A 66,348-nucleotide genomic window follows, 5' to 3' on the forward strand; every position below is an offset into this window, starting at 1 on the left:
AACTTCACTAGGGTTGAATCCCGGAATTGCGGTGTGCAATGTGCGCTGAACCCAATCCAAACCCTCGTCTAGACTCCCACCCCGGGAAAGAAAAAGTGATGATACCATGGATGGCTTTCTTCCGGTCGACTAACGCTTGACGGCTCGGCGCGTCACACTCTCTCGCCTTGCCACACTCCCTGCGAAGTAACGATGGCGAAAATCACCGATGATGTTGCACTTTTCTTTTCCAACTTCATTCGTGCCGCGCGTGCTCCTTGCCAAGGAATTTAGGTTATCCAAATGCTGTTGTTGGTATTGGGCATATTCTATCATAATCTACTTTTGCCATCTTGCGTGATGCCGTCGATGTACTTGGACCACGAAGAAGAGTCGGGACGCTTTCCCGCCCGTTACTGTGCGGTCTCCTGCGTAGTCGCCTCCGTGGTCGACTCAGATGCTGTGTCGGAAACCACCAAAGGTGTCGGAACCTCGACTATGGTTCCGGGACTAACGGGTTCCTCCTCCTCCTCCTCCTCCTCCTCCTCCTTCTCCTTCTGGATCGACGCTGTTCCGAGGCACTCTCCAACAGCAACCATCTCTTCGACCGGTGCAGCTCCCGTATCCTCCGTGGCAACCGTTGCGGTATCCGTAGCTTTTGGCTTGGTCCTCAGTGACTTCATTTCCAGGCCCTCGCTGTCACTTTCCCTTCTCTCGTGATCTTCAAACGAGAAGAGGTCTGATAGGTTGATGGCCAGGAAGGTCTTGGGAAGCTTAACCCTGCACACGGTTGTTAGCAAAGGAAGATCATTTAAGCGAGCACGCGGATAGGAGCAGCTCGCCACCACGGGAGGTTTGTGGTAACTTACTGGTTGAACTTGGCTCGTAGCGTGCGGATCACATGCATCCAGTCTGCGTGAGGTGTCAAGCTGCGACGCGGCGCGCAGCTGATGCTGTGCTTGCTGTCGAGCTGCACGTCCAGGGGGTCGTAGACGTGGCATCCTGGGCTGATGGTGATCCTGATGCTATACGCAAAAGTCTGCTCCTCCCCGCCTTCGGGGGCGTTGGAGGGCGTCTTGATCTCGGACTCGTACAGCTCGAAGCAGATCTGCGAGAGATAGTCAAGCTCGGGAATGGTGCTGCGCTTGATCTTCGTCTCGATGCCTCCTTCGAGAATGCAGTTGAGGAGGGTGTAAATGTGGGACTCCTTGGTGAAGTAGAAGAATGACTTTGCGTCATTGGATGCCTGCATTTCCTCCAAATCCTGGACAATCTCCTTGAGCAGCGGCAGCGACGTCAGGAGACCGATCTCCAGCTTTTCGCTATCAGAAATGCCGTACTCCTGTGGGCAGATAAAGTCGAAAAGAACCTTGGCGAGCTGATAGAGCTCCCGCAGCGGCTCGAACCGGGCATCCGTCTTGGCCTTGGTCTGGGTGGTGCCCTTGTACAGATGAAAGTATTGCTCGGGAGCGGCCTGCTCACCGTTGTGTCGTAAGCCATTCAGGAACGAACGACGGCGGAAGATGCGTCTGACGGAAGTCGAGCTCTTGCTCGCCTCACTCTTGTTATCCGCCTTGTCACTCGATCCCGAAAACTCCCGCTTGTCCTCTCTGGAGTCGAAGGACGCCTTCCCTTCCTCCGAAGTCTTTTCCGTGGCCTTGGTATCCTTGTCTTTGACGCCACCGTATTCTTCCTCTAGCATAGCTTTAGGCGGCGTGAAGACCCATTCCAGGAATTGCCGATTATGCAGAGCATCGAACTTCATCGTATCGTAAAGCTCGGAAATCTTGCTAGGATCGACCTTTTCTCCGTCACAAAACTCCGCGAAAAGCTTCTCCCAACGCTCCCGGAAAAGCTCCGCGTCTTCACCACAGCACCAACGCGTTTGAATGGTGTTGATCGCATTGGCTTGGGACAATGACGACGACGTTGAGCTAACGGATGTCGACACGTCTCCATTGTGCTTCTCAGTGCCAGGGTTGGTGATGTGGGTATTGAGCGAAGCAACAGCGCTACCGTTGTTGAGCTTTGCGTAGTTGTGATGCATCACCCGACGATGGAAATTCATCAATTGGACCACACGGGTCTGTACCTCTGAAGGCTCTGGCATCTTGTCGGGCCAGGCAAATTGAGACGGTCTCTCGTTGCCCTTGCGCAATAGACCCTTCAGCTTCTTCTTCACCTTGTCCATTTCATCCTTGGCAGCGTTGGAGTCATCGAGAAGGTCCTTGCGAATGGTAATAAAGTCCTCAGGAAGATCTTTTCGATCCAAGAAGGAAGACGCCCAGATCTGTGCGCTAGTGGTGACACGACGCTCAGAACTGCTGAAAACATGAACCTCGTCGAGAACATCTCTGTTGAGCAGATTGAAGTCATTGCGCATGTTCTCACCCAGTTCCTGTGCTTGGTATCGTGCGGAGTGAGTCGGCTCGCCGCCCCATTTGACGATGAGCTGGAGTTTATCCAGAACAAGACTCTCTTCCGCCGCAGTGATGCGCGACATGGTAACACCAGAGAGTGAATCGTGTCTTTTCGGCGCTTTCCGCGACGGAGAAGAGTTATCCGCCTTTGAAGCGCTGTCCTCGACTTCGGACTTTTCTGCGAAGTCGGTCTCAACGCCTTCTTTCAGTACCTGGTTGAGCTCGTCTCCAGAAGAAACTGCGACGTCTTCAGTCTTCTTCTTGCGGAACATGGGTTTGATCTGAACTTTTGTGCCCGCCCAGCCACCCTTCTTGACCAAAACATTACGGAGGGACTTCAGCTTTTGACGATCCTCAACACCGGCCCTCATTGCAACGTCGACAGCTTGCAAGACGCTCGCCAAGGCCGCCTCGCCAATAAGAAGGACTTCCTCCTGATGTCCTTTCAGCAGCTCGATAAAAGGCTCTGTGTGGAAAGTGAACTTGTACTTTTGCTTCGGGGTACGGTCAGCATGGCGTATAACCGACACAATACCCTTGAGCTTCCAGGAATGCTTCGGCGGTGGCGGAGCCGGCGCCTCTTCGGGTGGTGCGGGAACCTCGCCTTGCAGTGAGGGTGTGGCAGAGGGCGTTGCGGATGCTGTGGCGGACGGGACGCTTGCAACAGCCGGGTCTACGATTGGAGGCGGAGGCGGAAGTGTTGGGCTGGTGCAGGAGCTGGTGACTGTCGATGCCAAAGTACTGTCTGCTTTTGGTTGAGGGGTGCTCGTGGGTATAGGTTTGGGCTCTGTTGGCTTCTCGGAGGCAGTCGACATGTTGCTCAGAGACTTGTTCTGGGTGGGCGGCGCGGATGCTGGCTGCGATTCCTTCTCCTTGCCTCGCGAAGCTAACGGATCTGTGATTTCCGAAGGGGACGGAGAAGGTGCAGGAGAAGTGACGCCGCCTCTTCTGAGTCTCTCCTTGACAAAGACCTCCTTTAGAATGCTGGCACAATGTTCGTAGTAATCGTCATTGTCCTTGACGAAACTCCAACCATTGACGTCGATCACGTAACTCTTTCCTCCGGCTCTCAGGAAGTCAAACCCACAAACTCGCTGGCCAAAAGAGGTGGAAATCTTGCTGGCGATTTCCTTCTCTTCGGCGTTGAGACCGGTAACATACCGAAGCTCCTTGCCATGTGTGTTACGTCTCACAACGCCATCAACAACAGGGGATTTTCTCGTTTCGGCGTGGCAGTAGTTGGGCCCAACAGTGTAGGCTTTGACGTCTTCAGCGTTATCAACCCGCATAAACTTTTCGTAGATGTAGCTATTCTCTGGCTCAAGAATAGCACGAGGAACGTTCAACTCCGGGTCGTATTCAGAACTCTTGTTGCCAATCTTGCGGAAAAGCCTGCGGGCACCACCTCCTGTCGCTTTGGGAAAGTAGATGATGATATTGTGGTCCTCACCACTCACAGGCTTCTCGACAAATGGCTTCTTGAGTAGAGCACCGTCGACGCTAAGAATGTCGCCATCGTCCAGCAATTCAACCTTCCGAGGCAAACGGTTGTAGCCCAGTTCCTCAGCGTCCAAGGTAATACCCGTAATATCTTTGATGTGCTTGGCCGTGTCTGGGGTGAGTATTGTAGGCCCACCATCGCGGTTCACCTCAATTCGCTTCGGGGTTGGCACATTGATGCGGTCCAGGATGTTCAGGCAGAGACGACGATCCCAGAGGATCTTTTGCATGGGAACATCGTTGACGCAGAACGGCTTTCTGGTCTTGACATAGGCGATAGCCTTATCCAGTGGGAAGCCATCCGAGTAGAAGGAGATCAAATAATCGCTGTGAGAGTTTAGTGAAAGCACTACCCAAAAAAAAAAAAAAAATCCCAAGTGTTTGGGCGCGATTGAAATGGCCATGGCCGTTGAACGGGCCTGCTGTCGTCTGGAACGGAGCTATGCTGTTTCGGCTCACCGAGCCTTACGATGCGGGAGGGCATACGGATTACTTACCAAATGGGCCAATTTTCAACCTCTGTACGAAAAACAATGTCAGCACAGTCCTCGTTTGAATTTCGTGGGTCTCCCTCTCTGCGCAATTTCTTTTGCTGGTGTTTTCCCGTCTCTTTCGTCCAGTGTATTTTCTTGCTTCCGTCCCAAACCCTCCCCCACATTTTCCAGTCCAGGGTATTGCTCTTACCTTCGTCCAAGATGACTTTATCGCCAAATACCACCACATCGAACTCGCGATTCGCAATAAGGCGGTTAAGAATGTTCCTGCTGGGTTTGCTCCGAGCCTTGACGTCCAACGCGCATACTCCAATGACACCCCAGGGAGCTGGCTTGACTGCAGGTGTATTAGAGTTTGTCGGAACACGTTGACGTGGCGCGCTTGTTTCTCTTGACTGACCCTCTTCTTTCTCCTTTCCGTTGTGATAGGGTCCTCGGTCGCTGCTGGGGCTGTGGCTACTGGCGCCCGTGCTTCCACTGAACCTCCGCTTGTTTCTACTGCGGGATCGGGTAGGCTGGGGACGGTGGTCACGATGAGGACGCTTAATCAGCTCGTGGTGGTTGTGATTGTGGTTTTCGCGCGCCGTGAGGTTGTGCGTGCCCGATGTTGCGGTGGTGCCATTCTGTGCAGTGGACGAGGTGGTAACGGTGACGTTGGAGACCTCGGCGCCTGGCTGGGAGGCGTTCGTGACAGGCTTGCCGGATGACATGATTCCAGAAACCGAACGAGGAGCGCCGCCGTCAGAGCCGTTGGTAGAGGCGGCCGAAGATTGTGACTGGACTTGGCCAGGTGCAGATGAGGAAACGACGCCACGAGCCGAGGCCAGCGAGTATACAGAGAAAACGCTGGAGACGGAAGCGCGCTTATTGGGCTCCGATTCGGAAGAAAAAGAATTGCGGGTTGTGAGGGCGGGCTCGGGGAGGGGACGATATGGGGCGGTGGGATCTTGCTGGTGGCCGGGTCCAGCCATGAGGCGTGGGGTATCGGTTTGTTCGTCGGCGTCGGCGAACTGCAGGGCGGAGTCGCTCCAGGCCTCGAGAGAGTTGTTGGATTCGCGACGGCTGCGGCAGAGAGAGGATCGAGGACTCTTTAAGGGAACAGAAGAAGGCGGGGGCATGGAGAGGCTGGCGGTTGCGGAGTGGGCGTCGCTTGTTCCTGGCTCAGCATGTCGGCTCTTCCTGCTGGCGGAAGAGGGGAGGTTGAGCGAGTGGGAGACAGAACGGCCGGGTCTGGATCGCAGAGGTAGGTCGGCAGAGGTGGACGTGTTGTTTACCGAGGAGTAGGAAGGCGACGAGGGCGGCTGTCCGAGAGGAGAGGCAGGCGTGGCAGCTGGAGAAGCAGGAGCAGCAAAGGAGCGAGCGCTATCTACAGATCGCCGGGTGTTAAAATTTGGTCGGTCCATGTTTCCAGCAGAGAAGCGACAAGATCAGACAGGACAGGCAGGATGGGGGTTGTTGCTGACTCGAGAGTTCTCGATTTTTGGACGCTAGAACCTTGCTGATTTTGCGTGCGTGGGCTTGAACTCTTTGTCCCGCGTGGCCGATACAATGCGGCGACCCGGGCTGTAGCGTCGAATTGACGATGACCCGGGGAGGTTTTAAAGCGCGACGAAGGTTCCTCGTGGGGTGATGAAGTCAGTGGCTCCTGGCAGGTTTTCCTGCAAGGACGTTGGCCAGTAGGAAAAGTTGGAGTTGGAGAAGAAAGAGGTAAGCAATTGGGGTTCGAGGGCGTGCGGTTGCAGTTGCAGTTGCCGTCGCATGGTTGTTGGAGGTGCAGTGAGTGACAGCAGGGAGAGGGAGCGACCAGTCACCCGGAATTCCCCTTTCATTGGGCAGCAAAGGGAAGACGGAATTGCAACAGGGACCCTGCCTTGTCCTTCAGCTCAGCTCAGCTTGCCCAGGTTTATCATTATCAGGCCGAGGTAATACCCCATGTATCTTCCATTGCAAGAGGCGAGGACGACGATATCCTGCTGCGAACGTGATACACCCACTGATTAAGACCTTGCCGCCACAGAAAAGGCAGCACCCGCCGCCCACGAATGCCAGCAGACGTGGAGGCCATTCTAGAAGCTGGCTGCCAAGATGGGAGGGCACACACGCACACTGAAAAACATGCAGCAAGGAGGGGCAGGGGCAATGGGAAAAAGTTCTAGACGTCGCAAAGACCACGCTGCAAGACCAAGGATGACGTTGGTCAAAACGACGCTTGTACCTAAGACACTTACTTGCTTAGCGCTTCCGGCAGCCAGCGCCCGACAACACGAACTGCTTGTTAGGTCGGGTATGCATAGTACCTGCGCTTTCCGGCGAATGGCAGTGCCGAACGCAGCGTTTGACACCTGCACTTCCATTGACGGTGCGGGTGCCTTTTGCAATTCGCTTTCCTAGTCGCCTTCAGCTTGTCCAAAGACTGGACGAAATGACACCAAGCCTTGCGAAATGCATACCGTCGAGGCCACGGCGCAGCTGCTTAGTTACCATCTGAAGATTGTTGCTAGCATTCAATGGCCAGTGCCAATTGAGCTGGAAAAAGTCGTCAGTATCAGGGGCAGTCGTTTCTGTTACTACATGGAATATCAATCCGTGCCAGGATAGCTTCACCGAGTGAGTCTTCACCGCCAATCAAGCTGCCAATGCCTCCTTACTGCAGCCAGGCGCTGAATACAGACTGGCCCGACAGAGCACAGTGTTCAGTCTCTTGGACTCTCGGAGCCATGCACCGTCAGCCTTTCAAGATTTGAACACTGAATATCACCGGTGATTTAAAACCGTGGCATCAGTCCCTAAGGATTAATCCTGCGATGGTAACCCAGTTCTGCGGAATAGCTCCGGTATCCGGCCCCAGCAAGCTGGCGGGGGCGGGGTGGCCCGGCTGAAAGTCGGCAAAACCACCCCTTGCACCTGATAAGATAAGGATCGAAAAAAGTGCTCGGCCGCGACTGGAGATTTTTTCGACGTGCTCGACGACCGCATCCTGGAGCTCCGTGTCCAAGTAACGTGTAGTTCCACAGCCGCAATGCCTCATTCGGAGCCAGCAGAAGGACCTCTGGTCAAGCGGCAAAAGCGCGATGTCGCTCCCAAGGCCTCCTCGGCTTTGCGCCAGTCCTCACGCATCTTCGCTCCCTTCCGCGTGAGTCCTCTTCGTCGCCGTCGTCGTCGCGACCACCGCCATCCCGTCAATTCCGTCTCCAACTGACTCTCATTGCCCTAGACCGTTGGCCTGGTGTCTCCCACAAACACGCCGTTTACCTCGATTCCCATGGGAAAGACGACTTTCCAAATCACCACCTCTGTCGGCCGAGCCTTGCAGACATACGACCTCAAGAGAGGTCTCAACCTGATTTTCGTCACTCGCCCCCAGACCCCCGCCGATATTACCGCTACGCTCGCTTGGAAGGACAAGGTTTTCGCAGCTTGGGGCGATGGAAGGACCGGCGAGAAGCAGGGTCTTTGGGCCTACAAGCGAGGCAAGAAGGTCGACGAGCTCGAGGTTCCTGCCGACCTGAACGAGCCCATCCAGAAGATCCTGATCTTCGGCTCGTGGATTGTTGGATGCGCCTTGACGAGGCTCGAGATTTGGAAGTCGGAAACCATGGAGCACTACACTACCCTCCACACCATGGCCAGCGCCAACGGTGGCAACGAAATCACAGGCGGCGTCACCAACATGCCCACGTATCTGAACAAAGTCTTCGTTGGCCGAAAGGACGGCTGGGTCGAGATCTGGAACGTCAGCACCGGCAAACTGATCTACACTGTTGTTCCTCCTAGCCCGGAATGCGGTGCCGTCACCTGCCTCGAGCCTTCTCCTGCGCTGTCTCTCCTTGCGATCGCCTACGCCAATGGTACGTTGGTCATCCAGAACATCCTGACCGACAAGCCCATCATTCAGCTCAAGGCTGGTCATGAAGACGAGCCGGTCACGTCAATCTCCTTCAGAACCGACGGCATGGGAGCAGGCCATGACGGCAGGAAAGACGGTGTCATGGCTACTGCGACGGCCGCGACTGGAGACGTCACATTCTGGGATCTGAACAACGGAGGCCGTGTCATGGGTGTCTTGCGGAGCGCCCACAACCCGCCATCTGAGGACGGACCTCTGGTTCGTGGAGGCATCAGCAAGATCGAGTTCCTGCCCGGCCAGCCGGTTGTTGTCACCAGCGGACGCGACAACGCTCTGAAGACCTGGATCTTCGACGAGACACCCTTCTCGGCCGTTCCCCGCATCTTGCACCAACGCAGCGGACACGCCGCTCCCGTCAAGTGTTTGCAGTTCTTGCCCTCCGACTTTGACGGCGCCGACGCCGGCAACAAGTGGCTCCTCAGTGGTGGTCAGGATCGCAGTCTATGGGGCTGGAGTATGCGTCGCGACGGCCAAAGCACCGAGCTCAGCCAAGGAAATATCCGAAAGCAGGCGAAGAAGGCCGGTATCCTGTCTTCAAAGGCTCTTGCGCGGGGACCCACTACGACTCTCGAGGACCTCAAGGCTCCTGAGATCACGGCCATCGCCAGCTCACTGAACCGCGACGGTGGCATCGGTGCCTTGCCCGGCAACCACCCGATCTGGCAGAAGCGCAGGGATAACAAGAAGCAGCAGGATGCTGAGGTCAGTGGCATGACCGGCTGGGAGAGTGTTGTTACCGCACACAAGGATGACGCCTGGGCGCGTACCTGGTTCTGGGGTCGCAAGAAGGCTGGCCGTTGGGCATTCCCTACAGGCGACGGTTCCAACGTGTCCACTATCGCGATGAGCCCGTGTGGCACCTTTGCTTTGGTCGGTTCAGTGGAGGGTGGTGTCGACATGTACAACCTGCAGTCTGGACTTCACCGCCAGCGGTTCCCGTCCAAGCTCACTCCTGCACAGGCCAGGCAGATGAAGTTGCAGCAACTGAAGCAGGCGGACAACATTGTCCAGCTTCAGACCGAGGCGGACAGCGGTTTCGCCCCCGGCACCGGCAGGCATACGAAGGCCGTGACCGGCATCGTCGTCGACAGTCTGAACAAGAACGTCATCACGTGCTCGCTGGACGGCAAGGTCAAGTTCTGGGACTTCCTCACAGGCAAGCTGCTGCACCAAATCAACTGGGCCCCGATGGCCGCCATCACGGGGTGCAGGTACCACGCCGCGAACGATCTCATGGCCTTCGCCTGCGACGACAACTCCGTCCGCGTCGTCGACCTCGAGACCAAGAGAACCATCAGAGAGTTCTGGGGCTGCCAGGGTACCGTCAACGACTTCTGCTTCTCCAACGACGGCCGCTGGATCATCGCGGCCTCCCAGGACTGCGTCGTCAGGATATGGGACCTCCCGACCAGCCACCTCATCGACGCCATCCGCCTCGAGAAACCCTGCACCGCGCTCGCCATGTCTTCCTCCGGCGAGTACCTCGCCGCCACGGTCGAGAACGAGCTCGGCGTCGCCATCTGGACCAACAAGTCGCTCTTCACACACGTCCCGACGCGCCAGATCTCGGACAAGGAGGCCGCAGTGCTCTCCGGTCCCACAACGTCCGGCGAAGGCAACGAGGGTCTGTTGGAGGCCGCCTTCGAGGACGACGCTGGCGCTGAGGACGAGACGGTCGTCGCGCCCAGCGTCGACCAGCTCAGCGCCGATCTCACGACGCTCAGTCTGGTGCCCAAGAGCCGCTGGCAGACCCTGCTCCATCTGGACCTCATCAAGCAGCGCAACAAGCCGACAGAGGCGCCCAAGGCCCCGGAAAAGGCACCCTTCTTCTTGCCGTCCGTCGGCGCTGGCAAGCAGGCTACCAACCAGATCGAGGGCGCCGCCCCTGACGCCGAGGGCGCGGAATCAAAATCGCGCATCACCAAGCTGGAACGCGGCCGGCTGCAGGAAGTATTTACCAGCAAGCTGATTGACGGTGCCGCTTCAGGCGACTGTAAGACTTCCCCTTTCTGACCTGTCAGGACACGGATCCAACTAATTTTGTCACAGTTGACGACTTCATCACCCACCTCAAGACCCTCTCCCCCTCCACAGCCGATCTCGAGCTCCGCTCCCTCAGCCCTGAGGACGGTGGCCTCCTGAACTTCATCCGCGCGCTGACGAGTCGCCTCGCGGCTCGTCGCGACTACGAGCTGGTGCAGGCGTGGATGACGGTGTTTTTGAGGCTGCACTTCGACTTGGTCATGGCCGACCCTGAGCTGCTCGAGGCACTGGGCGAGTGGAAGGCTCTGCAGGAGAAGGAGGCTGGTCGTCTTGATGACCTTGTTGGGTACTGCAGCGGTGTTGTTTCCTTCCTCAGGAGTCCCAGGACATGAGGTGGTCAAATGTGTACATGAGGTGGGGGAATAACGAGGGGCGGAAATAGATCGAAGAGGAGGAGCGGGAGGGCAGAGCGTGTGTGCTGATAGGCATGCTTTTTAATTGAATACCCAGAGAGTTCCAAGGGCATTGTCTTCATCCTCGTGAAAGTCGTCTTCGCAAACGCGTTTGACTTGGCTACGCTGACGGGCCCTCAACATATTGTCTTTTCGATTTCAACTATTTTCAACTATGTTACACTTCCAGCACCCACCTCACCCATCCTTTTCAACCAATCTACAGCAAAGCTATCAAGGCAATAAGAGAAGCCACAGTGACGGCAAACGCAGCTCTGCTAATCTCCGCTGTGCTCGACGCGCCGTTGGGGTTACCTGAGGCAGACGGAGTAGCTCCAGTGGTACCAGTGCCGCTGCCACCGCCGCTTCCACCACTGGCACCGCCGCCGCTCGCACCTCCCGTACTCGTCTGGCTCGACCAGTACGTCTGATTCCACTCCTGGTACGACAAGCTCGAGTTCAGCCTTAGGACTGGGTCCGTATCATCGGCTGTCACCTGCGCCGTCGACATCATCCCGTTCCAGCAGTGCTTCGCGAAGCAGTCCTGGCACTGCTGCGGCAGCGCCAGGCCAAGCCGCGTGAGACTGCCGCGGATGGTCGCGCAGGCGAGGCAGGCGGGCCAGGCGGCGTCGATGGTGCCGTTGCCGTAGGTCGCGAGCTGGAAGGCGTTGTCGACGGTGAGGTCGAACTCGTTGTCCGTGAAGGAGGATTTGGTGTACGTGTAGTTGATGTAGCCGGACCAGGGGGAGTTGGGCAGGTAAAGGACCAGCGGGTTCGGGGCCGTGTCGTTGCAGCCGAAGAAGGTGGGCTGTCTGGTCATGTTCATGGTGATGAGGGTGTTGACGTCGGGGACCTTGGGGAAGGGGATGTTGCCCTGGGCGGCGGACTGGGCGGAGTTGACGAGGTTCGTGCCGTTGACCCAGTTGTACATGAGCGCGTCGGAGGAGGCCTCGTAGACGATGACGAGGTCGACTTGACGTTCAGGGATGATGAGCGGTCGGATTGGGTTGGTCTCGCCCGCCATGCTTCCATCAAGCTGTGTTTGTTAGATTACTGCCAGTGCTAAGTCTCTCAAGGATTGACATTGACATACCAGAAGAAGGTTATCAACGTTCTGCATGGCTGGGTTCATGTTCTCGAAGGGGTTCGGGTAGGTAGCCCATAGCGAGTCGTTGAACGACTGGTTGAAGTTTTGGGCGGTATTGATGACAAGCTGAACTTCGCCGTTCTCCTCCTTTCCAGGAGGCACTGTGATGTTGATCGAAGCCGTCTGTATGCTCTCCAGCTCTCGCTTGGCAAAAGTCGGGACGCCGTACCAGTCATCAATGAACCAGGCATCAAAAGCATCGGCCGTAGACCCCTGCAGGAAGGTGTATTTATCGAAGCCCATCACGCACTCGCTGCTGTTCTGCGCCGTTCCGTTCGACATGGACGTGCCGAGGTACATGGTAGGCATGAACGCCTGCACTCTGCCACCGCGCCAGCTTCCGAACTCGAACGGGGTGACTTCGTAAGAAGTGAGATTGAAGCCATTGGTGGTGTTGCGGCCGGGCCACATGATGTTCTGGATGCTCGGCGACTGGCCTGGGATGACCTCGGAGAGGGCAAGGATGGGCATCGGCGCTTCTCCGCGGGAGAAGACGGTGTTCTGAGCCGTGAGATCGGAGAAATTGCCGTACGTCTTGTTCTCTGGGAGATAGACGGCCCAGAACTTTCCAAAGGCATCAGCAACAGAGACGGGGAGGCCTTGCTCCGCCTTCGCACCCATGTCCTCGAAGATGTCTTGGAGGTATTGGTCCTGGTTGCCATCCTTGCCTGTGGTGTAGTCGACGGTAAAGTTGATCGCCTTTCTGAGGTCTGCGACAGAAACGAAGTCATTGGCGGCACTGGTAGTTATACGTCAGTCACAGTTGTGATGGTAGGAGTAAGAGGCCTCACAGTGTGGCGACGGTAAGAGCTCCTCCTCCGCTGAGTCCAGTGATGTAAGACAGGACCTGCGTCAAGCCACCAGTTTTGGCCTGCACCGCAGCTGGGTTGCGAGCGTCAAAGGCCTGCCAGATGCCGAGACCGCCGACGCCCGACTGCGTGCCTCCTCCCGAGACGGAGAGGCCGACAACAGGGTAGCTGGTGGTGTTGAGCTTCTGGATGTAGTCCTGGACGTTGAAGCCGTCGATGTTGGCCAACGTCAGGTAGCTGCTCAGTGCCGGGATGACCTTTTCACCGCGGGTCACCTTCCACGACGACTCCGGCTTTGAAAGTCCCTGATCTATGTGAGAATATGTGTCGCCTTCACGCACGAATAACGTACTTCTGAAGCAGCTCTCACTCGCAGGCCGTCAGGACACTGGCTGTAGACGGGCGCGTACGGGTCCTGCTGGGAATCGTCGTCCTGAGCGCAGGCCAGTGCTGCGCCGAGCAGGACGCTCGGGAGGAGACGGCGGTTCGATGTGAGATACATGCTGAGCAGTCTTTCCCAAGCTGTCAAAGTACAGGCACAGGTGGAACGAGGCAGCTTTTCTCCCTTCTCTGGGGATGGCCTCTGGTTTTATCCCTCCATCTTGAGAACTTCAGCTGCGTTCGTGTGTTGCAAAAGCTTGCTCGGAGGCACTGCCCAGCAGCATGCGGGGAAGTTTCGGGGAAGTTTGCTACAGCTCTGACGAAGACGGCTAGACGGAGATCTGGTGGTGAGAGGCGCATTCTCGGAGCCCTCGCCGGAGCCTTGATCTTTGTGGAACTTGGGGGCTGAAGCTTGTCCCCTGCGAGCTGTCAGATCTGGGGCTGAACGCGAGTGCGCCGGCCCAATGAGACCGTCGACGTTGGCCGGATCGAGCTAGGTTGCACAGAGCCCATCGCATGTCATTGGGAAAGGAATCCCTTGAACCCTTACTTTGCAAGCAAGTAGGTGTTAGAGTAAGGCGATAGCTCATGAGAACATATCTCAAGCACCTTGGTTAACGATGGGCTGCAGTCGATTTCAGCTGAGAAGTGACGTTGCAATTGGCAGGTTGAGGCATGCAAGACGGAGAAATGTGGTTACTGGGAGAAGCTGACACATGCAGGTTGGGTTCGACAGGAGCATGCCTTTCGAGCTCTTGCTGTTCTTCGCGGGAGCTAGTGCTGAGCGTCCGATCGACGATCTCGGTTCATTCCTGCCAGCCACTCCTAGGATATCGTTCCTGGAACTAGAGCTGACAAGCCAAAGCCCCCGACTGTATTGATGATTGCTTTAAAAGAGTGGTTTTGGTGTGCTTTTAGAGAGTTGCTGTGGCTGCAGCGAGGTTCTGTTTCCACGCCTGCGGGGTTGCGTGCTGTTGCATGCGTCGATGGCTGCTGTGGCTTGGTCGCATCAAATTCCTGGAATGCGCCCAACTGATATGGCTTATTTTGATGCAGACGGGCAAGAATGACCCATGCCGTCCTAGAAACTGAGAAGAATTGTATTTTCCATTTGTGTTTTTCATTCGCTGAGAATCGACTATGGCCCGCGGTTCGCATTGGTGGTTATGCAGAAGCAGGGTTCCGTGTACGTCCGTCCGTCCCCAATGTAAACTCGTCAGCGGCATAGGCAACTCAATGACTGGTGTCCGCTTCGTCCGATGTCTGATTGACATGCCAAGATATGAGAATGCAGCCTACGACTCGTTTATCGCTCGAAATCGTTCATCCCCTACAGTCCCAAGTCGTAGCTTGACATGTGTCTTTGGAAGGGTGAATTGACTCCAGAAACGACGGCACTTTCCCGTCCTTTGGCACCAAGCTACTTTCGGACCCACTTTTGATGACAAGGCCCCACTTGCGCCATTTCTGCCGCATTCATGTACACGTTGCGCACTCAAATTGTCACAACAAATCCTGGTCACCAACAGTCCAGGATTCGGGCCTCGTGGCGCAACGGTAGCGCGTTCGACTCCAGATCGAAAGGTTATCCGTTCAAATCGGGTCGGGGTCACTTCTTTTGCCTTTTGAAGAGGTTGTAGATGTTTCTTTTTGCTCTCGGAGTGTATTGAGATGTTGTTGTTGACAGACAGGATTGGGTGAGCGGTTTTTGCGGCTGCGGGGTGAATGCACGGTAGGACAAGCCAGCTGAGTGCTCAGAACGTTCGAGACATGCTACTCGGCTGAAATCAAGTTGCTGGCTCTCTTTTTCGAGACGAGAGTGTTGATTCTTGTCGGTGTATCGTACGTTGTTTGGCCTGATGCCTCGCCTGTGAATTGCCTGTGGCGAGGGCAACGACTGGTCTAGGCTTTCAATGATGGTCTTTCCAGCATAGAAAACCACTCTGAGCTTTCGCGGACTCTTGTGTGTTAATATATCGTAGCGGATACCATGGTGAAATTGTGCACGATGGTCTTGTTGTATGTCGACTGACAGGTTTCCACTTGAGGAAGGCACTACCTTAACTACCCTTAGGACCTTCACCATAGACAGCATCCGCGGGACAGGGAAACCATTGCAATTGCAGATATTTTCGTGTCTATTCGTCATCAACGTCTCGTTCATGAAGCATCTAATGTCTACTCTTTAAGTCTACTGTATCATCTTGGCCACTCTTTTGGCCTTTCCCTCTCTAGTTGAAGTTCTCCCGGAACACACCCAACGCCACGGCCTTCCTCCGCAACGTCGACTTCGCATGACCGTTGACCCCCTCTACCGGCCCCCTCTCAAACGTGAACACCTCTTTGACGCCAAGGCTCTCGAGATAGTCCAGGTTGCGCTTGTAATTCGTCGCGACCTGAGCGATGCCGTGGCTGTCGTCAGAGAACGTGAACTCACCCCCCATCTCGAGCCATTTCTGCAAAATTCAAGTCAGTAAACCTCCACCCAAACACAACCCCGGATAAGCAGCACTCACCTCAGCAATGATCCGACAAGGATACGGCTCCGCAAGACCCTTCCTCAACGCGCTGCTGTTACACTCCAACAAGCCCCCGTACCCTTTCACCACCTCCAGATTCCTCACGACCCTCTCCCACACGCCTCTCCACTTCCTCACATCCCGCGCGGGGTCCTCGCTCATCAGACGGATCAGGTCAAAGTGGCCAACCACCTTGGGCTCCAGCGCCGTGAGCATCTCGTGCTGCTGGTCGTAGTACCGCTCATACATGCGCTCCTCGCACCCGCCGGCCGTGTTCATCGCGTCGACGTACATCTCGCGCGAGTAGTCGATCGGCACCGCGTTGACGTGATGCAGCGAGCCTATGAAATAATCCACCGCCGGGTGCGCCGCGAGTGACCTGATAAAAGGCCCGTATGCGGGGCGGTACCACTCGCCCTCGAAGCCGATGAGCAGGTCGATCTGGCCCGCGTACTTCTCGCGCAGGCGCTGCGCCTCGGCGAGGTAAGCGTCGTGGCGCGGGGCGAGGACCGCGAGCGCCGCGGCCGGGTCGCCCTCCTCGAGCTCTTCCGGGTAGAGGTCCGCCGTCTCGAGGCGCGGCATGTGCTCCGTCATGCCCATGGTCTTGTAGCCGATGCTGATGGCGTGCTGGATGATGGACTCGAGCTGGTCCTTGGCGTGGCCGGGGCAGAACTGCCCCGAGTGGGAGTGCATCGTGAACGCCATATTGTCGGCTCTGGAGGGGGTGTTGGTGTTGTGTGTAAGTCAAGACCACGACGGATGCTACGTTGAGGTGTGAGATGAGATGAACCGGAGGGCGGCCGAGGTGAATGAGTCAAGGGTATGACGTCTGCAAGTCTGCGAGACACAGTTGGGGTAAAAAGAAGTCAAGGGGGACAAAGATTTCAACTGAGAAGAACCGCAGACAAGTCTATCAAGCTCGACTGCCAGGTACCGAGATGGCTCTTGAAAAAGGTCGAACAGGTGGCGCGCAAGGCGTGTGTAATCGCCAATCAATGGTTGATAAGAGAGGTCAGGACTTCCTTCGTTCCCACGAGTCACTGCGGCGGGATGCAACATGCCCCTCCAAAGCCCGAAGCCGCCTTGCTGCATGGTCACTGAAAATATTTTCCCCACTGGACTGGAACCTTTTCGGGCCCCGACGGGTGGCCGTAGCAAATCACTGACGCTGGCCCGTCCACGTTTGACGTGCAGGAATTCCTAGCACAAAGATCCCTCCCGCATGCCAAGCTTCGCGTGTCCGCGGGGATCGTTGCATGTCACGCTGATTGCTGCTGCATAGGCACTTCTGTCTGGCTCTTTGGATTCTTGGGTGCGTCTGGTGACAATTCATTTTCTCTCCTGGGGAAAAGGTCGAGGTGATTATTACAAGTAGCGTACAGGAATAGTAACTTTAGACCAGGACAAAAAAGACCAACTCGGGACGGTGGGAGGGTATCATGGCAGGCAGATTCGAAGCCTGCGACCGGCTCGCAGGCCAGGAAAATCCTTTAAAATAAAAGGCCGGGCTCTTCTATATCGAATCAAGGGAAAATAAGACAAAACGAATAGGCGTTTTTGAAGTGTGGAATTCTTGAGAGGATCCAAGTCAATCAATTCTCGACAAAAGTCCTCTTTCTAAACGCCAATGGGATTGGGATAATCCTCATTTGAATTTTGCCGCTGCTCTACTTCTGCGGCGTCTCGGGGATTTCCCAGATGGATTTGGCAGACTCTCCAGCCTCAGACTTCACAGCAGGCTCTTTCTTGACAACAGGAGATTTGATGCCAGGAGGTTTGACGCCAGAAGATTTGACACCTGAAGACTTGGCGGCGGGAGGACCGTTCTTCTTAGGCTGCGCAAAGGGAATGGTCGACTTGGACGTGAAGACAGGGAGGTCTGCGCGCTTCATCTTGGCCAGCGGTGCCTTGGACGACGATGCTCTAGGTGGCGATAGCTTGGCGGGCGATGGCTTGGTTGGCGACTTTTTGGCCGGCGGCACCCTTGATGGTGACTTTGCCGGTGATGATTTGACAGGTGTATTGGTGTTGGGTGGCAGCCACTTCAGTGGCTCTTGCGGTGTCATGGTGACTGGTTCCGGACCTTCCGGCTGGTAATTGATAAACACATCAGAGCCCGACGGCGTCTGCACTCCCGGCGAGACGACTGGCGAACTGGCAGGCAGCTCGACCTGAAGGGGATCCGACACGGTCGCAGACGCCTGCTCAATGATGGTCTTTGGCTTTGGAGTCGGCGCCAGAGGATCCGGGGATGACATGTAATCCCGCTCCGATGGCACCGCCTCCATGGGTGGCGTAGCAAGGGGCTCGTTCCCGGGAAGAACCACGGGAGCTTCTTCCTGGGGGGGAGTAATGATGGGCTCTTGGAACTCATAAGGGGGAGTGTTGACCGGTGGCGGTGTGACGGGCTGCTGCTCTTCAACAACGGTTGGCTCGTTGAGAACGAGCGGCTCCTGGGTGATAGGCGGCGTCTCAGAGGAAAGCGCGTCAACAGACGGTGCCTCGACAAATGGAGCCTCGGCAGAAGGAGTCTCGCCAGAAGGAGTCTCGATAGAAGGAGCCTCAACAGAAGCCTCGACAAAAGGCACATCGACAGAAGGAACCTCGGCAGCAGAGGGCGTCACTGCCGTCGTCTGCTCAGGCTGCGTTGCCTGCGCCTCAGCTGCTCGTGCTGCCTGCGCAGTCTGGGCTGCCTGGGCTGCTTGAGCAGCCTTTGCCCGCTCTTCCTTTTGAGTCTTGGTGATCAAGTTGATCTTGATCTTCTTCATACCGGCAGTGAGCTTGTCCATGTCGTCCTCAGATGCAGCCGCTGGTGTTGCCTTGGGCTGAGGCGGCTGGGACGGTTGACCGGGTTGAGGAGGGGTGGTCTTTGCTGGTACAGCGGGCTTCTTCACTGTTCGTGTGGTCTTGGGGGCTTCCTTCTTCGCTGCAGGAGCTCTTGTTTTCTTCACGTTCAGAGAAGGCCCGGCGGTGGTCCGCACACTCATCGAAGATTCGGGGCGAATGGTCATCGACGTCTCCGGTCGAATCGTCATCGAGGTATCAGGACGCATGGTCATAGAAGTCTCGGGACGCATGGTCATTGACGTATCAGGTCGAACACTCATCGAGGTGTCAGGGCGGTAAAGACCTCCGTTGTTCTCGTATGGCGCTGCAGTCGCCGTAGAAACCACAGACGACGCAGCACTAAGACGTCTACCGGGTCGTTTGGCTGCTCCGTTGGCCTCAGAGGGGATACCTCGGGCGTTGGCCTAGGAATCACGTTAGCTAGGGGTTCTTGGATGCATCTCAGAAGTGACAAAGTCTACCTTATCCGACGAAATTGCGGCAGAACCGGCCACCGTCCTTCGCCTGTTCTTGCCCTTATCATCCTCTTCTGTGTACGTCACGGGTTTGCGCTCACGCAGCGACATGCGAGAAGTCGGCCTGCTTTCCGAGGGAACAGGAGCGGGAGGCGCTGGCGGTACGAGGTCGGGGTTAAGAATCGACTGACGATCTCTGCGCGCCCTCGTTGCCTCCGCGTTGAGGTCCTCCGGTTTACAGCTATCGACCTGGCGGTCGGAGGGGATGAGCAATCTGCTCAGCTCATGAGCCGCGATGGTCCAATGAACGTCGGGAGGAGGAGGCGTTGGCGGTCGGGAGTATACCATTCCGTGACCAGAGGCCATGCGTCTCAACCGCGTGGGATCCACGGCCTTACCGATAGATGCCGCCGTAGGTGTAGAGTAATTTCCTGGCGTAACCTGGCGTATCATCTTCGGGCTGGCTGGACGGTTTCCCATCGCCACCTCGAGCTCGTCAAGCTCTGAAGCCGCCCACCATGACGGGTTGTAAGGGTGCAGCGAAGGGAAGGATGACTCCGTGGCCATGGGCTGGCCCTCACGAATCGCCCCTATCCTCTGTCCCATTTCATAGCCCAGTGATGAGCGGCCCCTAGATTGCTCTCCCGCCGTCTGGTCCCCTGAGAGCCCGCTCAGGTGGCTGAAGATGCCAGAGTACAGCGCCCGGTCACTATAGCCTCCCTCGAGGACACTGATGACACGACCTTCCACACTTAGCCCCTCCTCTGTAGCAAGTTTGACGACATCTTGGGCAATGCGGGCGTAGAATTCGGTAGGCACGTTCACATTATGACGCTGCATACCCTTGGTTTCCCACTCGCTGGCGTCAAATCCTGCGGAAAAGAAAATAGCCGCTTTGGGCGGCAAGTTGAGAGCACGCACACGGGCAGACTGTGTCTTCAAGTAGCTGCGCGTCTTTTCGAGAATGATGGAGTACTTGGTCTCATACAATTCCCAGAACTCGTCTGGAGAGTCCCACGATCCCAAATGAACGTTCCACATGTTTTGTCCATGAGCATTGTCAATGCACAAACTTGCGTTCTTCACCTTCTCCTCATCGCCCATCTCACAGGGATACGAGTTGATGTCGTGGAGACTGAAGTATCCGATGGAGGCCTTCTTCCACGCAGCGGCGTTCTTGGCCATGTTCACTCCTCGGGAGTTGTGCGCCCAGGCAATGGCTTGAGAGCCGTCACCATGGTGGAGATCGAAGTCGATGATGGCAGCGTGCGTCAAGCCGTGGTTCAAAATGGCATGCATGATTCCGACATGGACATTGTTGACCCAGCAGAAACCCGAGGGATAAGAAGCCGAGCAATGGTGCCCTGGTGGTCGCACTGCGACAAATGCTCTCCGGGGGCCAGAAGTAAAGACCCTGTCGACGGCTTCGCATACAGCGCCCAGCGCACCTTCAAAGGCTTCCTGGGACTCCGCGCAGAGGTAGAGATCGCCCTCGTGGAACTTGGCAGGCGGGCCATCTGCGCCTCGGTTCATCTCCGGTCGCTGGAGCTCCTTGCCTCCCATGGACAGCTTGGCCTCCGCTACCTCGCACATCGTCTTGAGCTCCTCCATCCACTTGGTCCCATGCACGTTGGTCACCGCTGGTGAGTTGAGAGACAGCCTGCGTTCGGTCTTGTAGATGCGGAACGGAATGTTCGGAATGACGGAGGGATCCAGACTCGGATGGAGAGGGTAGGAACCGTCGCAGTGTCGCTCACCCAGTCGTACGTACGCCATTGCTACTCCCAACACACCGGCCTTGATTCTCTCTGGTCGCTCGACGATGGTGCTCAGGGCTGCCTTGGAGGTCTTGGGCCGGGAGAAGCGGTGTCCGTAGCAGGCATCGTGCAGAATGACGACGGTCTCGGTGCCAAGCGTGGAAAGGGGGGAATGGTGTGTCGCAAGTTCGGTCTTAAAGTAGTCGCGGGCAATCGTGTTCGCCGTAGGGGGAGGCTTGATGTACTCAGGGGGACTCGTTCGTAAAGGGGATTTGGCAACAGGCGAGGAGGCATGTGCCATGCTCGTCCGTCGCCCGCTCACGGAGTGCAAGGAGCTTGTAGAGGACTTGCGCTGGAGGGTGGGCGTCGCAGATCGCTGCGGCAGCGTCGGGGTGGAGGATCGGGACCTGGACAGTTCTCTTGCGAGGGAGGGGCTCCGGGAGGGCATTCGCGGGCTCGGGGCCGGAGATGCTCTGTTGACAGCTGGTCTCATTGGCGACAAGGCACTCGGGGTGCGGGGAGAGTTGGCGACAGGAGAGCCAGTCGAGAGGGAAAGCTGCCGGAGCGAATGCGACAAGTCCTTTTCGGCATCGGGGGGTGTGTTCAACGTCGATTGGCGCCGCGATGGCGCTCTATTGTAAGGAGAGGCCATGGCTGACGCGCGAGTCCCATGGATCGTGCAGAATCTCGCAGTCGTGCAGCAGGACTAGGCCGGACTAAGAAGATGGTAAAAATAAGGGTTGACGTTGGAGAAGAGAAGACCCGAAAGGTGTTGTTTTGGGCTGGAATTGTCAACTTTCGGCTTACCGTAGTGACAGGGTAGAGTGGCAGGGTCTCTGTCCAAATACGTCAGGCGAAGGTGGGTGTGTCATTTGAGTTGTTGACCGCCCGCCTGCCCGCCAGCGCATCGTCAAAAAAAAAAAGTCGCGTCCACTTTGTGTACAAACACGCGTCATAACCCGTTGCATAAATCCCATCACGTGGGGCATCAGCAACAACAGAAGGAGAGGCGGGGCAATCCCTCCCATTTCTCGAATCTCTCTTGCCGGGAGCAGCCACTTATTTTAATGGAGTTCCGACGGCGCCATGTGGGGGAATGATCTTCACCAGGACAGTGCAGCTTTATTCACTTCATTTATTCTGTTTCCTTTCTTCTGCTTCTCCCACCCCACGTTCAAGTCTCTCGACTCTGAATCTTCTGCAACACCGACTCAAGTGAGACCATCGTGACCCAGCTTCTTCAACATCCCAGATCTTACGTAGCGGCCCCCATATTTGTGACACAAGATCTGAGCACGTCCCGATTCACCACACTGCATCTTCGAGCAATGACCACGAGCTGGTGTGGGGGCTCCGATCGGGAGACAAAAACGACTTGATCTCGGTTGCCGGCAAGGGGCTTGATTTTGTGGTCAATGAATGGCATGGGTTGATGCCGATGCAACAGGAGTGGCTCTTCCATAAGTCTGGGGTTGAGCTGTGCAAACCTACATAAGGTCGGAGATGTGCATGCACCTCATGACGAGGGAGCTTGTGACTCTGAGAGCTGCAATGAAATGGTGAGGCCGACCAGGAGTCGACTGGGCGGCGCACTCCTTTTCATATACCTAAGATTTGGGCAACCTATAAGTCTTGCTTACGCCTTCATAATCGCCCGGCATAGCCACTGCCGCCCTTCGTCGGTGGTTTTACATGCGCCAAGGCGGCGCGGGTTTCTGCCTTCACGCAGCTGGATTTCTGCACTTTTCGTGGTAGATTCCTGAAATCATGCTACGGGACTTTGGCATAGGTCAACCTAGTAGTAAGCCTGACCCATATCGTATGACTTCTTCTGTCTACGCTTGGGTTCGTCGGTTTTCAAGGTGTGCCGCCTGCTAGCCGTGCAGGTTTCTGGGCACGGAGTGACCATCTCCAACCCCGATCATCTCTCTGCATCGCCTCTACCCGCATTGTCTGTCTTACGGTCATTGGTCTGCTATGACTTGGCCAAATTGCACAAGACCTGTGCATCCCGCCCGGTTGCCTTAAGCGAATGGTTGGCATTATAGTCGGGCGTCGAGGTCTGCGAGAGCCAAAATTGATGGAACCTTTCATATATGGCAGCGGTGCCGATCATGGATGTCGTTGATGTGTCAATAGTCTTTATTGTATTAGCATTAGTTCTTCGTGCCGATAGTTATTAGAGCAACATATCTCAAAATGTACATCAATTCCTTCCCTTCTAGCTGTCTCGGTCTCCTGGGTCTTCTCTCCGCCTCGTTTATCGATGGCCAGAGAACCGTCACTCGCGACGCATGTGCCATCGCGAGGTCCGTCGACAACTCTTGCACCGCAAGATTCAGCATAGACCGAACCAAGATTGGGCTTGATACGACCTGGACAACGCCCCCGGTGATAACTTACGACGGAGTGGACGTCGTCAGATGTTTCTGCTGTCTGGAAGAGGCGCCCCTGACGCCCGTCTGGTCCTCATGTGCAGCGCAAATCGAGACCGCAAGCCCAGAGAAAGACCGTGAGATACCAAATTTTCCTCTTGATTTGCTCGACGTTCGAGCTGACGCAAGGAACAAACAGAGTACCTCGAAAACCTCGAAGACTGTCTTGGGTTCGAGGAGTGTCGAGTAGAGACTGCGACTCCGGCAGCCTGTCACACCATGAGCGACTGGGTCATGGGATGCTCTTCGCATGTCAAGCCGGAGACCATGTCATCAAGTGAGCGATTCTCGCGCATGGAAGAATGCCTTTGGTATGTATTGCCTTTGGCTGCAACGTTGAGCTTCTTGACTAACAAGTGGCAAGCCCCACGTCTGCTCCAGGTGCCTTCAATAACGCACACGAAGCTTGCGGCAACTGGGCTTGGATTCACAACCCTGAGTATGGTTCCTGTAAGACTCCTCGTTCTCAGATTCACGGTTAGTTTCCTTCGCGTCCATGGCTGACCCGTTGTTTGCTTGCCATGCAGCTATGCAATCCATTGCGCCGTACTGGTGTAACTCTAATCTCGACACCACAATTTACTCAGCCACGGCCACAAGCTCTGTCTCCTTCGAGGATTTATCCAGCACTGCCTTTGCATCAACGTCCCTAACATCGGCATCAAATCCCTCTGTCCCCACCTCTACGATGAACTCCGCTATACCATCGAACACGGTAGCAAGCCAAGCCACGAACTCGTCTGGACAGCCGAATACTAGCATCGTCGTTGTCATCGCTATAGTTGTGATTGTTTTTATGATGGTGGGAGGCATTGCGATTTGGTCGAGCGTTAAGCGTCCACGGGATGATTACGGTATACCCATTTGAGGGAGATCTAGGAGACAGGGGGCTTGGGAAAGAGTTTTGCTATCCGGCCGGATACCTCTAGCTATCTAGGTGAATAACTACATGTATTAAGCCTGATAGTACATTGATTAACATGGTTATACTATTTCTGACGTCGCTTTTGTATTTATTATCACTATTATTACTATTGTCCTAATTGTCTCTATTCTAACTTCTCTTACTATTAATATCGTCGTCATCCCTATCGTCGTCTATTCCCACTACCCGTCCGAATAGCAAAACTCTTGGGGAAATTATAACTATAACGGGTGCAATAACAATCTTTTGTGGCTTCGCGGATGTAGTGCTTCGTTAACAGCTAGGATACACTCATGTTGTTCGCAAAGGCAGCAGCTTGAGTTCGCTCCTTCACTGTCATTCTGGTTTCCTGCACTACTGTCATTCCCACAAGTCTTGCGAGTCCCTAATCTGAATCCGCACTGCAAGATCACTTCTCCAAATCAAGTTCACAAGGAAGCATCAAGGCCTACGATGTCCCTTGAGAAAGCTGAGTCGCATCACGCAGCTGTACACGACGTTGCCGCTATGTACAAATAAAAGGGCGGCAAGGATGTTTCTAATCAGTCTCAGCATCTTCTACAAGGATACTTTGAATACAACGCAATGCCAACACTCAGTGGAAGAATTTTTCGTGGTGGAACGTTCATTCGGATCGAATGAAGGTTTTCAATCCACTCAACAAGACCAGTGTTGTGAATCAAGGACCATGAAGCGGACATTTCACTCATACCAATCAACTCAGTGAATTGACAACCCGTTCTACCATTATTATAAGATGTCGCGGAAGCTGTCTGATGCAGCATATTCACAAACCAGAGTCACGTATACAATAGTCAGCATCAGATTTCAAAATCGCAAGCAGCAAGATGGCAGCCAGACTCGACGACGTCCCCGAGATCGCGGATACCTGCAAACTGATCCTTGCCCGCACCAATAAGTTTTTGGCCGACAAAGACAGGAACCCCAGAGTCGTAAGGCCGAGCCCCTTTTGTATTCCCTGTTATATCTTGAAGCAAGTCCTGTTAATAAGCATCACCCCTTCTACAGACAGACGAAACGTGGCGACCCGCCAACTGGGCCATCACCGAAGTCACCCGCACGATCCCGAAGGTCAAGGAGACCATCCACCACATCCGAGAGTGCGCCGACGCCGAGCGCAAGAAGCTGCCCACCATCAATTACACCGCGTGGACGCAGTCCATGAGACGGGCGCCGGGGGACCCGTACGCGCGAGGACCCCCTGGCGACGATGTTTTGATCAATGACATCCCCCGCCTCGCTGACAGGTTCACGGCGCTTGCGGAGCGGTTCCGGGAGCTCGAGGAAAAGCCGTACAAGCGCGGCGATGTATGTTTGATAAACCTTGGGCAATCTATTTGGCGGGGTAGTGTACTGATTTTGCCGATAGGATGTCATGGCGGCCTATGACCATGTCAATGTGGTCTTGATGGAGTGCCGGTGGGTGAAAAAGTGGCTGCCGGCTGCTTTGGATGCCGTTACTTATATTCTGACGGGGGAGGGTCGTGAATTCCATTCTGACTCGGAAGATTCCAGTTGAAGTGAGATGCCGGACTTGGTCGGGAGACAAGCGTGGTTCTGTAAGCAAGGTCTACAGGTTTAGTGAGAGACAATATCCTTCATAGCAAACTCGGTTTAGGTGACACATCAGATCATAGATACGCCGCTGATGGTTGTCTTGAAATTTGGGCTTTATTCTTGTTATTTTACAGAACCATACATAGTACAAGGCACGCTTGCCCACATCAGCCAGAGAAGACGGTTCTAATCTTCAATCATCCTGGGCATAACTTTCATCTCCTTCGTGGCTACGACTCAAGACAAGTCAATGCCATAGGTCTCCTTGCTTCCAGTCTGCTCAGGCTTGTACGGCTGCTGAGGTGTGCGGAAGTACGGCGTAGGGGCGGCGGCAGCGGTTCCCCTGAGCCCCGCGAACGGCGCCCTCGGCTCAGCTACCGGAATCGTGGAGACGTCCTTGTCATTGTAGATTTTCTCCTTGCCGGTCATCTCCTTGAGGACTGATTGCGACTCCCCTTCGGCAGCGTCAAGGCCAATCAGAATGCGGCCAACAGAGCTCATCCATGCCGACACTGGCTTGACGTAGGCCTTTGCGCCACCCTTCACATCGGGATCGAAAGAGGTTATGCCGGCAATGCGGTTCTTGTGGTTGCCTCTGAACGATCTCTCGTTAAAGGCGTTGTCGCCCAGGGGCACGTCGGTGACGAAACCGGCCACACCGAGCTTGGCGTGTTGGGTGCCCTGTCGCGGCGCGATGATACGCGCCAACACGGGCGTGTGTTCCGCCTGCGGTCCGTAGACGGGGTGGTTCTCGGCAAAGGCCGAAGTACGCAAGTAGGAGATACCGGCGGAAGGGTGGGACATCGGCGGGCCAACTTCTGCCCATGTGCTAGGCCGGGTGTTCTGGGTCACGTCGACGAAGTTTTTCGCTGTGGGCGGTGGTTGGAGAGGAGCAAGATCCAGGAATTTGCTGATGTGGGTGAAGAGAAGTACTCGGTCGGCACGTATCTTGCGCTGGTACTGAAGGACCTGGTCCTCAGTGATGTCCTTGGCTGTGACCGGCTCCGGGGCCTCGCTGCCTCTGTCGAGAGCAGCCTGACGTCTGTCTTTGTTGATGTCCTCGGCGAGAACCTCCCTGAGATAGTTTCGGAACTCCTCGCGCTTGCTACGGACGCTCTTGCGCAGGTATCGGTCGAATTCGCCCTCGGTCAGACCAGCGAGCCAAGGACCCTGAAACTTCCACCTGTTGTCCTCGGCGGCACCATCCTCCAGTGTTGTGAAGTCATGCTCGTCCTCGAAGACGGATTTGGGGGCGGCATTCAGGGTTCCAAGGCGAACCCTGTTCGAGGTGGGTAGTGAGACGGGGAGGTTCATCTCCTGGAACTTTTGAAGGGTGATAGCATGGTCGGCGGCGGAATTGTAGTCGGTGACTCCCTCGAGAGTATCGATCTGTTTGACTCGCACAATTGGCGTCGAGGTCTTGATCGTCTTCTGGATGGGAAGGGAGCGCTTGAAACCCCAGTCGCCGAGTTTCCTCGAGGACTCGGGGGTAGTGATGGCTTGATGTGTGGGATAATCGGTCGTCGCGCTGGGGGAGAGGCGGCGAGCGACGGCACCAGCCTCGCCGCCGGGTTGCGGAAGCGGATTCGGAATTGTGAACATCCGCGAGGAGCGCAGAAGCGCTCCTCCGGGCGTCAATCGGGCAGACATTGCGGCTGTCTGAGCACGTCGTCGGAGGCTCGGTCGTCAATCGCAAGTATCACAAGAATTGGCGTCGTTGCGGGAGAAATTTCAATTGGAGGTGGCCGGAATATGCCGGAGTCGTCTGATTGGACAACAGCTACCCCTGCTGGCAGTGAAGCGCTGGGGCCCGGGGGTCGAGTCCAGGCGCGGGACGGGAAGGGTCAACAACTGCGAAGTCGGGTACTCAAGGTCGGTTCAAGTATCCTACATTGTTAATCTCGCTCTACAATTTCTACGAAAGCTTTTACTCGGTTCAATGAGCCATCATCAATTTTACTAAGAGTTTTCTGGTTAATATATCACATGCCTTGAGACGCCAATCGAGTGCAGTGACAGTGACCAGTACCTGTTGGTCCCCCACTAAGACGTCCAGCCCATGCACACCCCACCACGAATCACAGGTGCCTTGTTAGGAAACTGCTCCTTCTAGCGCGGGCATCGAAGTTGGCAACTGACATTTTCCAACCACTCTCTCTCACACTCTCTCTCACTCGACTCCCTCCGGCAGCTTGCGGACTGCACGATCGTCCATGTGGGCAGCGAAAAGGATGGCGTCAACCACCGTCGGGTCCTCGCCCGCACTCACCTTCGAGCTCGTTGCTCGCTGTTCAGTAGGTAGCCATGGGATTGATCGCATGACTCTGCCCTGGCTGGACGGTGCTAACAACCTAGGCTAGACGACAAGAGCTCGCGCATCCATCCTGACGCTTCCTCATGGTTCGGTCCAGCTTCCCATGTTCATGCCGGTCGCAACCCAGGCTTCGCTCAAAGGCTTGACCCCCGAACAGCTCGAAGAGACCGGTTGCCGGTTATGTTTGAACAACACCTACCATCTTGGCTTGAAGCCTGGACAGGAGGTTCTCGATGCCGTGGGCGGGGCGCATAAGCTCCAGGGATGGAAGCACAATATCTTGACGGATAGTGGAGGGTAAGAATACAAAGGATCTGCGTGCAAACGGAACTGCGACTGACGTCCTACAGCTTCCAGATGGTCAGTCTTCTCAAGTTGGCCCACATCACTGAAGAGGGCGTGCGCTTCCTCAGTCCGCATGACGGCTCGCCGATGCTTCTGACGCCGGAGCACTCGATGTCTCTGCAGAACTCGATTGGAAGCGACATCATGATGCAACTGGACGACGTCCTGGTCACAACATCTCCGGATGCCGCCCGCATGCGCGAGGCCATGGAGCGCAGCGTACGTTGGCTTGATCGCTGCATTGCTGCGCACAAGAACCCCACCACTCAGAATCTCTTCTGTATCATCCAGGGTGGTCTCGACCTTGAAATGCGCCGCGAGTGCACCCGCGAGATGCTCGCCCGAGACACCCCTGGAATTGCCATTGGTGGACTGAGCGGTGGTGAGGCCAAGGCCGACTACTGTCGCGTTGTCGAAACGTGCACCGGACTGCTGCCTGATCTCAAGCCGCGCTATGTGATGGGAATTGGCTACCCGGAAGATTTGGTAGTGAGCGTTGCGCTGGGCGCAGACATGTTCGACTGTGTCTGGCCCACGCGAACAGCACGTTTTGGTAATGCAATCACGAAAGCTGGCGTCCTGAACATCCGTAACTGGAGGTACGAGCATGACTACGGTCCCATCGAGGAGGGCTGTGGTTGTATATGCTGTAGGAGGGGCGAGGGCAGTTTGAATGTCACCCGGGCTTTCATTAACCACAACGCCGGCAAAGAGACTGTGGCTGCTCACTTGTTGAGTATACATAACGTATGGTATCAGTTGAACCTGATGAGGGAAATTAGGCAGTCCATCATTGAGGATAGGTTCCCTGCATATATCAGGGAGTTCTTTGGTGGCTTGTATGATGACAAGGCAAAGTATCCCGAGTGGGCAGTAGATGCTCTGAAAGGGGTTGGTGTAGATTTGACAAAATAGTAAAAACATGTTGATACCCACGAGGAGTTTTTGGAGCAAGTTAGATTTGCCAAAGAGAATATCTGCGATGGCCTTGCCCGGCGTTTTTCTCTCGTCCGAACTTCATGAGAATATCAAGGCACGGTAAGGCCGGGTAGGTGAGTAAATCAATCTGTACCATCTCGAGGATTTGCGCCAACGGCAGCGAGCGCGAGCGGTCCAGTACGGCGGCGCCAAGTCCGGTACCCATGATCCGGCCGGTGAGTCGACCGGGGTGCCGACCCGGAAGCCCCATCAATTCACGTGAACGTCTGCAGCGCACGGACCATTATCCCCACTCTCGGCTGGCCTGCCCTAACGAGTGTGCACACTATCGCATCTTTTTTTTTCAACTCAGCGACGACCGACGACAGCCTCCATCTCGACAACTCACTAACCCCCGTCCACCGTTCCCAGCAACCACCTGAGCCAATACCGCCAAAATGGGTCGCGTTCGTACCAAGACCGTCAAGAAGTCCGCCAAGGTCATCATTGAGCGTTACTACCCCAAGCTCACCCTGGACTTCGAGACCAACAAGCGCATCTGCGATGAGATCGCCATCATCGCCTCCAAGCGCCTCCGCAACAAGGTCAGAATACCTCCCGAGAGAGGCGCGCTGCCGGGGCGCCTTTTGGGCCACGGCGAGCGTGCTGCGAAAATCTCACGAAGAGAAGGGGGAATTTCATGCTGACGGTGGATTGAATTGCAGATTGCTGGTTACACCACGCACTTGATGAAGCGTATCCAGCGTGGCCCCGTCCGCGGTATTTCCTTCAAGCTCCAGGAGGAGGAGCGTGAGCGCAAGGACCAATACGTCCCCGAGATCTCCGCCCTCGACTTCACCCAGAACTCCGAGAGCGGCCAGCTCGACGTCGATGTCGAGACCAAGGACCTGCTGAAGCACCTTGGCGTACGTCCTTCTCCCTCCAGACACCACGGCGGACAACAACCTACGTCCCCGCGGCAACAGACAATGATGACGATGCTAACTTGCCGTGACGCAGTTCGACGCCATTCCCGTCAACGTCATCCCCGTCGCCCAGACCCAGGTCCAGGAGCGCGGTGGCCGCCGCTTCGGCGACCGCCCCCCTCGTCGCGACTAAATTGTTTGCTCAGGAAAGAAGGAAAAAACGGGGTGGAAAAGTTTACGGTCTCACGGCAACAACGGCAACGGCATATCATGATACATTGCTACAGGCGTCTCGAGGACGGTAGTGAGTTGCATTTTAGGAAACTGGAAAAAAGTTTCTTCTCCCACACAAGGTGTCGCCGATTCTCCTGGAGCACTCCGGAGATGACGCTTGATTGCCAATACCACCCCCCTTTTTACTGTGATGATTCTCTCTAACCGTGAAGCCATGGCCCTGTCGAACCTCTGTCGGTACGCCGTTCAATGGCTTCGACGCGGTGACGCGGCACGAGAATGTGAAAATGAGGTTGAAGTGCTGTCAAAATTCGCCGCTCTTTTGGGGGTATCAAATCTACTTCCGTTGATGACTGGTTTTACTGCCAGCCATCGGGCCGTCCACGCTTTAAATCCATGCTCCTAATGGCCCAAATTCCTCTGCAATGCTACATCATGACATTTCTATGTCGGCCTTCTGGGCCTCCATCAACTTTTCCAATTCGGCCATTTCAACTTGAGCCTGCGTCTTTCCAGCTCCCGGCCTGTGACCTTCAACGAGCAAATGTGCATCGTCAGGTCCTGCCGTAAACGCGCCCTCTACGGGCGGTTTCGTCTCCCTTTCTCGGATGGCCAACGTCATCTGCTTGCCCGGCGTCGCCTCCTTCTTCACCTCACCTCGCTCCATGGCCAAGGTCGCAGTCTGGTCTCCCGCCCTCCTGCCCTCCTCCAGCCTCAGATTGGCCAGGTCCCGCGCAGCCTTCGCGGCCGGGTCCTCCGCCGGCTTCTCCTCGCCGAGCAGCTCGATCTCAATGTCCGGGATGCCTGCGCGCTCCCAAGCCGCCGTCTCGTTAAGCTGGACCTTGACGTAGAGCGCGCGGCGCTGGCAGTCCTTGGAGCACCACTTCTCGGACTCGCGGCGGTTGACAATGTCAAAGTCGCTGCGGCCGACGTTGACGAGCTTCCACTGGCCGCCCTTGGAGGCGGCGGGCTTGGGCTGGGCGCAGAGGGTGTAGCCGCACAGGCCGTTCACGTTGCGCTCCTCGATGAGGTCGTCGTAGTCGGAGGGCTGGAAGAGGCGGACGTTGGCCTTGAAGTCGGCGACGTCGCGCGGGGCAGGGTTGGCGGAGGAGTGGCGTGGGCTGCCGCGGACCGTCGGATACTCGGAGAGGAGGGCGAGGGATTCGAGGATCTGGAGCTCGAGCTCTTTGCGCTGGTGGATGATGCGGGCGTGCTGGATGGCGATCTCGCGGGGGTCTGGCCTGGGTTGTTCTGGGGGGGCGGCTGGTTTCTTGAGGATGCCCTTGAGAGGCCGGGCATCGGTGGCCATTTTTGGGATCGAGGTTTTGGTGAATTGGAGGATGGAGTGTGGATGACTTGATGAAGAGTTCAGGTGTGGGCTGGGTTGGTTCTATGGAGATGCGAGACTCGATTGAAGCGAGAGCTGTGAGAGTTCAAGAGCCGACAGCGACCGTTACTGTAGAGATTGGTTGGTGAGACAGAGTGAGGTCTAGGGGCGTGACGAGAGTTGCGACAGCGAGGGCGGCGATTGGTGAGGGTGAAAATTGTTAAGGCGCGTTGGAGAAGATTCGATGCTGCTTGAGCTCGCGACCCCACATTCAGATCTGGTGCTCCGAGGTGGTGCTGGCGCAGTGCAGACGGTGACAATTGGTAAGAAAAGGTACGTATCGATGAGGGGCCAAGCCGGGCCGCTACATTCAGGTCCCTTAGGTAAGGTACACCACCAGACAGCTTTGCTGAATCCTACCTTAGGTACAGAACATTGTTCGTGGTAGCTCGGGGCTCGCGGGTGGCTTGGCTGGCACGCAGTCCGGTCTCTCGACCATCATGTAGGATGATCTCATTGGTGCAGGTAGCTGAAGAAAGGAAGCGCATTCTCGTCCGGTCCTCACCTCCAACACTGGTTCGACCGGCGCTGACGGGGTTGCCCTGTGCCACAAGCACCGTTCGGTTACCTAATGTTTGTATGGATGGATGGATATGCTCACAGTCGTGACCTGGGATGATGGTTGTGGTTGCCTCTCCAAAGGATCCCCCGCTCTCCAATTCAAGGCGTGAGCCACCTCAGCTGCCAGGCATACCTACCTTGCAGCATCAGCCCGACGACCTCCGGCTACCTGCCTGACCAACATCTGCCACTGCTACCCAGTTGTTGGCGTTGATCTACCCTTGCAAAGTACCTTGCCGTGCCTACCTTAGTAGATAGGTGAGCAAGTGAGGTACACCACCTCATCGTGCCAGCCAACCACGAGCTCCGTCGAGCCTGGCTGTGCCTCGTGCTGCGCTGGCCCATCTTAGTCCTGCCGTTGCTCCCGTCCATGACGGCGTATGGCGAGACTGTTTGAGAATCCTGAAGTGAAGCATCACGCCTAATAATATTCCCTCCGCCTTCGCCTCCTTCGAGAAGCAACCCAAAATCCACTCCACACCCCGAAACCCCAACTGCTTGCAAAGGCAACACACACAACACCACATATCAGACAGTGACACTCTTCCTGCCCCCGTATTCTTGGGACGACGTTATACGAACGAACCCCTGCTCTTAGCACCGCCTGCCAGTCACCGTACATACCGACCAACCTAAGATACGGATAGTGAGGTGCTCTCTACGGACACTGACTGAGAGGCACAGCGCACCTTAGTGAGGCGCTGGCCCGCCTACCTAGGCAGACATATTCGACGAGACCGCCCCCCTCCCATCGGCCAGCTTCCCGCCCGCATATTGCGGCTCCCGTCCCTCTTCCTTCCCCAGCGCAGCGCAGCGACGCAGACGCACCACACCTAACCACGCAACCTCCCACCCCCGGAAGCTTGGGCAGACAACCAGCCAGGCCTCTCTCTGCTGCAACCAAGTGACAGAACACCAAAAAATCATTTGTCACCGCGGCCCAAAATACTGCATGGAATTCTCCATTCTGCGCCCCGGGCTGCATACATGACTCTTGTGTGCGCATAGGTGTCCCTCCCAGGTAAGGGCCCCCAATTGCCCCGGCACATTGAACTAAGAGAGTTACAAGTTCATGCGCTGACGTCGACACGCCAACTGTAGATCCCTCCACCCCCGTCTTCCTCGTCACAGGTCACAGCCTCTCTCTGTCTCTCTCTTTCCTCCGGCAAGACCCCGTCGGTTCCCAATCCCAGGTCACCTCAACCCCCTCCATCGGTTTGAGAAAATCCGTCCCTCCCTCCGGCCACAACTCGCGATCTGCCCATCAACCCATCGCCAACCCAGCGCGTTTGTGAGCTGTGGCTGCTGCTAATCGCTGCTGCCCGAATAACGCCCTGCTATTCGCTTCCCGCCCGCTACTGCAGCCAACAGCCCATCCATCCCATCAGTGCAGCGCACCGCAGCGCCCCAGGTCAAAGCTGCTGACGACGATTCCGATTCCGTTGCCCCACACCCCAGAGCAGCAGCTCGCCCTGACCTGCTCGACTCCTCTTCCAACTACCTACAAACCAACACGAACGACGACAACCCGCACACCCCCGACGACGACGATTTGAATATTGCCGGCCATGTCGACCGTCCCCTTCAGGGTCAAGGCCCTGTTCGAATACTCTTCGCCCCACGATGATGATTTGCAATTCCCCGCCGGCGTCATCATCACTGTGACCGATGAGGAGGATGCCGATTGGTATGGTGGGGAATACGTCGACGACTCCGGCTTCAAGCACGAAGGCATCTTCCCTCGCAATTTCGTCGAGAAGTTCGAGCCCCAGGCCCCGCCTCGCCCGACGAGAACGCGCAAGAAGGAGCCCGAGGTCACATCTCCCGCCTCCGAGCCGAGCGCGCCAGCTCCCCCTCCCGCTCAGCCAGAGCCCCTGCCCGTCCAGGAACCCGAGGTTCAAGAGGAGCAACCTGCGCCGCCCGTCCCGGCTGCTCTCCCCGCCTCGCCCGAAGCTCCCGCAGCTCCCGAACCCGTGCCCGTGAAGGCACCCGAGCCTGTCCCTGAGCCGACCCCGGCTGCTCCGGCCCCGAAGCCTAGCGAGCCTCCTGCGGCAAAGTCGCCCCCCATCGCCAAGGCATCTCCTGCTCCATCGAAGCCGGGACCGCCCCCGAAGCCTTCCAGCAATGCATTCAAGGACCGCATTGCGGCTTTCAACAAGGCTTCTGCTGCGCCCATCACACCTTTCAAGCCCAGCGGATTGGCTGGCGGAACTGGTTTCATCAAGAAGCCCTTTGTTGCTCCGCCGCCTAGCCGAAACGCATATGTCCCGCCTCCCCAGCAGGCCCCAATTGCAAAGGTCTACCGGAGAGACGAAGACCCCGAGATACAAGAGCGAGAGGCGGAAAACCAAGAGACTGCCGAGAAGGCGGCACCGGCTGCGGCTGCGACCGAGGAAGGCGAGGATGCCCCGAAGCCGTTGAGTTTGAAGGAGCGCATGGCCTTGCTCCAGAAGCAGCAGGTGGAGCAGGCCCAGCGCCACGCAGATGCCGCCGCAAAGAAGGAGAAGAAGCGGCCCCCGCCCAAGAAGCGTACCGACAGCCAGGAGGCTACTGAGGAAGCCGGAGGAGCTTCGGCTGCGGTGCCCGAGAGCCAGGACGCTGACCAGGCGGCGGCGCGAAGCTCCATCGACTCTCCTCGTATGCCACCACCCGCACCCAGGCGCAAGTCCTCCCGAGGCCCTGCTGCCGATGATGGAAACGACGCCGATATGAGCGGTGCCGGCGATACCACCGAAGGACAGGAAGACCTCACTGAGAGGGACGACAGCGATGCGGCGCCGCGCCCCATCCCCCGACCGCAAGTTGCGTCGCCTACCGAGACACGTCAAGAAGACGCACAGGAGGAGGAAGAAGAGGAAGAGGACGACGTGGACCCCGAGGTCCGCAGGAAGGAGGAGCTTCGTGCGCGAATGGCCAAGATGAGCGGCGGCATGGGCATGCATGGCATGTTCGGAATCCCAATGGGTGCACCGGCCCCGCCGAGGAAGAAGAAGGTCGAGAAGCCTGCTGAGGCACCTGCGGAGGAAGAGCGTGAGGAGGCAACGTCTCCTGTTGGACGCGTGCCGGTGCCGGGTATGATGGCATTGCCGGGAATGGGCGTCCCGAAGAGACAAGAGGAGCCTGTTGAGGCCGATGAACCCGAGCGCCCTACTTCTTCCAGAGCTCCGCCACCTCCTCCGCGAACGGTCGAAGAGTCACAGGAGGAGGCCGTCACGAGCCCTGCTCCCACATGTGAGCTTCCAGGAACAATTCACAGAATCACCTCTAACCAGCTAACAGTGCCCGCTCGCGAACCCGCTGGTGCACCCCCTGTACCGGGGTCCAGACCTGCACCACCTGCAGTGCCGGCTGAGGGTGAGTAGTATGACGGTAATAACTCTGGCTTTCACTGACGCGATCACAGGCCGACCTCCCACGGCTGGGCTTAAGTCTCCCAGCGAAGGTTCAGTGTCCGATGACGAACTGTCAGGCGGTGCTCAAGATACGCCGAGGCCCGAAGAAAGCACACGCGCCCCTCCTCCTCTGCCACCGGTCGCCACAGGTGCCTCCGTCCGATCGCCGCCTCCTATCCCAGGTAGCGAGTTCTCGCCAACTTCTCCTACCGGCGCTGCAAACAAGCGCATGAGCAGACCCCCACCGCCTATTCCTGGAGCCGCGCCAGCCATTCCGCCTGCTCAATCTCGACCGCCGCCTCCTCCTCCTCCAGGAGGGTCACTGAGTCGCCAGTCGACGCAGGACATGCATGTCGCGTCACCAATTTCCCCTCCTATTCGACCTCCTCAACAGGGCGAAGAGGAAGACGACGAGGTCACGGAGTACGAGGGCGACTACGACACCGACATTGCCTCGTCGGTCCCGCATAAGGATGCCCTCAAGGCTCATGCGCGAGACTCAAGCATTGAGGATAACACATCCGTCAGATCGCCCGTGTCTGATGCTCCACCATCAATGCCACCTCCGATCCCCACCGGTACCGCTCCCCGCGCCGTCCCGCCTCCTATTCCTTCCCAGCCCCCACCCCCGCCTACCGACAAGCGACGATCTGTGGATGTTCCGCGCGGAGCTCCCCCGCCTCCGCCACCTGGGAAAGAGCCGCCCGTTCCTCAGCAGGATGACGATGAGTACGACCCATACAACTATTCAGCTCCCAGGCTGCCGTACCAACGCACGCCAAAGATCGAGGAGGAGAGCTATTTCCAAACCGAGTCGCCGCCTTTGCCTTCTCCTGCGCAGTCAAGAGGTCCCCCGCCGGCGCCCCCTACGGGCCGCGCTCGGCAGTCCTTGGATGTCTCAAGAGCTTCCATGTCTCAGCGCCGATCTATGGATGCCTACAGACCCTCAGTCTCCGTCGAATCTGGCTTTATTGCTAACGATGTGGACCTGGCGAAGCAAAGCGGATGGTGGCGTCAGGAGAAGACTGTACCGCCTGTGTTCCAGGGAAGAAAGGACCTCTACTTTGAGACGGACGAGCAGACTCAGGGCTCTCAGGTCACGCGTACGATCTATGTCCTCTTCCAGGATTACTCGCAGACGACTATCACGGTTCAATATGACCAAAATAACGCCGCGGATGTCATGATTGACCAAAGACACGACTCGCCTCCTAGAGCCCTTCGCCAGGATGAGCTGGAGCAGTCTTACGAGCGTTTTGGACGTCCGATCGCTGACGCGGTCGCCTCTAAGAAGGAGACTGTTGTCGCCGACGGAACACCGCAGGGCCTGGTTCTCGAGCTCCTGAAGCCTTTTAATGATGTTCTTGCCCCTATCGGTACCAGAGCATACGGCGCTCTTGTCTATTCCAACATGGCCAACGCCTCAACGCAACAAAACGACCAAATCCGTGCCGGAGACATTATCTCGATCCGCAACGCCCGCTTCCAGGGTAAGCATGGACCAATGCACGCCAAATACTCGATGGAGGTCGGCAAGCCCGATCACGTTGCCATTGTCTCCGAGTGGGACGGAACCAAGAAGAAGGTTCGCGCCTGGGAGCAGGGCCGTGAGAGCAAAAAGGTCAAGGTGGAGAGCTTCAAGCTCGACGACCTGCGCAGTGGCGAGGTCAAGATCTGGCGTGTAATGCCCCGCAGCTGGGTTGGATGGAACAGCCCGGCGTCTTAGGAGACGACTAGGCCACGTCTTCCTCCAAGGGCGAGAGAACGTGCAGCGAGTACGGCGAGCACGAGCTCGCTGAAGAGCGGAAAGTCGTTGCGAAGGCAGCAGCGGCACCAGCAGCATTTCATCAGAGGTCAATACGAGGTCGACGAATCGGTGTGAGATGCATTGTTCTCGTGCGCACGTTGTTAAAAAACGGGAGAAGAAGAGAGATTAGAATGGGAGCGCGAACACCCCAAAACAAAACCTTCTTCATCTCTTGGGTTTTTCTTTTTTACCTAGTTGATCATTCGCTCTGTGCCCGCTGCATAACTTTGCTTTAGGTAGCTAGCAGCAACTCATTGATTGTGGTTACTCCATGCTCTTCTCTCACACCAGTGATTGATTGATTTCTAGTGTGCTATGCGTTGCGTGATTGTCCAACGCTTATTGGACTTTTGATCATGATAATCATCTTCCGCTTCAGCAGCGTCCTCGTGTTTTTCTCTGGCTCTCAGTATCCCTGGGGCATGTGCAACGATATCATCAAGGGCGTTTCGCAGGTCAGGCGACCCAGCCCAAGTCGTTCGTATCCTCGATTTTTGATGTTCGCGGCTGCAGTTTGCAATCATATAAACCGTCCATAGATGGAGTTGGTTTGCCGCAACAGCAATGCTGGAAGAGCTGAGCTTGATGGTTGGTCGATCTTTGAATGATGTTTCCCACGAGGCGCCTTGGTAACGGAGGCTTAGGTAGGTTGTATTGCATGCTTTCTGCTCTCTTTTTCGGGCATCCCTTTTGATGGTGCTGGTGACGCGGCCGCGAATACGCACACGAGGATCCGGGATGACGGAGATGGGGGCAGTGGGCTGGATTTGAGAGCGTAATATGTTTCCTCTTGGCAATGATGCGAGCTTGGTGTTTGTTGTTGGCTATAGCTGCGATTCGATCGAAACACAACGACAGCGACTCGACTTCATTGCCCTGTGTCCCGGAAATGATCCCAGATTGGGTTTGCTGGCGTTTTATACTAGACGACCTACAATGTTGAGGCTTTCTCTGAAGGTCTGGAGTTGGGCTCCGGGTTGGCCTCGAATTTATGGGGAGAGACGCGGCAGATGGGCTTGGAAAGGTGTAAAAATTGCAGAGTCACATGTTTCTTAGTCTTGCTAGAGACGGCAATCTTAGAGATCTTCTCTGCTGTTAAAACGCTGGTCCGGGATAAAACCCTCTTTGTGAGATCATAATTGCGCCGGTGCCGCTACTACTGGGTTCGAATCCAGCCTCCACGGGCCCTGTTCATTTCACTAGCTGTCTAAGTAATTCACCTCGAAGACATGCCCAAAATTGACGAACGGCGAGAAGACAATGTGAACGGGGACGACGTGAGTCTCATGATTATGTGACGATCACGAGGGAGACAGAAATCTTCCATCTTCAGAGGGAAGGAAGATACCCAAACATGGGGTCATTTGGGAGCATGTTTACATCCAATGAGTTGCTGAGTATTCTCACAGAGGGGGGGCCTACTTAAACATCCTGCGTGGCTGTTTAGAAGGCATGCTCTTCCGGCTCTCGACACCTCCTTAGGTGACTCGGAAAGACGATCTAGACTTCCGATGGCTTCAAGAATGGTGCGTCGATAGTATAAAGGGTAATGCTCAGGGCCGTTGGAATAGGTATCAAATTTCGTTTGCAGCCAATGAGCAAGGCCGAACCCGAGGGCTTATGCATCTTATGGTGTTGTCCTAATCTTCATGCTTTGCGGGAAGTCTTGGCTGGATATTTCAACAATCTCCTGTCCAGTTTCTACGTCTTCTACTCTATCTCTTGGGTTGTTCATTTGCGCATAAACTCCAGACTTTGAAGGGGAGAGATCTGACGAGCCCGTGAGAGATATGACGAGCCCGTGAGAGAGCCTTTGCGAAATTTGAGTGACGACACATCTTCCTGCAGAATTATGAGACCGCGACTCCCAACAACGATTAAAGAAAGGCACCAAATGTGCGGATCACTTCTTTCTGAGGTTGAACACTTTGTAAACAGCGGCCTGGGATACCTTGCATGTCCCTACCGAGAGCTCACCACCGACTCAGTTGATATCGCAACGAGTAACGCCGCGTTATCGATGAAGACCTGAAACCCTGAATAGGAGCTGACTTGAGATGTAAAACTTATACGGGATTCAGAAGCCTGAATAAGATGGTTTCCTGATGCTTGCTCCTTTTTCTGCTTTAGGATATCTACCATATCTTTGTTGAGAATGAATGCAGAGAAGATTAACAGACTTGAACTAATCTACCTACCCACTACAAGATATGCGAATCCTAATACAAGCTGGACGACAGTGGCAAGGCGTACAAGCAATTGATAACATAGACGCTTACGCTGTCACGTCACTGCGGGCGGCCATTTGGAAGGTCAAAAAGATTCCCAATCATTTGTAAATGTAGAGAAGCGAATGCACACCGAAAATTCCTGTTGAAAAGATTCCGCTGCTGGAAACGATGTCGGACTTTATAAACGACTGAAAGACACCTGTATAGGTATCATGCCACCCTTCAGCAGGACCGCCTCACTGAAAAATGCCCGAATCTCAGGACTGAACGTTGCAATTAACGGGCTTCGATCCTCAGCATCTCCCACGTCACTGCTATCATTTCCAGGCGAACCCTGGTCTCACCTTTTCCCATCGTGCCAAGTTGACTTCTGATAGGGGATATAAGTTAGCAAGACAGGAAAAGTTCTGATACACGAAGAATCTTCTTAGAAGCAGGGAACGAGAACTGCTTTGCGTTGAACGCAAAGCTACACGAGCATGTCCCAAAGATCCGCCAACACTTGAATGACCAGAAATACGCGAATTGAAGTGTTGACCATGCCTCCCCGTAGTCTTCAGGGCGTCTTCGTCACTCAAAAGTGGCGGATTTGGCTGAATGCGCCGAGGAAGATGCGTCTCAGGGTCTTTCCATGTGACAGTTTAAGAGGAGTAATCTTGACGTCTCGTTAGACATCCCAAGCCCCCTTTTTCACGAAGTGGAAAGGTAGCAGCACCTATGTCAATTGGTGTTGTCTTTTGGGTCAGTGTGAGAGGAAACTCCGACTAGTGTTTATCTTCTTATACTTTCCACCGCTTCTGAGAATATCTTTCTCAGCCCGGGTAGCTGCTTGATTGTAGCTTCGTTAGAGATTAGCTTTTCAAATAAAGACACAAATCGTCTTGTATTTTCACACGATAAGACTGGGTGCTATATTTCAGTGTCAGGGGGATTCTGAGTGAGTATTACTCGTCTATTTGCCACGTATCTCAGGCTTCCTTACACCCACAGCTTTATTGCTCGCCAAGTAATGTTCGAGTCTCTAGTTTATCAGAGGGAGATACTCGGCAACCAATAGGACCCAAATATTGGTGAAATGCAGCCTTCATCCGCAGTGGCCTGGAGCTGCGATGAGATGAATCCTGTGGTCAGAAGTGGTCAGAAATCATACTCCTGTGTTGCTGTTTCCAGTTTTATCCCCGTTTCCTTCCACAATCGGCTTTCCAGGTCTAAGGTTCCGATATGGCCCTTCCCCGACCAGTTTTATATTGTAGTCAGTCCTTCCGGCAGGAAGACCCCTTCCCACCACCCGTAATAGCTCCTCCCCCCAGGTAACCTTCTTAAGGCCGTTACCTTCCCCAAGTTCCCAACAATTCAGCTCGAGCGGGTGAAGCACCCGTCTCACCCAATGGCCGCATGGTCTAGCTGGTCGGCATTCCGGTGCTCGCCGCGGGGCGCTCAGTTCGAATTTAGAAGTCTGGAACCCCATTCTGTGGTCGAAAGCCCTAAGGGAACTGAGGAAATTCTTTTTGCTTGAAGCAAGAAGTACTCCTTTGTTTGATGACCTCTGAATCGTCTGAATGCGCGAAGAAGGTGACTCTCGGGCAAGCCACCAGGAGCAACGAACGGCTTTGGTCATGGACTTAAAGGCAGCGGCAGTCGACATATGAGTTGACTCCATCCTGTTGTATTGTTCGTTTCCGTCGCCATTTGCCTTGATAATAGTCATCAACGAGTCTGCCATGCCACCTTGGCCCTTCCCGGCCAAGTCTCATGCCACAGTTAGGCCATCCAGCAGGAAGTGGCCTTCATACCTTCCCGTCCAACTACCAGCCCCTTGCTGCCACCAGCCCCCTCGTCCCCTTCAAATAGCCTGTTTAACGCCGTTACCTTACCAAAACTTCCAACTATTCATCCAGCCAAAGTACATATGGTCTGGATGATCAGCGCGAATCCCCCGAAGTGGGGGACGGTGCTTCGCCGCAAGGCGCTCATTTCTAACTTGGACTCGTCAGTAGCTGAAAACCCCAAATATGGGTTGAGGACCTCCTTTTTGCTATGCGAGTACCATTTACTGGCTGTTTTTGCTGCCAATACGACTTCGTAGTCGTTGCGGTCGTGGCCGCGGGCGCGGTAGGCACGGCACTCAGGGGGCGCAGTTCGGCTGCTCCCCGGAGGCAAAGACTCATTGCATCGAGCCTGGTCATAATTGCTACTGCCCTGTATGGCGGCATGTATCTGAGTTAGTTTTCTGACCAGCTTTCAAGATTGAATCTGGGAAAAGGGCTTGGTGTGGTCTGACGATCACTGGAAACATCAGATCAGTGAGCGGAGCTGCGACCAAAATGGGCCTGGTCCATCTCGAGTCCGTCGGGCGAGTCGAACTTGGGACCTCCTTTTTTGCGTTTTTTTAATTTTTCAACCAATCGATCATCTTCAGATTCTCCTCGGCGAAAGGTTGGCTTATGGCACAGCTCGGAGGGGGTGGGGGGGGNGGGGGGGGGATAGCGGAGGCTTGCTCGTGATGGAGCGTCAGGCCAGCATCGTCCCCTTGATAATCTATTCCCTTGAGGATGGGGACGAGGGAAAGCATCTAAATTGTGGATGGACAGCCTGACGACAGTCGTCTCGACCTGGACGCACACAACACGGCGTCTGGGCATTAAGTATACAGACGTGTGACTCGAGATGCCGTTTCTTTTTCTTTTTCGTGTTAGGAGAGCAATAATGTTAGAGATTAATATCAGGGAGCGAATAACCCCGACTACCCAGAGAGTCTTTCAATACGTCAGGATTTATGGGAAGTTACCAGAAGCTGGGCCGTCAATATTGGTTGAACCGAGCGCTGTTTGCCTGCGTTGACCCCATGAGCTACATCTCTCGTAACGCCGGACAAATGCTTTGATATACACTTAATACAGAGTATGCAGAAAATAATAAAAAGATCCATTTGAGGAAACTACAGTCATCAAGTTAAGCTTATCATTAAGGGGGCCAGGCCTGAGATGATGTTCAGTGATGCCAATATCAACAGATCTGCAATATCTCCACACAGGGCCGATATTGCCATTTCTAGAGCACACTATGCAAGATGAGCGGAATCATAAGCGAGCATAGAGCTTCGTTTTAGCAGCAGAGGGATCATAAGTTGTCCGGCGAACTCGGCGATGTCGGCGACAGGGACATATGTTTACCCCGCTACAGCAGCGGGTCTTCGGAACGATCTGGGCTATAAGAACTCGTAGCCAAGGGAACTTTTGGGTCGAGGATGAGTGTCTTTTTTCGTGGGAAAGGAGACATGATTTCCAGGAACTTTTTGGTCTTCCGTGTCAGGAGGGCTTCTTGTCAATGGTCATTATGGCAGGCTGGTCTTGATCTTGATAACCTGACTTGCCAGCACCGCCTCATTTGCAGCTCAACTGTTCTTCAAATTTGGTCTATGTCAAAGATTGACATAACACGCTTCTTCTGGCACTGATATTTCACATAAGCGTTCAAAGTGCTCGTCGAAAACTACAGCATGGGCGATGTGACGGCCACAGAAGTAGGGCCCGTCGGGGTAGACTTCGCCGGCGCTGTCCCGCAGCTCCGCCACGGCGGACGGCGGGCGTTGCGTGATTGGGAAAACAAGGGACCAAGCAATGAATGGGGCCCTTGAATCACCCGGATTCCTCTCTGTTTCCGGGTTCCTCCCAATGACATGGGGGAATCGGCATGCTCGACGCTTGGCCAGCCGCCCTCACTTCCGACGTTGGGCGCAGCGTCAAGTCTGAGCATCTAAAGGCCACAGGTATGATGAATCATGAACCACATAACCGATCATGTCTCGTTGCTCAACTTGAATGCCGTTCCGGTGTCTGCGCTGGCGTGCCTCTCTAGCCTGCCCTTTTCCGACCCCCCGCTCTGTGGGAGGTTGGAGGAGCGGCGGCGTTCAGGATTTCCATGGAAGACCCCAACCTACGAAAGCGAAGCAGTTCACTTTGCGACAGCGACAGGCCGTCATTTGGGAGAAACTCAAGTCGGTGGCGAAGCTCTCTCTGTCTTGTTGGGAACGCAAGCGCCGCAGGAGGGCTGCATGTATGTGGCCATCGACCTACATCCAGACACGGTGAGGGGGTCCTTTCCCGTCCTCTCCCGTGTTTGCAAGATCTCGATGCCGGCGGGATGAAAGTCCGCCTCCTTGGACGGCAACCAACACAACTTCCTCGCAGCTGTTGCTGAGGGGGCCAATGGCCTGCCCAGTCACCCACCCAGAGGCTACACACGGTTCGCCGATGGGCAGAATCTTCCAAGGCAGCGGCATCGAAGAGGCACTGGTATTGACCTTTCGCGAGTTGTATGCTTTAGGTATCTTTGAGAGATCTGTTGTGTGGCCCGGGAGTGATGATACCAAGGGGCAGGAACAGGTATGGACTGGTCGCGACGCCTACGGAGCTTGTGAAGGCCGGCGTCACCCAAGTCATGAGGAGTCATCTCCCGCATTGCTTATTCGCAAGTCAAGTCATCTTTCCTCCATTCTCTCAGATAGTGGCCTGGTTACGTAGCGACCGACCAAGAAGACTGCGGAGGTCGACGTGCCTTCGTTCATGGCCGCGCAATCCGTTCCACATAATGTGGAATCGTTGCAATCTAGCTCACCAGTATCCCCAAGTAACGTCCCAGAGCAATGTCCTGGACTCTTCATATGTGATTAAGTTAAGCTGGCATCACGACCGAAGTAGATGGGCAACTCCCAGTGTTCCATCAGGGCAGCCACGGCCGAGCCCAAGCTAGGGGGCAATGAATGTAACCTCCTGATCATATACCCGAGGGAAGGATCAGAGCCGCAAGCCGTGTTGGCAGTGGCCCAAACCAAGGTAAGACTCGGGGAAGTAGGGCTGTAAAGTCGACAGGGCTCGCTGTACGAGCTCCCCTGCCGAACTAGATCAGTAAACACAAGGCCGGAGCGCTGAGACGTCATCGACGCTGGCGTTATCGTAGCTTTGGTTCGACATGGTGCCGAAAAGGATCGAGTAATGGCAATGTGATGCTAAGCAAAACCGTAAAGTTCTCAGATCAAGTCCCAAAGGCCGACTGCTGAGATGCAAAAGCTTGGTTGCGGTGATCGGATCGAGAAACGATCCTATTATGGTGATTATCGCCTGGCGTATCGACTTTCGTTTCCACTTCCGTCAAAGTGGATGGTTTGCGAGGGATGGGGATGGAATCCCTCAACTCGAGATGCTGGCAATGTGCGAGTCCTTCGGATGTCGGGCGGAGCTGCATTTCGCTTCTTATGCACCCATGCCCATTGCCCTGTCTCGAGAACATTCTGATATTTAAACGCAGACATGGCTTAATTTGAGTACCCAGAGGAAAGCAACAACACGCTTCCGAAATCTCTGCTTTGCCCTGGATAGCGCCGTATGTTTCAATCGGGGAAACCTGACCAGACTATCGCAAGCGTCGGGAAGTTGGAGAGATGACATCAAATTGCACCAGGAGACAGGCAAAGACCTTTGGCAACCCGTCACCTGTGTGAATTGCCCAGAGGCTACAGTCAAAGCTAACTCGTAGCGAGTTCGCTCCGTTGATTGTGAGATGGTCCGTCCTGATGGCATGTTATGCCAAGCTGCCTCTGAGCTGAGCGAGCACTGGCGATTCTCCAGGCATGTGTTGCCAGTTAGCCTGAGGGCCACCTGTTTCCAGCCCCCAAGAGCAACAACTTTCACTTCAGGAGACGCTGTCGGTACAATTGCAGGCTATTCAGCCGCTTTCCCAGCAATTAAGGGGCTCAAATGCCGTATAAAGTCTTACTGCTCGAGCAGAATTTCTCCCAAACAAGCAAGTCTGCGAGACTGCATTCAGGTCGTGCCATCCAATGAATGATTCCAATGAGGAGCATTCCTTCGAATTCGGGTTCAGCCCTCACGGTAATTACGCGAGCACAGGGTTTGGGGGAAAATGCCTCTTGCCTTTCGCCCTGCTGCTTGTTGGTCTCCAGATAGATGGCAATGCAGTACGGGCGTAACTTGGATGTCCCGTGACGATGATGAAGCGGGTTGTCTCTGGCATGTGGACTGTTTAGCGAGCTCCATCAATATTCACACCAGCATTGTCGGAAAAGGCGAGATATTTGGGGTTGATGCGACTTGTTCGGGGCGTCCTGTGCCAATTCACGAATAACCGCATAAGAAGACGGCTGCCAGTCTTTGCAATCAGCAGTCCGAAGCGCCCTGCAGCACAGCTTTTCTTTTTCTAGGTTAGGAGACAGACAAATGCTCACCGCATGTCTTAACCTTAAGAGCGCCTTTACCACCTATTCGGAAATGCTTGGCACTGATCGTTCCCTCGCAATGAGCTTTCGAGGGCTGGGATTTAAGTACGCATCGTTGTTGCGGTCCGACCTGAATGTCTCCCGGCCTGTGGCGAACAGAGAACTGTAGTATAAAGACGATGTAAGTCGGAAATAAAGCACTCGTCAGATACTTTAGTCACCAGCTGCGGGGAGTAAGTTGAATGGTGATCGATGGTTATCAGCGACTACGAAGTTCCCGAGGAGAGTTTCCCCTGTGGAATGTCGTTGGATATCGATGCTGGTGTTAGACCGGCACTTTGGTTTGAATCTATGGCAGGGCGATTCCCACGATATGACAACCAGTGGCTGTTGCCATGTCTTGGTGCTTAGATAAACTCGCCTCAGCATGTCGCGATCAGGGGATTGTAGTTGGTCTAGGTTGCAGGGCAAAGTTGTATGCCGTCATGGGCCGAGACAGCTTTCGTTGCGTAGATGGCAGGCCAGAATTCGATTCGGGGTGTCTCGGGGTGCGAGGGGATATGTGGATGGTGGAAGGTCAGAGACCAGGCGAGTCTTTCCCTATGAACAATAGTGGCTGGGCTCTGCCCGAGCAGCAGAGTGGCGGCAAGACAACAGGGTAGGCTAAACAAAATGGTGGTAATCCCGCGAGGCACGAAAACGAATGTCGTGAGACTTGGGGGCCGGACGAGTCGAGTGTAGTTCTCCCTGTGTTGTGAATAACAGCGTTCCTCGGGGAGGCTTGCCCCAGGGACAGACACCCTGACCCACGATGTCGGGTCACGAAAGGCGGCGATGCATGACGCAGTGGTTCGCCTCATTTCGTAGACGTTGTGTGGTGGCCCTTAGTTAAAGGTCGGTGACGGGGAAGTGAGGTCGAGGCAGAGACATTCACGGAGCCGGGGAATCGTCCGAGGATGATCCCCACCGCCTTTGTGATGACCTGCATCCGGTGCGTGCTCATGGTGAAGGGTACTTTGCATAACCGACGGCGGCCCAATTTCCAGAGTGACCCAGGCCGTCTTTCGAGATAAGGCATGGGAGTTCAAGTATCGTATCGCCGTGGGGATGCGAGGGAGATATCCGAGCGAGCGAGCCAGAGAGCAGAGGCTTCGTCCGGAAGGTGTCTGTCTGAATGATGCTCAGACAGTTCCGGGGACGGAGACAAGCTTCTTGGCCCTTCCTTGCTGAGTATATGTTGGTAGGTAGGTCAGCGGCGGCAACGGAGGTCACGCCTGTCTCCGATGTTTATCCCTATGGCCAGCCCGAAGTGGCTGTCGATCTGGAAAGAAGGAAGGAATGACGATGATGGGTTGAAGTCTAGACCGTCGACGTCTAATTACCTCGACGCTGTTTCCTCTGAAGTGCGTCTTGTTGAGCACGGGCAAGTGCAGGAGCCATTGTGCTCGCCGGCTGGTTGCAGCTGCCAGATGGAATGTCAGTGGTTTCTTACATAAGGAACGAAAGCGCAGGCGCCTGGGCGGCCGAAGAGGAGGAGGGGAGGAAGGAAGGAAGGAGGGGAGGAATGGTGAAATATCGATATTTCCATTTAGGTCGGGTCCGATGGCCATGGAAAACTGAATGGGAAAGCTAAGGTAACCTCCACAGGCACTTTCCGTCAACCACCCAACTGCCACCTACCCGTGCCACGCCAATGGAAGCGGCGGGCGTTGGCATTCTCTGTCTCTTCGCTTCGTGTAACCATCGTTCGTTGTCTCTCCCCGCGAGACATCCTGAGAAGAAGGAGCATTGTTGTTCTGGACCGCCAAGGGACCCCAAGGTTCCCAAGCTCCCCAATTCCAGCAGGCGGATTGGCTCGCCAGCAACTCCGACGCATTCCGTCCACCCAGACCCCGGCCTTTTTCGCTGCCCATCACGGCCATCTTCATCATTTGACCACTGCCCGCCAACTGAGACAAGGGACGTCCAGCCACGCCACCGACGACTCGCCTACACCCCGTACGGTATCGACGTCTCCCTAGACTTCCTCCACGTTCGGCTCCATATCCAGCAAGACCCGTCCACTTCTCGCCGGACGATGCCCGCAAGCCCCCAGCATCTGGAAAGCCCATCTATCGGCTAAACCATTGAGCCGCAGCTCGACGATTCATCCTGCCGACGTCGAACCGACACGCTGAATCGACTGCCATGAGGAGGAAGTGGGCACGGAGCTGGGGGATGGGATAGAGATGGCTCTGGAACTGGCTCTGGAACTGGCCCTGGAGCTGGCCATGGAGCTGACAGCTTGGAGCTTGGTCTCTTCTCAGCGGGCACATCCGCCGCCACCAGCTAAACATGGAAGCTTGGCCAGGGTTCACCCTTACACTCGACCTTGTCGTTGCGGGCTGATCCAGTCCATTTCTACCCAATCCTTACATGATACGAATAGACACGCAGAGTGCGAACTTTACCAGTCCTCTCTCGACAAATGGCTCGCAAATTTGGATCTTCGTACTCTGGAATCTGCTCGCGTGGACTGCCGGGGACTGTGTGCCGAATTGCGTCTACCGATTGCTTTCTTTTCTGTTTCACTCCAAATGGTGCGCCATTGTCGTTTTCCGACTTGTCAAAAGGCCTGCCAACAAGCCCGGGAGCCCAGTTGCAATTTTGCAACTCAAGCGCTGAATGCTCACGCGGCGATGCCACCCTGCAAATCAGCCAGCCATTGCTGCCCCTGCCCTGCTTCCGCATCCTGGTCTTTTGCTACCCATCTGCGAATAGCGCAGCTAGGAGCCCAATCGACCCCTCAAGCAACCAGAGATCGGCCGATTCCCAGCCCGGAGCCAGGGCATTCTGGGACACGGACCGAAGTGAGAGAGCAGGGCCAAGCAAGACAGAATCGCTGTTCCTTGGATACGTTCGGCCAGTCGTCGTCGAGAACTACCGTCGCCCCAGCATCAAGCACCAGGCATCCTACCGTACCGCGCTGCACCACCGCACACCCACAATGTCAGCCCCAGCCGCCATGGATGCTTCGGCTGCGTTCCACGCGGCGCGGCCCATGACCGGCATAGGCTTCATAGCTTAAGGCCTGAGGGAGGGAATACGTTCCGTTCACTTCTGCACACCATTTCCATCTTATCATAACAAGCCCCGGACCTGTCACTCGTTTACGGATAACCTAACCATAATCCGAACCGACGTTTAGTTGGCGACCCATTGCCGCGCCCCCCGAGGCGTCTTCAGGCGCTAAATCACCGCTGACTGATCGGCACCTGACTACCAAACCGACCCCAACTACATAGTACAAGAACGTCGGCGCTGAGGCATCAGCATCAGCGGCATCATGCCTGTTCTTGCTGCAAGGTGGACCGGGGTACGATGGCGTAGGTACTAGCATTGTGTGTTTTCACACGCAAAGCTCGAGCCGAGGGAATAAGGCACGCTCGGCATGAACAACTTGGGTGACCGCACAAAACGCTGCGTTGCTGGTTGCAAGGTCAGAGGCTTTCTGGTTCTCCCACGAGACGCCAAAATATGCGACATGGAAGAGGTCTAGAAAACGCCTAAACACCGATTGCAGCCTCAGAGGGCGTCGGACGGGGCGACCATATCAGACAAGCCAATGTTGGGATTGTTAGTCTCACGATACTCCCCCATCGCATTCAGACGCACTCATCGCCACCAAATGACGATGTTCTGGCATCCATTGCCTTGCTTCTTCGCCGAGTGTTCCACCGCAGCCGTTCCCGCTGATAAACCCGTTTGAATAATGATCGGATCGCACACAGCAGTTCCCAGCCATCTACCAAGCGGGGCCCGGCCGGCCGAATCCCAAGTCTGGCCGATCTTGCCTGTCGGGGCCAGCAATGTGAGCACCGTACCTGCCTGCGGGCGAGGCAACGGCGGATGACGGCTAGATGTGAGCAAGTGGCCCTGGTCAAAATTCAAAGAGAGTGCTTTGGTCGGGGAGTATATCTGGTCACGCGGGGCTGATGATTGCTCTCAAACACGAATGCACGCGAGATATTCGGCGAGGTTCGTTCTGTGCACCGTCGAACAGGGCCACCGATGTACACACACGCATCACATTCATGTGCCAACTCTGGTATGCCATCGTCGACGGGGAAGCTCGTCACATCTCCGGTTGACACCACCCGGATATCTTCCCAGCATCCTTGCTTGCGTTCAACCTTGACTCCTGCTGCTTGCTGTCTGCCTATGTGCATATGCAGCAACCCCTCCCACCAATGCCCGCTACATTATTCCTTCTGCGCGTGGGGTTGATCAGAGACATGGGGCCTGAGTGGTCGAGGGGGGCTCATACCTACGAAATATACCACAAGCACCCGCACCGCACGACGCGCCGCGCCGCTTTTGGGAGAGGGCAGCTCGGCTCACTCGACTGTGCTGTCGGGCTGTTCCAACTGTGTCTCGATGGAATTGCCCTAACAAAACCAGCGACCTGGGGAACGGCGAGGCAGCGTCGAGGCATCCAGCCTTTTTTCAGACATTGTCGATCCAGGCGATGCTAGCGAACAGCACATGACGGGGAGGGGCAGAGAAACAAAGCCAAAAATACCGAGAGAGACAACAAGCAAGGGAGAGGCGGACCAACATTGTGTAGGTGCCGCCCGGCACACAGTCAAATTGAGTCGACAGCACGGCCAAAGCCGCCGTTCAACATTTCCACCGGTTCATTGGGCTGTACCCTCCCTGTCCGCCGCCGTGGGAACGTGAGCTTTTGACCACCTCTTATTGCTTATTGCTCGTCCCGGCCTTCCACCCCCGATTAAATTCGCAATCCTGCTTCCCTGATTCCTTACGAATTGCATCCTTCCGCCTATTTTTGCGCGCGCCTGTTTCCCAATCGTCTTCGTCAGCGTCTGTTCTACGAGACGCAATCTCGCAACCAACACATTTCGTGCCTAACACATCTACTCAGACCTCTCTGCACCACAGGCAGAAACCGCTTCGTTACCTCATCTCTCGTCCGAGCAACCACCAGCCTCAGCTACCTACCCATCTCGTCACCCGCTCACTACCCAGCTTCGGAGACGTACGGCGGCACTTTCTTGGAGACTAGCTGTAGCTACTCCCGATCGACGACTGGGTGTAGACAGCCCTTGCTCTATCAATCTACTTATCGCCGACCAACAGCTCCCCGGCCTGCTGCAGGTTCTTGCGTGTTACTCGAAGCAAACACCCGTAGGTTGCAAGTCGTCAACAGCCACTCCCTCCGCGCCCGTGACACTCGAGGGGTGCCTTATTTAGCTCATCTCGACAGATCTTGGTCTTGGTCGTCCGACTCTTCATCTCCTGCCGTCCTTCCCTCCAAGTCACTCTGTCACGAGCACAGTCACCCTGGATCTGCGTGGGTTTACCAGGAGGGGACAGTGGTACTTGGTGCACCGACTCATTTTATCCGGTCCTCTTCTCCCAACGTCCGCCACCCTTACCGGCTTCGCGGGTCTATAACAGGCCCGAACCGTCACGATTTCCGCCATTTATCGCATCGAGTCTATTCTCTCACCCGAAAACGCTGATGACGCCCGGACTGTCTCTTCCACCCAGACCACGCCGAAGAGGAGATTCCAAGAAACGTTTTCTCCATCGGAGGGGTCAGCCGTCCCCCCCGCCGTAGGAGACCCTCCGGATCGGCAACCTTTGGCCGGGTCCAGGTCAAGCCATTCCTCTGTCGCGCCTGACGACGATGAGCCGAGGCCTCTGTTGACGGGCGCCCCGAGCGGCAAGAGACCCTCCAGAGGTATGCGGCCTCCGATGAGGTCTAGCATAGCTTGCCAGAGGTGTAGGAAGTCCAAGATCAAATGCGACAATGACAACTCTGGCGCCCCCTGCGACACTTGCATCAAGGCTGGTCACAAATGTGAATTCCCGGAGCCCACGCCCCTACCGGCCAAGCGAGCAGAACCGCCAACTGTACCGAAGCAGGAGAGGGAGGCAGGCCCTGATCGAAAGCGAGTCAAGAAGCTGGACGACACATTCCAACTCGATGGAACTGCGAAGGCGGAGGAAGTGTTGTCGATGCCATATCTGTCGGGCAAGATTTGGCATGAACTTTTCGACATCTACAAGCTGCACTTTGCAACCGAGCTCCCATTTCTACATCTTCCTACGCTGAAGAGCATCATACACGACAAGGAGATCAAGAAACCGTCTGCGGATGTCAACTTAGTGCTCCTAGGTATCTTGGCCCTTACGGCTAGATTCCAACCCGAGTTGGTCAAGTACGTCGCACACCAGACATACGACAAAGTTGCAGGCCCAAAATCTCGAGGTGCTCTTCCTCGCGCAGATCCTTCGGCAGCGTCGGAATACTTCGCAAATGCTCTCACGGCGGCTCTGGGACCACTTGAATCAGCCCTAACGTCGGCCTCAGTTGTTCGGGTTCAAGCCTTCTTGATGCTGGGTTTATACAAATGGAGCCAGCCCAGTGGCGGCTTGGCCGCGTGGATGTACGTCGGCGTGGCAATTCGCATGGCTCAGGGCTTAAAGCTAGGATTTGGCGACAAGCCTCTTCGTGGAAGGAGGGCTTTGGGTTTGTCCCGGTCACATAAGTCGGCGCAGTTGCCGTCCGAATCGTGGAAAGACCAGGAGATACGACGACGCACCATGTTCAGTTGTCTCATCCTCGACCGGTTGCTATCATGTGGATCCGAGCGAGTCTCCATGGTTCGATCCGACGACTTGCAAATTCAACTGCCGTGTACCGAACACGCTTTCGATCTGGGACGAGCCGTCTACACCGGCTTCCTCCGACAGGTAGGACAAGAGATGGAGCGCCCTATCGACGACAGCGTTCTTAGCCGCTTTGTGCAACTCGCCGACTTTTGGGGAGACATTACCAAGTACAGCTTTGCTGGTGGCCGCCATACGGAAGCGTATCCCCCCTGGAATAAGGACTCAACTTTCTATCAGCTCAATACCAAGGTCGAGGCCTTTTATGCTCATCTGCCAGAAGAGTTCACCTGGTCTAGTTCAAATTTTTGGAAACATGATAACAGCATGTATGTGTCCTTGCACATGCTTGGGGCCCTCTGCCGGATCATGCTACATCGAGAGTACATCCCCTTCATCGCTATCAAATGCGAGAAGCCAATAGGGCCTTTGGACGAGCCAGTCTTCGATCCCGCCATTGTTCCGGACGACTTTTGGTATCGAAGTGCGGAGCAGGTTTTCAAAGCTGCGCGGGAGATCATTGATTTGATCAGGACATGCCGCGACAAGCTCCCTCAATCGTCTCTTGTCATTTTCGCCATTTGGCAGGCGGCGTTTGTGGGAATTTACGCGCGCCACTATCCTCAGCTGGACACCGAAAAGCACATGGTCAGCGACGAAGAGATCCAGGAACGAGCTTCAGGAGCCATACCCGACCTCACGAAAACAGGAAACACTGGGATCGCCTACACCGCACTGCAGAGGGTCGCTCCATATTTCAGCATGGCTTCAAATTACGTAACGTACTTCAAGGACATGGATCAATACTTCACGAAGGTCTTTGTGGATTATGCCCAGCGAAACGGCAGAAGGAGCGGCGATGGAACACTGAGCATTCGGTTGGGATCGGGAGGCGGTGGGCTTGAGGAGTGGAGGGTCAAGGCCGATAGGATTACAAGCAATGGTATCATCATGGATGAAGATCGATCTCTCGGGTACGACGCCTCGGATGGCTCCCGCGCAAGCACTCTGGAACGCAGCTCTTCAATGGGACCCGAGTACTCCCACCTGAGTGCCAGCGGCGGCTTGGAAAGCCGGCGAGACTCGCGACAGGCAGCCTCCTCGTTTACGGCCATTAATAGTGCTCAATTTCCCGTCGGGCAGGAGGGTTACCCAGGTGGCAACATGCCGCAGCATTCGCCGACACAGACATTCGCAACAGCACCCGGGCCCCTGAGCAATGAGGCCGCCATGAACACAGTCGGCAGCGGCGCGGACGCCGCCAACATCGAGTCATATGTCAACCAGCACCAGGGCCAGCGTTTTGGAATTGCCCTCGAGGATCTTGAGGAGTTCACTGGGCAGATGGCTGCCGACCAAAATATCGGGGATTGGGGGCCGGCGTTTTTCTCACAGGTGGCTGGAGGCAATCCCCTGCCTCAGTTCAGTGAAAGCTATACCTGAGGGCGTTTGGTGATTGAAGAAGCACTTCATTCTTAGGGGGCGGAAGGGGTCAGCAATGGATAATCAGTTGTTACGTCTGGGTGGTTATTCATGTCATCATGATTGCTTTTTGTTTCCTTTTTTCTTCATCGGGTACGAAGCTACGACCGACTCCCTGTTTGTTATCTAACCCGGGAAGGCTTTCTCTGGGAAGTCATTGGCCTGGCGTCTAATTCTGTACGAGACCGCAGAAGGGGGGTTCTTTCCCTACTGGGAGATCCAGCCAGGTTTCTTGGCCATTGACCGTTCGACGACTGACCTCGGAAATCTCCCTTCCTTTAAGGTCTTGGAAAAAATTGATCTTACAATCTCCAGACATGCTATCCATCTTGTTCATGCGCCATGGCTTGAAGTCGCGATGCCGTCATCGCCGCCATGCGGTTCGCCAGGTGCTGGTTACACAAGGCTAGACGAGGAATTGGACATCACGCAGTCCCCATGTGCTGCAACGGCAAGGCCCGCGTGAGGTCCGCGTGCGCGCGAGTGTGTGTTGCCTCTGTCTGCCACGGGCGAAAACTGGAATGGAATGGCTGGTCTCATTCGAAAGAATGACCGTGAGAATGCGTTTTCCAGTTACCTGGTACGCGTCTGGATTTTGGGGAGGTAAGGGAGCATCCGTCCGTCTCTCGGGGAGACCGGGAGAAGTTTTGTCCACGCTCGCTCGTCGGCCGTCAGCCACCCCGGACAATGTGGAATGTAGGGTGTGTGAGTGTGTCTACGTGTGTGTAAATGTCTCGGGGGGACTTCCGAGACCTTACTAGGGGCGGCTCTCCATTTGGCCAAGTCTGCGATGCTGATTTTTATATCCCGATTTGTTCAGAAAGGGCAATCGCTCTTTGAACAGTGACTGATCAACTGAATATTAACCCTCTTGCGTGATCCTCTGGCATTTAATTCTACATGGACGTGAGGGAGTGCCTCGGCCGGACGTCGGATCAGGGCAGCGACGTGGGGGGTGCTTAGGAGTAAGGGGTAAAGTACATGTCAGCTGGAGCGAGAAAAGAAAAAAATGCGAAGAATAGAGTTTAGGAAAAAGAAACGAGGAGAAATGACAAGAACGCCTTGTGGCGTTTGAAAAAGGGCAGCGGGCAAACTTGCCTAACTCGGGGCGTAAGAACTGAATGCCCGGGGCTGAGAGGAGAGAACGGCTGCGAGTGGAATGAGCGTTTACCCGATCTAGATGCTCGTGTAAGGGGTATGGAGGGCGGCGCCCTGACAGAGCTGACTTGGGCGAGCTTGTTAGCTCAGTCGGTCAGCCACTCTGTCGTTTGCTCAAGATGGGCTGGTTAGAGTTTGATTGGGGAGAACGTTTCAGTTCAGATACGGTGTGCATGTTTTGGTTTGGTGTCGTCCAGAGCAGTGTGGTTTACTACCGGGTCTGGGAGTATATGCTGAGTAGTTCAAGTATCCATGGATCCTGTCTGAGCCGATTGGATCCTCGTGGTGCGGTCGCTGTCGCTGTCGCTGCCGCTGCCTAAAGACGAAAATTTGCCGCTTTCCAGCTTCTAAACTCAGTCTTTAACCTAAGGTTCGAGTCCGTAATATTGAGACCATGAAAAGACTGAGGTTGGCATGGCAGGGCCAGTTCAACGGTGCGAGTGGCTGGTAAGCTTTCCAAGTCCTTCCCCCTCCAGGTGGTTGTGATCGCTGGGAACCTTGGTTGTACAGACTTAGACTTGTCTTGTTGAATCGGTTTATTGACTTGTGACTAGACGAAAGCTCCATCTTACGTGTATTTGCGCCACGGTAAAGCCCAACTAACACTCTTTACTGTTTCTCTAACTCCGAGTTGTCTTAGTTTTAAGCCTGCTGAGCCTGCGAAGCCTGCGTCTGAACTCGAGAGATATGATAGGGTATAAAGAGTACGGTATGGAGGCGACATCGGACCATTTGCCTTGGTGGTGACTTGGGTGGCTGGGCCAACTGGGTTTCTCTGCTGAGCTGTAGGATTGAGGCGCACCTTGAGCCAGGGCTTTTATGCAAGCTATCTGGTCGTCTGGGTATTGATAGATGTGTTGTGTCTCTTCATATTTTGATCGAGATTCTCGCGGCAAAGGTTACGCTTCGTTACGACCGTTATCGTCAGCTTTCTTTTGGGCCTCAAGAGGGTTAATGTGTCTTCAGTAACTTAATTCGATGAGAGTATTACTCTTTACCATCGCAGCAGTGCTCACCACTGCCACGTCTGCCACTGTTTTGCTCCAAGAGCTTGATCTCAGGCACAACCAGCAGAGTCTCAGGGCCTACAATAATTCGCAATGCAAAATTTTGGGGCGGCCCGCGGTATCCCATCTTCATGGTGAACATCGGTGAGGCAGATGCAGAGGAATATGCTGGATGGCACTTGACCAATTAAAGTCTCGCGTACTTGTACGCTGAAAAGTTCCAAGGAGCGATCGTCCTTTTTGAACGTAGGTGTCTTCCACTAGGTGCTGATTTATGCTTAGTGAAGCGTCTGTCCTGACAACCAGCCGTGCAGATTGGTATTATGGAAAGTCCCAGCCCTTCAAGACGATGACTGCAGAGACCCTGCAGTGCCACACCGTTCCTCAATCGCTTCAAGACAACAAGCGCTTTGCTCAGACGGTGAAGTTCGGTTTCGACAACTGCGGGGGTGCCAACGCTGACAAGTCTCCCTGGGTGTTGATCGGCGGGAGCTACGCAGGCGCTCTCGCGGCATGGCAATCTGTGATCACGCCGGGTGTGTTTGCTGCCCAACGTGCTTCTTCTGCCGTCGTCCACGTTATCGAAGACTTTTGGCAGTTTTGGACTCCCATCGAGCAGGCCATGCCACGGAACTGCCTGAGGGTGTGAAGCTAGTCATCAAAAAAGTTGACTCCATTCTATGAAAGGGTGACAGGGAGGAGATCGCTGCGATGAAGAAGGAGTTTGGCGTGGCATTGCTCAACGATGTCGATTTCACAAGCACGCTGACAAAGATACCGCCAGACAGCTTCTCTTACGTCTCGGAATTCTGCAATCATATGGAGAAGAGGGTCAATAACGGGACGCTCAACAAGGGTCTAAATGAGACTGATGTTGTCCTAGATGTTGCGTGGAATATGTTCGCGAATCTGACACAGCACTACTGGAAAGATTTCTGCACCGATACCCCATGCAACTGGGAGCACGAGAAGGAAATTGAATTTCCGTCGAGCCCAACAAATCTCGGGACCGCTCGTAGTTGGGCATGGCAGCTATGCAACGAGTTTGGTTGGTGGCACATCGGCCCGCCTCAGTCTGACGGCAACAACATCGTCTCTTCGCATCTTACGTCGGAGCGTTATAAGCGCCATTGCGACGACTGCTTCCCGGAGGTCAACGGCTTCGGACCAGCCATGTACCGAGGCGCCACTGCAGACGATTTCAACAAATGGACAAAGGGAGGTTGGGATGCGCCGTTCGAGAAGGTCATGTTCGTCGATGGTGAATTCGATATGTGGAACTCGGCCACGATGAGCTCAGCGTACCGGCCCGGCGGCCCTTGGAACAGTACGGAGGAGGTGCCTCGAATGGTGGTTGCACGCGGAGGCCACACTCCGGACCTAGACCTTATCCATGTGAATGAGGGCGTGGTCGAGGCATTGGCGGTTGTAACGAAGAAGCAGTTGAAGATTATGGAGAAATGGCTCAGTGAGTGGAAGCCCAAGCATTCATAGACTGGATGCCTGCACACGTTAGAACATGGTTCAACAAGTAAGACAGATAGACGCAGGCAAACCTCCGAGATGTTCCCACAACACAACTGCTGTTGATTTCTGCCGAAGGGCTTGCGGCATATTTGGGATTCGTCGAGCCTACGCTGCTCTCGCGGTGGTGAAGGGCTGTGCTTTCGCCGTTGAAAGATGGATTTCCTCTTCTCTTGAGAGGCTGATGTGGTCGGTTATTGCCCCTTCTTCCTTCCTTCTGACCATTGCGCCCCGCTCGGCTCGACGTGTCCTTCCCTTCCGTTCTTGCACCCTGCTGTCACTTTTGCCAGACACATGTTGTTTGTCAACTTCATCACTGCCATGCTAATCCTTCTCCGGCTCGGATGCAAATCGACGACGTCGACCTCCACCATCTCCACCGTTGATTATCAACAATATCGGAACTCTACGTCCTGCAAACCACCGACGAGTCACCCCGGCAATCCTAGCTTGGTTCTAGCTGGACGGGCCGACCGAAAGTTCGTCATCTCGGCTGGCCGCGAGAAGGAGAACGAGACACAGAGAAGAAATGTCGTGAGGATGATTTTCCAGCCTCAAAAGCTCCAGATATGGCAGGAGATGTCTTATCTATCTCCGCCCGGCTCCGATTACAGACCACAGGCTACGGAGACCCTGCAGCATTTCAACCGGCCGGATGATCTCCAGAGACAACTGATAAGCTTATCAGGCGCGGGAGGGGACATCAAGCTCGCCTCCACGCTTGGGATGGATGGCCGCTCCCAACGCGACGGAAATCATGCCGTCTGTGGCCTTATGCAAGGAACAAGTGATTGATCAGGTCGCCCGAAATGGAGATGGGAGATTGCCCTGCGCCAGAATTTGGCTGTCACGTGAGCATCGACGTCGATGCCTGCCAACCCCGTCACCTCAAGGCTTGACCGAGCTTCACCGAAAACACCGGCCCCACGCAGCCATTCTCCCGTCAGACTGACAGCCAGCAACCGGGTCTTCCGTCCGGCTTCACGGTCAGAGCCAGGGCGGGCCACCTTGCTTCTTCCTTCATCCTCTCATCATACGGCCACTAGCGGCACAGCACCAAACCACCTGCCGAAAGCTGACAAAGGACCGCTCGGAGATGCTCAATCGTTGCAAAGCCGACTTTCTCAGACCACCCGCACCCGCAAAGGTCCATCCAGTCCAGCAAATCGTCGGAAAATACGGCAATACAATAAATCCTCCGTGGCATGTTTCGACCACAAAAGTATGGCAGGGTTCAAGACGACGAAAAAAGAAGCTGCAAGGCAACAGTCACCACCTGGTGCGAGAACTTCCCCGCACCCGACATTGTCACGCATAAATCGCGCTTTGCTGGACCTGCTGGTGCTGCTACTGCTGCTGCCGCTCGACGCCCTGACTGCCGCCCTACAGTCTCGTCATGACTGTCCCGTGTAACGGGTCTTTTTACCGATCGACACGACCTGTGGTAACTCAATTGGGACGGTACCTGGATTTACCCCGCCCCGGCTTTGGAATCTGTGTCCATTGCCCAGAGGCTGTGCCACAAGTGCCACGGGTCCTGGAACTTGGACACATTTTTTCCCTTCTTCTCCAGCAGTGTGCTCTGATGCCCGGCGCAGAGCAGCATGACGTCGATATCCTCTCACCCACACGCACAAGGACCCGTCATGTCGGAAGGATTGGTCATCTGGGTGGGCTGAGGTTTCCCACGACACGTCGTTGAAATGTCGGCAACCTCTCGGTGCCCCTCCTTATTGCTGGGCCTCACCCCCGCAAGGTTCAGGGAGACATGCAGCTAATTTGGGCCGGGGTTACACGCTGTTGGCCGATCTGGAAGCCCAGACCAGCCAAAAGTACTGCTGCGACACTATTCACACCCTCAATCATAGGCGAGCTGACCGGTTGATGGAGCTCTCCAAGAGGAGCTGCGTGGGAGCTATGAGCAGCTGATGGCGCGGCATCTTAGCTGGGAAACCAGCCTAACTCTGCACAGTCTGCAGTCAGCTTTCCTAACGCCCGCCCTGTGAGCTGCGTTGACCGAACACGACGAAACTCTGACCATGAAGAAGATTCGACGAGCCTCAACCCGCCAAACACGGAACCTAGCGCATCGAGACGGTCTGAACGCCACGCCTCCCTACATCTCCTCGAGATGGAAAACTCTGAAAACTCTCGTTGAATCCCATTGTTTTGCTGGAGCGGGTTACTGGTTTTATTCAACTTCAGTCATCCTGGCAACCTGACACACCCGGCTCCAGTCAACTATGAGCCTTGCAAGGATCATGCACACCCTTCCCTCTAGCCACTTAAACCTTGGACCAACACGATGCTCAAAGACCTTGAATGAAAATGCCATTTTCCCGCTCAAAAGGGCGTGGTGACGGCCGTTTCCAACATTCCAGGTACATGACAGCCATGTCGAATCCGGTGATCCGCGTCGAGCTCCAGCAGTCTTAGTGTGGCCGCCCCATGGTGGGGCGTGGGATACGCCTCAGATGACGTCCGCTGATTTGTTCGACTGCGAACTTCTCCCACTCTCTGTCCGGGATGAGGCTGTCACACTCCTCTCTCTATCTGCACGTTATGACAAAAGAGAATTGTATCGTTTGGTACACGCACACGGAACCGGGATACCTCGAGTGTACTTCCGAACACAGCTCTCGCCCGGTGTTTGTTTCACTCAATCCGATCTCAGCTGCCCCGTACCCTCGTCGTATACCTGCTCCATCTGGTCGCCAATATCCCCGAAATGCATCTCTGCTCCATCAACTCGCTACACTGTAGACCAGAATGGCAGGCCCAAGAGGCCTACGGTCCGCCGAGTCACCAGTTCCATGTCCGCATCCACAAAGAACACCTGGTACACGTCTCGGACCTACCCTATTGCTAGCATGGCAACACCAACGTGTATCGCCGTCCGCTTGCCGGCGCCTCCGCCGGCCTGGGAGACCCAGGTACCTTTGTCGTGGAGGCTATAAGCTCTAGGTACCCGTCCGTTCTTCTCGTCCCAAGCCCGTACTGCTTTGCACATGCTACCTTCAACGTCCTTCATATAACATCTACCTTTGTTCCGCTCTGTTGTACCTGGCCTGGATTCAAACTCTCAGCGCTTGGCTTTTTACACACTGAATTCCTGTCACGATGGGTTCAATCGCTGTCTCTCAGGACAGCCTCCCGTACGCTGGCCCCAAGGCGGCTAAGCAGAAGGCAGTTAAGTCCGCCGACAAGCATGGCGTTGACATCATCGATGTTCGACGAGTTGCGGTTGAAACAAACTTGAAAGACGACATCCTCTCCATGTGGAACCCCACAAACGGACCCCGGAGGCTCCCAACCTTGCTGCTCTACAACGAACGGGGCCTGCAGTTGTTCGAAGATGTGCGTGCTTTTAGACCACTCATCGGCTCAGCCACGTCTTGCGTGATCGGCACTAACAATTTCTCTAGATCACATATCTCGAAGAATATTACCTCACCAACAATGAGATTGAAGTTCTGAACCGTTCGTCGAGAGAGATTGCGCAGAACATATCGCCGGAGTCTATGGTCATTGAGTTGGGGAGTGGGTCTGTGGTTCCCTTGCTGAATGGTGACTCTGGGATGATTCTGACCAAAATTCAAGCAATCTTCGTAAAATTGGGATTCTGTTGCAGGCTTTCGAGGATGCCGGGAAGAAGATCGACTATTACGCCCTGGACCTCTCACGCGAAGAGTTGGAGCGCACCTTGGCGCAATTGCCGGAGTTTCGACTCGTTCGATGCCACGGACTGCTGGGTACCTACGATGATGGTCGAGAGTGGTTGAAAAAGCCCTTCAACTTGGCCCGCCCCAAGTGCATCGTGAGCCTTGGATCTAGTATCGGTGGGAACTCCTCAAAGGAGCTGTTAGGCTTCGACTCACACTGACATTGGTTTTAAGGCAACTTCGAGCGCTACGACGCAGCTGGATTTCTGAAGCATTTCAGCGATGTCCTCGCGCCGTCAGACAAGATGCTTATTGGTTTGGACGGATGCGGCGATCCAGCGAAGGTCTAGTATGTTTTCAGTGCCCCTTCCCTAGTTCAGGGTGCTAACGCCTCACAGTCACGCCTATAATGGTATTTGCTCCTGATCAAGTCGTTGGATATTGCTGACATTTGCAACTAAAGACAAACATGGGATCACTCATGAGTAGGTTACAAACTAAAGCCAATTATATGCTTTTATCTAATGAATCTCAGCTTCATACTCAATGGGCTTACCAACGCGAACGAGATTCTCGGCCAAGAAGCTTTCAAGCTCAAAGATTGGGAGGTCATTGGAGAGTATGTCTACGACGACGAAGGTGGCCGCCATCAGGCCTTCTTTTCTCCAGTCCGAGACACATACGTTTTGGGTACCTTAATCAGGCAGCATGAGCGAATCCAGGTCGAGCAGAGCCTGAAGTACTCCCAGCGTGGAGCCGAAAACCTCTGGAGCATGGCAGGTCTGGTCGAGACCGGCCGTTGGACCAAGGGCGACGAGCATGGTGAGTGGATCATTTCTGTGTACAACATCAGGAACTCGGGCTTTTTGGTTGCCACCCCTTACGCAGCATCATGCACCCCATAAGCCTCCCCCACGTCTGCCGGCAACGTGGAGCCAATTGCCCAAAAGGTGGATGTGCATTCCCCGGATCGTAAGATGTTGGATGCGACTGGCTCCGACATCGTCATATGACGGACTCATGAATCCTACTGTTGTAATCGCCTTAGTTACAAAAATGCGGTGCTCTCCAGAGTATTGTTTCGCGAGCTGACATTCAAGTAGGATTACACATGATCTCGAAGAGAAAGATGCCTTTCAGCCTGCTCCCCGATCTCTATGCATCTTCTCCCTGTCCTTCGTTGAGCGACTGGGAGGCGTTGTGGACGGCATGGGACGCCGTTACACAGAGTATGCTTCCCAGAGAAGAGTTGCTGGATAAGCCAATCAAACTTCGAAACGCCTGCATCTTCTACCTCGGTCACATCCCCGGCTTCTTGGACATCCAATTGACCAAGACAACCAAGAAGCCAGCCACTGAGCCGGCACATTTCCAGCCAATGTTTGAGCGAGGCATTGACCCCGATGTCGACAACCCCGAGAAGTGCCACTCTCACTCCGAAATACCGGACGAATGGCCTGCTATTGAAGATATCATCGAGTATCAACGGAGCGTGCGCTCGAGACTCCGAAGTCTTTACAAAGATGGCATCGATAAAATTCCCAGGCCAATTGCACAAGGCATTTGGGTCGGCTTCGAGCACGAGATCATGCACATGGAGACTCTCCTCTACATGATGATCCAAAGCGACAAGACTCTTCCGCCGCCTGATGTCGAGCGTCCGGACTTCAAGCGCCTAGCACAGAAGGCTCACCAGGCACGTGTTGCCAATGAATGGCACGATGTTCCCGCCCAGTCCATCAAGGTCGGCATGGACGAGCCTGCACTTGATGCTGGCATCAATGGTTACTTTGGGTGGTAAGTACAGGGAAACTGTGGCTTCAAAAGCATAGCTCACAGAGACTAGGGACAACGAGAGACCGTCCAGAAGAGTCGATGTTCACTCATTCCAGGCCAAGGGTCGGCCGATCACTAATGAGGAGGTGAGTTTTCCCATTTGATGAAGCAAGCTTTGGGCTGACACAAGAAGTACGCACAATACATGTTCGACAACCACATCGAGCAGGTCCCCGCTTCTTGGGCTGATGTTCACGCCTCGGAGTCCGACACCGAGACGAACGGTCACACGAACGGCTTTGGCAACGGCCACTCCAATGGACACACTAACGGTCACACCAACGGACACGCCAACGGCCATGCTAACGGACACACAAATGGTCACGTCAACGGGAACACAAACGGTGCGAAGAATGGCGTCAATGGCGTCAACGGTCACAGAAACGTTCCTCTCCCCGATTCGTTCCTCGAGGGCATGGCTGTTCGCACGGTCTACGGTCTTGTTCCGCTCAAGTATGCTCTGGACTGGCCCATCTTCGCATCTTACGATGAGCTGTCCGGTTGCGCCGCATGGATGGGCGGTCGTATGCCAAGCTTCGAGGAGGCCCGAAGCATTTACACATACGTCCACAACCTGAAGAAGATGGAAGCCGAGCGCACTCTCGGACGAACGGTTCCGGCAGTCAACGGGTGAGACTAGCACTTGACTTCAGTGAACAGGGGTGCTGACAAGTGATAGACATCTCTCCAACGACGGTGTTGAGGAGACACCCCCAAAGCTTGCCTCCCTCGAGGCCGAGAAGGCTCGCTCTGAGCTCTTCATGGACCTCGACGGCGCCAATGTTGGCTTCCAACATTGGCATCCCGTCCCCGTGACGGCCAATGGCGGTCGTCTCGCGGGACAAGGCGAGCTCGGCGGCGTCTGGGAGTGGACCAGCACGCCCCTTGCTCGGCATGAAGGCTTTGAGCCCATGCCTCTGTATCCCCAGTACACTGGTAAGTTTCACTCAGTGGGAGACTACTGTAATGATGCTAACGCGACGCCCAGCCGACTTTTTCGATGGCAAGCACAACATCGTTCTCGGTGGCTCTTGGGCTACACACCCGATCATCGCTGGACGCCGATCCTTGTAAGTTTTCCTTCGCGCCAATATCGATATCACACCGGGGCTTGATGAACGGCAACTGACATCATCTAGTGTCAACTGGTACCAGCGCAACTACCCCTACGCCTGGGCCGGTGCCCGTATCGTGAGGGATATCAAATAACCGCCTGGGCCCCTCAGTCTTTCATTCACCCTTGAATGTTGTAACAGTACAATCTTTAATCATTTGCGTGGTGTAGCCAGTCGGTTCAACAGTGGGCTACAGTGAGGCCGACTCAACTTCGCCCTCATTCCTTTCATTCTCTACCCAAAGCTGGAATTTATGTCACTTATGATCGCTACAGCATGGCGTTAGCGGGGTCACAGTCTGGAAGCCCTTCGACCTCTGTATTTTACCAAAAGGCTTTCGCTACCAATCATGTCATGGAACCAGGGGCGTATGTAAAAATGGGGAGCATACGTCAGACATACTTTCTATCATTGCCTCAGCTACACTTGAGGGCAGCTAAACTCAACATTCGTTAACATTCAACCATGAAAGATTCGTATAAATTGAAGTTTCTCGTCACTTTGAAGGAGCCTCGCCCTACGCCGCAATTCATTTTGTCCAAGTTCTTGCGCTATGAGAACAACGACATTCTCCATGTCACGTTGCGCCATAATAACCTCGAGATGGCCAGCTAGTCGCCAGTTGCTCCCACAACTTACCAGAACATCATTCGGGATGAATCAGCGAAAACTGCGGGTTACGACTAAGGGACTTTCTCGACTCTATAGTCGAGATTCAAGTGGAAACTGCGCTCTTGTTCCGATTCATCAGCCATGTCTCGCTGTTTATGAGGTAAAAGGAGGCGGGAAATCAAAATCAAGACCTCTCCCGCATTTGATGATGAGTTTTTCTTATCTTAGACGTTGATCTTGTAGCTTTTTAAACAGCCGTAGCTCATCGAGGCCCCGGATGCGGTATGCGGTTCTGATCACAGAGATTGGGCCTTCTTTAAAATGACCATCCAACTGACTACCATGGCCTGATTGTAATAATTAAGCCTGTTTGTGTCTGTGATCAAGTGGCATATGTCGTGTTTGCGAATATGTCTACTTTCTGGCCTCGTTGCGGATCGCATCGAACACAACACATTTTTGTGGTATGGTTCGGCCGAAGGAGCGGTTTTGCGAATAAGTGTCGGAATAAGAGCAAGGCAACAAGGTCAACGGACAATGAGGATTGTCCCAGGTACGTTTTGCGAGACCGGGTCTATTGACGAGGCGCGAGATGACGATAGTTTGCTCATTGGTGAGGATGGCTTAACTTGAAGTCAATTGGAATCATGAGATATGAGCTCTTCCATGTTGTTGCTTGAATTTCCTTGTATTGCGGACTTTGGGTCTTTTAAGCAATTCTATCAGTCCCAACGCAATTGAAGTACAAGTAAGCGCCGAAGGTTGTCAAATCAGACAAGCAATCCGTGGTGATGCCAGTGGGAACACATTCTGAGTCGTTTTTTCGACGATATTCTCCCGACTTTCGAGGGCCAACAATACTACTCAGGAATACGCCACGGACAGCGACTGAGACGGAAAGTCTAGACTGCCGCGTCCTGAATACCTCATTTCAGGGTGTAAGCTCACTCAATACTTGTTAATGCACGGAATGGGAATCTCTGCGAAAGGTCGAAGTTGCCAACAACATGACATCCGCGCTCGATTCTGGGGGGCTTCATCACCCTGTACTTCGAGTCTCCCCTAAAAAGAACACCACGATTACATCTCACCGGTCAAGTGTCGTGACGGAGACCCCTCTAACACGTCCAACACGTCCTTCCCGAAACGGCATCCCGACACCCCTTCTCCTACCTCCCTTGCCCGGTGTCCAGGGTCAAGCAGACAGACCTCACGATGCCTACGAAACCCCTCACTCTCACACCGCGCAGCAAGCAGCAAGGTAGCACACGGGGGCGCGGCGGGCGTCTTACATACATGTGACCCGGTGACCGTGACGTCAAACCCCCTTTCGCTC

General features: G+C 55.0%; 16 protein-coding genes and 1 pseudogene across 17 annotated transcripts; 11 read left to right on the forward strand and 6 right to left on the reverse strand.

The window, feature by feature from the left end:
- Positions 1-392: 392 nt before the first annotated feature.
- Positions 393-5,796, reverse strand: GCG54_00013312 (Inositol hexakisphosphate and diphosphoinositol-pentakisphosphate kinase; the record flags this gene model as incomplete). The annotated part of the gene is made up of 3 exons (XM_045413169.1): positions 393-759; positions 849-4,226; positions 4,556-5,796. The coding sequence occupies 3 exons, from the start codon at positions 5,794-5,796 to the stop codon at positions 393-395; spliced, it is 4,986 nt and encodes a 1,661-aa protein (XP_045262365.1).
- A 1,616-nt stretch (positions 5,797-7,412) lies between these two features.
- Positions 7,413-10,675, forward strand: GCG54_00013313 (U3 small nucleolar RNA-associated protein 21-like; the record flags this gene model as incomplete). Its single annotated transcript, XM_045413170.1, has 3 exons — positions 7,413-7,526; positions 7,608-10,293; positions 10,350-10,675. The coding sequence occupies 3 exons, from the start codon at positions 7,413-7,415 to the stop codon at positions 10,673-10,675; spliced, it is 3,126 nt and encodes a 1,041-aa protein (XP_045262366.1).
- A 280-nt stretch (positions 10,676-10,955) lies between these two features.
- GCG54_00013314 (Lysophospholipase 3) lies at positions 10,956-13,193 on the reverse strand (the record flags this gene model as incomplete). Its single annotated transcript, XM_045413171.1, has 4 exons — positions 10,956-11,771; positions 11,829-12,621; positions 12,674-12,996; positions 13,044-13,193. 4 exons carry the CDS (start codon positions 13,191-13,193, stop codon positions 10,956-10,958), a joined length of 2,082 nt encoding a protein of 693 aa, XP_045262367.1.
- A 1,357-nt stretch (positions 13,194-14,550) lies between these two features.
- GCG54_00013315 (uncharacterized protein) lies at positions 14,551-14,712 on the forward strand (the record flags this gene model as incomplete). Its single annotated transcript, XM_045413172.1, has 1 exon — positions 14,551-14,712. One exon carries the CDS (start codon positions 14,551-14,553, stop codon positions 14,710-14,712), a length of 162 nt encoding a protein of 53 aa, XP_045262368.1.
- Positions 14,713-15,303: 591 nt separating this feature from the next.
- GCG54_00013316 (putative histidinol-phosphatase) lies at positions 15,304-16,296 on the reverse strand (the record flags this gene model as incomplete). Its single annotated transcript, XM_045413173.1, has 2 exons — positions 15,304-15,528; positions 15,589-16,296. 2 exons carry the CDS (start codon positions 16,294-16,296, stop codon positions 15,304-15,306), a joined length of 933 nt encoding a protein of 310 aa, XP_045262369.1.
- A 962-nt stretch (positions 16,297-17,258) lies between these two features.
- GCG54_00013317 (Histone deacetylase HOS3) lies at positions 17,259-21,302 on the reverse strand (the record flags this gene model as incomplete). The annotated part of the gene is made up of 2 exons (XM_045413174.1): positions 17,259-18,842; positions 18,900-21,302. 2 exons carry the CDS (start codon positions 21,300-21,302, stop codon positions 17,259-17,261), a joined length of 3,987 nt encoding a protein of 1,328 aa, XP_045262370.1.
- Positions 21,303-22,849: 1,547 nt separating this feature from the next.
- Positions 22,850-23,953, forward strand: GCG54_00013318 (uncharacterized protein; the record flags this gene model as incomplete). Its single annotated transcript, XM_045413175.1, has 4 exons — positions 22,850-23,162; positions 23,225-23,396; positions 23,450-23,535; positions 23,613-23,953. 4 exons carry the CDS (start codon positions 22,850-22,852, stop codon positions 23,951-23,953), a joined length of 912 nt encoding a protein of 303 aa, XP_045262371.1.
- Positions 23,954-24,858: 905 nt separating this feature from the next.
- Positions 24,859-25,550, forward strand: GCG54_00013319 (uncharacterized protein; the record flags this gene model as incomplete). Its single annotated transcript, XM_045413176.1, has 3 exons — positions 24,859-24,963; positions 25,040-25,339; positions 25,401-25,550. The coding sequence occupies 3 exons, from the start codon at positions 24,859-24,861 to the stop codon at positions 25,548-25,550; spliced, it is 555 nt and encodes a 184-aa protein (XP_045262372.1).
- Positions 25,551-25,825: 275 nt separating this feature from the next.
- GCG54_00013320 (uncharacterized protein) lies at positions 25,826-27,238 on the reverse strand (the record flags this gene model as incomplete). The annotated part of the gene is made up of 1 exon (XM_045413177.1): positions 25,826-27,238. The coding sequence occupies one exon, from the start codon at positions 27,236-27,238 to the stop codon at positions 25,826-25,828; it is 1,413 nt and encodes a 470-aa protein (XP_045262373.1).
- A 563-nt stretch (positions 27,239-27,801) lies between these two features.
- On the forward strand, positions 27,802-29,162 carry GCG54_00013321 (Queuine tRNA-ribosyltransferase catalytic subunit; the record flags this gene model as incomplete). The annotated part of the gene is made up of 3 exons (XM_045413178.1): positions 27,802-27,882; positions 27,949-28,199; positions 28,253-29,162. The coding sequence occupies 3 exons, from the start codon at positions 27,802-27,804 to the stop codon at positions 29,160-29,162; spliced, it is 1,242 nt and encodes a 413-aa protein (XP_045262374.1).
- Positions 29,163-29,169: 7 nt separating this feature from the next.
- On the forward strand, positions 29,170-29,448 carry GCG54_00013322 (annotated as a pseudogene). The gene is made up of 2 exons: positions 29,170-29,285; positions 29,329-29,448. Coding segments are annotated over exons 1-2 (236 nt in total).
- A 175-nt stretch (positions 29,449-29,623) lies between these two features.
- Positions 29,624-30,284, forward strand: GCG54_00013323 (40S ribosomal protein S17; the record flags this gene model as incomplete). Its single annotated transcript, XM_045413179.1, has 3 exons — positions 29,624-29,770; positions 29,891-30,091; positions 30,186-30,284. The coding sequence occupies 3 exons, from the start codon at positions 29,624-29,626 to the stop codon at positions 30,282-30,284; spliced, it is 447 nt and encodes a 148-aa protein (XP_045262375.1).
- A 474-nt stretch (positions 30,285-30,758) lies between these two features.
- GCG54_00013324 (uncharacterized protein) lies at positions 30,759-31,634 on the reverse strand (the record flags this gene model as incomplete). The annotated part of the gene is made up of 1 exon (XM_045413180.1): positions 30,759-31,634. The coding sequence occupies one exon, from the start codon at positions 31,632-31,634 to the stop codon at positions 30,759-30,761; it is 876 nt and encodes a 291-aa protein (XP_045262376.1).
- A 2,207-nt stretch (positions 31,635-33,841) lies between these two features.
- Positions 33,842-37,391, forward strand: GCG54_00013325 (SH3 domain-containing protein C23A1.17; the record flags this gene model as incomplete). The annotated part of the gene is made up of 3 exons (XM_045413181.1): positions 33,842-35,504; positions 35,553-35,627; positions 35,677-37,391. The coding sequence occupies 3 exons, from the start codon at positions 33,842-33,844 to the stop codon at positions 37,389-37,391; spliced, it is 3,453 nt and encodes a 1,150-aa protein (XP_045262377.1).
- Positions 37,392-51,698: 14,307 nt separating this feature from the next.
- On the forward strand, positions 51,699-54,059 carry GCG54_00013326 (putative transcriptional regulatory protein; the record flags this gene model as incomplete). Its single annotated transcript, XM_045413182.1, has 1 exon — positions 51,699-54,059. The coding sequence occupies one exon, from the start codon at positions 51,699-51,701 to the stop codon at positions 54,057-54,059; it is 2,361 nt and encodes a 786-aa protein (XP_045262378.1).
- Positions 54,060-56,234: 2,175 nt separating this feature from the next.
- GCG54_00013327 (putative extracellular serine carboxypeptidase) lies at positions 56,235-57,757 on the forward strand (the record flags this gene model as incomplete). Its single annotated transcript, XM_045413183.1, has 4 exons — positions 56,235-56,407; positions 56,457-56,509; positions 56,578-56,906; positions 56,951-57,757. The coding sequence occupies 4 exons, from the start codon at positions 56,235-56,237 to the stop codon at positions 57,755-57,757; spliced, it is 1,362 nt and encodes a 453-aa protein (XP_045262379.1).
- Positions 57,758-60,907: 3,150 nt separating this feature from the next.
- GCG54_00013328 (Ergothioneine biosynthesis protein 1) lies at positions 60,908-64,494 on the forward strand (the record flags this gene model as incomplete). The annotated part of the gene is made up of 13 exons (XM_045413184.1): positions 60,908-61,144; positions 61,213-61,331; positions 61,388-61,626; positions 61,684-61,798; positions 61,848-61,861; positions 61,913-61,934; positions 61,985-62,271; positions 62,553-63,246; positions 63,296-63,371; positions 63,419-63,915; positions 63,965-64,221; positions 64,274-64,355; positions 64,425-64,494. 13 exons carry the CDS (start codon positions 60,908-60,910, stop codon positions 64,492-64,494), a joined length of 2,709 nt encoding a protein of 902 aa, XP_045262380.1.
- Between the last annotated feature and the right edge of the window lie 1,854 nt (positions 64,495-66,348).

This window comes from Colletotrichum gloeosporioides (genome assembly GCF_011800055.1).
Source record: "Colletotrichum gloeosporioides strain Lc1 chromosome Unknown consensus_55, whole genome shotgun sequence".
Classification (NCBI taxonomy): Eukaryota; Fungi; Ascomycota; class Sordariomycetes; order Glomerellales; family Glomerellaceae; genus Colletotrichum; species Colletotrichum gloeosporioides.